Source organism: Cherax quadricarinatus, chromosome 35 (assembly GCF_038502225.1).
Source record: "Cherax quadricarinatus isolate ZL_2023a chromosome 35, ASM3850222v1, whole genome shotgun sequence".
Classification (NCBI taxonomy): Eukaryota; Metazoa; Arthropoda; class Malacostraca; order Decapoda; family Parastacidae; genus Cherax; species Cherax quadricarinatus.
Window position 1 is genome coordinate 29296960 of NC_091326.1, and position 72089 is coordinate 29369048.

Consider the following 72089-nt stretch of genomic DNA (forward strand, 5'->3'; position numbering starts at 1 on the left):
AGGCCTGCTGCAGAGTTCCTTCTTTCTTATGTTCTTATGTCATTCGTCGATTAAAAATTGCATTTACATAACTATTTTAATGATAACATTTACACCAAGAGAGTATGACTTCAGTGTCGACATCAGTAAAACTGCTATGGAAATAAGCTTCAAAACCTTCTAAATGAAACACTAATTAGGATGAAGAATTTAATTAAGGTAATTTAATTATACTTAAGTCTTGGTTTGTGCCCTTGTGAGCAGAGTTGTAACAAGGAAAATATGTGATAAAAGCTGTATAAAATACCGACAAGTTGATGATTAAGTCACATGTGCGACAGTTGGGTATCTTTATTGTTGAAACGTTTCACCTAGACAGCAGGTTTCTTCAGTCAAATACAGTCAGCAGGAGCAGCAATGAAGTAAAGATGATGTAATCAGTCCATCAACCTTGAAGAAAATAGTATTTGAGGTGGTCAGTCCCTTAGCCTGGAGAACGATATCGTTCCAGGCCCTGGAGCTGAACTCTTCTCCAGGCTGAGGGACTGACCACCAGACCATGGAGCTGAACTCTTCTCCAGGCTGAGGGACTGACCACCAGACCATGGAGCTGAACTCTTCTCCAGGCTGAGGGACTGACCACCAGACCATGGAGCTGAACTCTTCTCCAGACTAAGGGACTGATCACCAGACCATGGAGCTGAACTCTTCTCCAGACTAAGGGACTGATCACCAGACCATGGAGCTGAACTCTTCTCCAGACTAAGGGACTGATCACCAGACCATGGAGCTGAACTCTTCTCCAGGCTGAGGGACTGACCACCAGACCTTGGAGCTGAACTCTTCTCCAGACTAAGGGACTGATCACCAGACCATGGAGCTGAACTCTTCTCCAGACTAAGGGACTGATCACCAGACCATGGAGCTGAACTCTTCTCCAGACTAAGGGACTGATCACCAGACCATGGAGCTGAACTCTTCTCCAGACTAAGGGACTGATCACCAGACCATGGAGCTGAACTCTTCTCCAGGCTGAGGGACTGACCACCAGACCTTGGAGCTGAACTCTTCTCCAGGCTGAGGGACTGACCACCAGACCTTGGAGCTGAACTCTTCTCCAGACTAAGGGACTGATCACCAGACCATGGAGCTGAACTCTTCTCCAGACTAAGGGACTGATCACCAGACCATGGAGCTGAACTCTTCTCCAGGCTGAGGGACTGACCACCAGACCTTGGAGCTGAACTCTTCTCCAGGCTGAGGGACTGACCACCAGACCTTGGAGCTGAACTCTTCTCCAGACTAAGGGACTGATCACCAGACCATGGAGCTGAACTCTTCTCCAGACTAAGGGACTGATCACCAGACCATGGAGCTGAACTCTTCTCCAGGCTGAGGGACTGACCACCAGACCTTGGAGCTGAACTCTTCTCCAGGCTGAGGGACTGACCACCAGACCTTGGAGCTGAACTCTTCTCCAGACTAAGGGACTGATCACCAGACCATGGAGCTGAACTCTTCTCCAGACTAAGGGACTGATCACCAGACCATGGAGCTGAACTCTTCTCCAGGCTGAGGGACTGACCACCAGACCTTGGAGCTGAACTCTTCTCCAGGCTGAGGGACTGACCACCAGACCATGGAGCTGAACTCTTCTCCAGGCTGAGGGACTGACCACCAGACCTTGGAGCTGAACTCTTCTCCAGACTGAGGGACTGACCACCAGACCATGGAGCTGAACTCTTCTCCAGGCTGAGGGACTGACCACCAGACCTTGGAGCTGAACTCTTCTCCAGACTGAGGGACTGACCACCAGACCATGGAGCTGAACTCTTCTCCAGGCTGAGGGACTGACCACCAGACCATGGAGCTGAACTCTTCTCCAGACTGAGGGACTGATCACCAGACCATGGAGCTGAACTCTTCTCCAAGCTGAGGGACTGACCACCAGACCTTGGAGCTGAACTCTTCTCCAGGCTGAGGGACTGACCACCAGACCTTGGAGCTGAACTCTTCTCCAGACTAAGGGACTGATCACCAGACCATGGAGCTGAACTCTTCTCCAGGCTGAGGGACTGACCACCAGACCTTGGAGCTGAACTCTTCTCCAGGCTGAGGGACTGACCACCAGACCATGGAGCTGAACTCTTCTCCAGGCTGAGGAACTGACCACCAGACCCTGGAGCTGAACTCTTCTCCAGACTGAGGGACTGACCACCAGACCCTGGAGCTGAACTCTTCTCCAGGCTGAGGGACTGACCACCAGACCTTGGAGCTGAACTCTTCTCCAGGCTGAGGGACTGACCACCAGTCCTTGGAGCTGAACTCTTCTCCAGGCTGAGGGACTAACCACCAGACCATGGAGCTGAACTCTTCTCCAGGCTGAGGGACTGACCACCAGACCCTAGAGCTAGACTCTTCTCCAGGCTACCATTTGCCACCATTTTTTTCTTGTGTGTGTAAGGCTAAAGTAATATCTATGTGTTATCATAATCCTAGTGATTTTAACTGACCTTTTTGACGATGGGTCTGAGTAATTGTGTGGTTGAAAAATGATATTTGGTGGAGTTGTGTGTTGGTTTGGGATAAATGGTGGAGAATATTAGAATATTTTTCCTAGTATTCACTGGAGATCTCTATGCTTATTAGAAATCGAATTTTTTGTAACAAATGCGGGCCTGTCCGGGATGCTTTTGATCCAAGGTGTTGGAGAAATTGTCCAGTTTGACACATTATTAACTCTATGGTTAAACACTTTGAGTACTTTCCTAAGCTGAAGACTTTGAGTTTAGTCTTGTACAACATAATACGTGGATGTATGTACTTGACTGAGTCTCTTGATCCAAGGAGATGGAAATACTGTTTATGAGCTCTAGCTCTAAGACAACCAACACTAAAATTCCTATTAGGATTATAGTTTCCCATAATCACTCTCTCGTATTATTATTATTATAATCAAGGGGGAAGCGCTAAACCCGGAGGATTATACAGCGCCTGGGGGGGGATGTGGAAGGCATTCAGGCTTAATTCGGGGAACTGGAGCACAGATCCAATTCCCTAAATCAAGAGCCCCTCACCAACATCAAGGAACCTTCCTTGAGGGGCACTCTCTCGTAGCGCATTTATTTTCGTAATGTATGTCGAAGTGAAACAGTTAATTGATACTCTGACTTTGTCTGAGTTAAGTACATTAAAACTTCAGACGTGTTGGCGAGTAGCCAAATATCTCGGTGTGACGTATAACAGGAATTACACCACAGAAACTGTCAGAGCGTTAATTAAAGATATGTTGTTTCCTGCTTATGCAGAGATGTCTGATTATGATTCAGATACAGAGAGCATAGTGTCGCTAACAGAAAGTATGACTCTATTTGATGACGTAGAAGACAGAGCAACTACGGCAGTAGTGTCTGAGCCTAGTGTAATTCCCTACACGTTCACACCTTCCCGCCTCACTAACACAATAGTACAGAGTGTAGCTGGTAGTATGACTCAGCCTCATACTAGTACCATGTATGCTACACCTGTATCTACTTATCCTAGACCAGATCTAGACTCTCTAGGGATGGCTGGACAAGGTGTCTGACCTTAGGGCCATCCAGACTCATTCGTTAGATTCCTTACTCCTCCGTTACCCACTGGTCCTATCTCTCAGGAACAATTTGAGAGGTTGGAACGCCTCATTATGTTGCAGACTGCACGAATAGAGGCAGAGAAAATTGAACAAAGAAGATTTCCAGAGAGAAAATGTTTGTCTCGGAAGACAACAGACTGATAAATCTGATAAAGTTGATAAACCTGTTAGTTCAACACAGGACACATTTAATGTGCAGAAAGCTGCCTCAATGGTTCCTAAGTTTTTTGAGAGTGTCTTAGACACCTATTTTGATGTGTTTGAGAACCAGGCATGTGCTATGAACTGGCCATGTAAGCACTGGACTACCTTGTTGCACACAGCTTTGACAGGAAGAGCTCAAACTTGTACTGCTGCTTTACCATTTGCCAAGTACATTAGTTATGACGCTGTCAAGGAAACTATTCTAGAGACATATAACTTGTTACCTGTAAGTTATCAATGTGCATTTCGTATGTTACAACGACGACAAGATCAAACTTGTGTAGAGTTTGCTTGTGAGAAGAAAGAGATTTCTCACAAACTTGTACATAATAAAACACAGGGAAACAAGGTAACTAAAAATTGTCCTAGAAGTTGGCAACCTAAATCAGCTGATCAGTGCCGGCCTGATGTACCTGCTACTGTAACTTCTCGTACCTTTACCAGGAAAACTCACAATCCTGAATCTGTCTCGGTGGTAAGACAGAAGTCTGATATCGAGAAGAAGAAGAAAGTTAAATGTACCTATTGTAACAGAAAAGGACATGCTAGAGAGTATTGCTATAAGTTAGAAAGAGATACGAGAAGCGGTCATGCAGCTGGCGCCCCCACACAAGTCGTATCCTCTTCCGTGCAACAAAGGCTTCAAAATCCTAGTAATACCTCTAATTCCTCTGTTTTAGATAATATTAATAAGAGTAGATGGCTAGCATCAGAAAGTGTATCTGACGATAAGATTCGTTCAGCGATGAGTCCTTACTTATCGAGAGGCAAAGTAGGACTTGACAAATTACATCTAACTGAGATAATTACTTTCAGAGACACTGGCAGCTATCTCACGTTATTAAGAGATGTACTGCCCATAACTGATAATACCTATACCAAGATAGATGCATTGTTAGAAGCTTATGGTGGGGCTGTTATAAAAGTACCTCTGCACAAAGTTTACATTGAAACAAGCTATTATACTGGTTATATTTCAGTAGGTATATCCAGTGGTGTATTTCCCATCAGGTCAGTGGACTTGTTTATAGAGAATGATATCCTTCATGCTGGTGTATGTAAGGAACCACTTGCGATTGATAATAACACTGATGATAATTATGCCATTGAAGCTTGTAGAGAGAAGCCTATTTTATTTCCTCTCAGTGCAATTACTAGAGTTATGTCAAAGATACAACAACCATCCTTGTCTCCTGTAGAGTTAGTTGATGACAATGATTTGGGCTTGAATATGTTGTTTAGTGATGCTCTGCACCCAGGATCATTAACATTGACTCCCCCCTGCCATCAACCTAGTCAGGACACAACTGACGTTAAAATTCTAACTCATGATGATTTAATCAAGGATCAGTTTGTTGATCAGTCACTGGAAAGACTGAGAGATATAGCAGTTACTGAGAGTGAAGCAAAGGATCTCGATAATTGTTACTATTATAGTAATGGTGTACTGATGGAGAAAAATACATGTAAGTTGTCAGCTGATAGTGTTTCCACCAGTCAAGTATCTCGTAGTGTTACCAGTTACATTTCGTGAACAAGCCATTGATTTTGCTCACAATAATCCCATAAGAGGACACTTGGGTGTCAAGAAGACACTCGGTAAGCTGGCAAAACATTTTACTTGGCCAAAAATGAAGGAAACAGTACCTGATCATGTGCAACATTGTCACATGTGTCAAGTGACAGGCAGGCCAGCACACACACCTCCACCTACACCTCTCACTGAGCTTACTAGTAGCAAAGTTCAGTTCATCTGGACTAGAGATTGTTTACTCATTGAAAAGGCTGAAGCGTTTGTTTTCCTCTGCTCCTGTATTGAGGAGTCCTAATTTCAATCTTCCCTTCTTTTTACATATAGATGCCAGTGGTTATGCAGTAGGTGCTGTGCTGCTCCAACAGTAGTTATGCAGTGGGTGCTGTACTGCTCCAACAGTAGTAATGCAGTGGGTGCTGTGCTGCTCCAACAGTCAACATCCACTGACATTCTCCATCCTATATGTTACTATTCATCTAAGCTCAAACGACACCAGAAAAATTATGCCACTATTGAGAAAGAGGCTCTAGCTCTTGTGGTGTCCTTGGAACATTTTGACGTGTATTTGGGCACTTCCCCATTTAAAATTAACGTTTTTTTCAGACCACAATCCACTCATATAAATACAATGAAGAGTAAAAATGCTAGGATCATGAGGTGGGCTCTCAGAATCCAGCCATACTCTATTAGTGTACAACATATCAGTGGTCATTGTAACATAATTGCTGACGCTTTGTCACATCCTTAATTATCATTGTTACATTTAAATTAACATAATTTTATGCCCAAATATCTTTTGTTACTTGCTATGTCAAATTCAGTAAAGTAACATAATCTATCCAGCCCATCTTAAATATGTATACTCATGTCTAATTACTCTATTTATATATTCACAGTAGTGGTGATATGTTGGTGTGAGAAGGACACAGTTGGAGACAGAAGCTGAGTGTTGAGTGTGTAGTGTTGTGTGGGCGATGTTAGTTACTGAGTGACAGAACAGTCCTGCCGCAGACCCCCCTCACTACACACCTTAAGCTTTATAATACGCAGATGTCCATACTGCCTCGCATTCCACTACCACTACTTAAGAGTGGTAGTGGAATGCGAGTCTCCACTACTATGATCGAGCCTCAATGTGTCATGCTTGTCTACGCTATCCTGTCTCCACACTGATGTACATAACCATAAGTATGCAGAGATACGATACTGTGTACTGCCCTAGTACGAGGGGCATAATATAGTGAAATAGACACTGTGAAATATAAGAAGTGTTGGCACAAGGGTGACTCTGATGTAGACAGCCTGTACTGTCTGCACAGACAGCCCATGCTGTCTGCCAGCTTAGTTCATATTTTGCGCCATGCTGGTGCTGCCACCTATAGGCCTTGCCACTTCAGTATGCCCAGACTTGCCTCGCTCTCACTCACACAGCGGCCTAGCAGGAAGACACAAGTACTAGTAGGTCTCTCTCGTGGGATGGCCCTGCCCAGGCCATGGGCACAAACACACAAGCCTGTGTACCCACCATGACTTAACACTTAACAATAAACAAAGAAGCCTCTGAAGACGTATCATTAACCACCCGCTTGCAGCACCTACCAAACAAATTCCTTTTTATACTGAATTTTGATATTAAATTGTTAATAAAGTGACATGAGTTATTATAAGAGTAATCATGTGAAAGACAATAACGCAACTCCTAGTGCGACTGTGTGTCGTGCTGGGGGGGGGTATTGCGACCCCTGAATGGGTCACAATGTATATAATGTATATTACCCATTCATATAATTTTATATTGCTTATATTTGTGATAATAGCTTTATATAATTATAGCTTTATATTATAATAGCTTTATATAATAATAGCTTTATATCATTATTTGACTTAGTTATATTTATTAGGTAGGATGTAATATTTATATATATTATTCAGTGCTCATAGTTCGAGTGTTAAGTAGCTGACAGCATTGTCTAACTATCGCTCCTCTCGTTGCTTATTTCGCTGCCGGCTTCTGTGTTGCTGGGCAGCAGCAGTCCACGGAGAGTCACGTGATCAGGGGGGTGATCACACCTCGCCTGGAGTAGTCTGCTTCCAGCAAGAGGTCCCTCTACTCCTCTCCCTTGCTGGCCCTTGTTGGAAGATCGTCTCCGTCACTTTCTTGTTGTTTGTTCTGTGTAACTCTGTTCACAGAACATAGCCTAGACTTAGTGATTTTCGATGTTGTACTGAGGTTGTGTGTCGCATAGACACTCTGAGAAACTCAGGTTCTGAGCTGTAGCTTCTCGCCTAATTTATACTGGTATCTGTGTACTGTCACAGTCGGGGAATTTCTAATGCTGAACTTAGATTCAGTAGTATGGGAGTTTTGTGACTTTAGTAGAGGATCTGCAGATGGTCCCTACTTAGTGTCATTATATTATTTCCTTGTTCCTGATTCTGTGTTGCTGTTGCTTGTTATATTGTTGTTAGGCTTATCATTATCATTTTATTGTTCAAGGTTGGTCAAGAAATTAGTTTATGTGAGGACTTTTAGTCAGTCACTGGTTAAATCTAGTCGAGTCTTGAGACATAGCGAACTACTTAGAGCACTTACACACATACACACAAACTTACTTGTATATATTTGTTGTATGTTATTATATACTAACAGTACTTAAAAGCCATAAAGATGTGATATGTGCCTTCAGCACAGTACTACTGTACATGAGAGAAGTGTAGGAACTTGTATCCTATATTATATTCAATTGATTACTATAATTTACTTTGATAATATACGCCTAGACAATTTTGTTATAAATAAACTTATTATTAAATTTTAATTTCTTTAGTTAGTAGCCTGCCAGTTGTAATCCTGAAGCACTATTGAATCTTACTGAATTCTAATGGATAATTGGACCAGGATACTGACTACTTGTTACAAAAATCCAGTAACAGGCTGGATGCTAGAAGGGCAGTCCTTTCTAGTATTCACTGGAGATCTCTATGCTTATTAGAAATCACGTTTTTTGTAGCAATGGGTGAGACTTTCGGAGGAAACAATTACTGGCCGAAATTGAATATTTACAGAGGAATGAGACGTCACCCAACCCGCCTTGGAAGACTCACCCACAACTGTCACCCATTGAAGAGCTGCCTGTGATTGCTATCCACCTGATGTGCCCAGTCACCCAGCCGATGTGCCCAGTCACCCAGCCGATGTGCCCAGTCACCCAGCCGATGTGTCCAGTCACCCAGCTGATGTGCCCCAGTAGCTGTATTGTTGCCCTGGTGTGTCATCCATTGTAGTGGGTGTCTGCGTCACCCAGCCTCTGTGACCATCACCCACGGACCGCCAATTACCCGCAGTTGCCAGGGATGGGTGACCGCACCTCTGTTAATGACCTGAAGTGACCTCACCTCACCTCGAGCAACTGACCATAGCCTGTGACTGCTGATGTCGGCTGCTGGTGATGCTGCGGTCTACTGAGGCGAGGCCTTCTGATGCTGTCTGCGTTGCTAAGGCCATGCTGTGATAATGCGACGCTGTGGCCGTGCTGTGGTGCTGTGATGCTGTCTGCTATGCTGTGGCCGTACTGTGATGCTGTCTGCTATGCTGTGGCCATGCTGTGATGTTGACTGCTATGCTGTGGCCATGCTGTGAGGCTGTTTGCTATGCTGTGGCCGTGCTGTGATGCTGTCTGCTATGCTGTGCCCGTGCTGTGATGCTGTCTGCTATGCTGTGGCCGTGCTGTGATGCTGGGGCTGTGCTGCGATGCTGTAGCCATGCTGCGATGTTGTGGCCTTGCTGTGATGCTGCCTAGCCCAGGAGGAGATGACGGCGGTGATTCTGCAGTGGTGTATGAGGGATTCTGGCTGGTGTGCTAAGATAAGAGAGTCTACTATGAAGGAGCTGCCATCCTCAGAGATGTAGAAGGACGCTAGATGTGGAGATGGACTCCAGCTACTGGAACCAGAGTGCTGCCATAGGTGGTATGGAGGTACATGCTGTCATGTTGGCCAACCGGTACGATTGATATGCTGGGATGCCCTGCCAGCCATAAGAGACGATTAAGAGTGTGAGATGTCCCCAGCCTACTTTGACTTGCCAGAAGTGTTAGTGATACCTTTGTGGAATAAGGTGACCTTGAAAATGGTCCGGTGATCATGGCTACTTTGTTTTATGATGCCAGTGAATCCTAGTAGTGGCATAGGATAATGGTGAGTCTTAGCTGCCATGCCTGCCCTATCTCGATTTTCAGATGTTGAAGTGTGCATGTGAAGTGTGCTGAAAATGCGACCTTGGTGGTCGTGAAGTGGTTCAGTTGCATTTACTTGAAAGAATGCAACCCGTTGGAACAGTTTTCCATGCCAATGAAGCCTAGAGAGATTTGGCCCAATGGTTAATGTGCGAGGGTGACTAGTACCGACTAGTGCATTTCCAGTAAAAGTAGGGAAGGCACTGAAGGCTGATATTTAGTTTTAAGGAGAAATGATGGGTAAGGAGGCTTTGCACCAGAGAGCAACTGTTATACTGGTCAACTGTGAGGTGTACTGATTGTGCTGCCTTGTGATAGTTGAGAAGGTTGAGAAAAACTTATGTTGTTGAATAATTTTGTATTATGCTATGTATAATTGTAATAGAATTAAGGGGTTAGGGTTAAAATAGTCTAATAACTTAGGACAAATTGTCCTAGTTCTCAGATATTTTAAACTGGGGAAGAAAGAGGGATGTGATGTAGTCCACTATGCTTGTGTCTCTGAAGGGAGACCTAATTTAACCAATTATATGGTCACACCTTGCCTTGGCAAATAGCTGTCAGACACGCTTTTCGGCTTAAGTCAGAGGCTTTTTGTTCTTGATGGCATCAGATCTCGGCGTCAGGTGAAAACACGTGGTGCACACCCCATTGTGGGGGATGTTTGAAGGCCCATACAAGCTCAAGGAACAGCTGAGCAGGAGATACGTCGAGCGGAGCTGCTGCTGTATGCAGAGCTCTGAGCAGCAGATAGTCGACCAGAGCTCTGGCCTGTGTGCAGAGCTGAGCTGGAGAGTCTCGGGAGGAGACTGTTGGAGACATTGGGCAGAGTACTGGCTTGGAGCAGTACTCGGCTGTGTAGGTCTTGGGACCTGTGGCTGAGTTCCTGTGGTGAACTGTCCTCTGAACTATACTGTAAGTTATATTCTGTTTTGTCAGTTGATTGTATTCCCTGTCTCACTGCTTATATGTACAATCCCCATTTATCTAAACCCCAATAATGTTCTCCTGTTCCCAAATATATTATTATACAAGGACTTAATAATAAACTGTGTTTGAGTGGAATAGTATATTCACTGTCCAAATTATTGCTCCTTTATTCATTATTTTATTTCAAGTAGTGAGAGTGTGAGTAGTGTGGACAGTACAGAGTAATGAAAAGTGAAGGTGTAGTCACCAGTGACCTCACATTATCTTCGCTAATCACTGGACTCCATGCCCGACTCACCTCTCCTGCCTACTGCCTACTCCCTCCGGTTACTCACATATTCCCCAATTATACCACCGTCCAATACCCCCCCCCCATACATGACAACCCACGTGTTGCAGATGTGTCTTAATCATCAAGGAAAAGGTGGGGATTCCTGGAAGGTTATTGACTGCAATGTTTTTTGTCAGGAAAAAAATCAACAGACACTGAACGTGTTCATACAATGAAGTGTTTAGGGATACCATCAGCCCTACGGTTGAGGCGAAGAGCGATACAGAAGAGAATGTGGTAGTTGCTGACACTATAGCTAAGTCAGGGTAGAGAGGCCACTGACTGATGGGTTGGAGTCAGTGGCACAGTGCAATAATTTGTTATGATACATCCAGTTGGGAACAATTCTCTGGTACAGGCGGTGATATAATCTTTCCTAGCAGTAGTCTGCAGCAGTGATTCTTCCCTCTTGAGTGGGTGTGACTTGGATCTGTGTAGCATTGGCCAGTAGGAGAGAATTGTATACAACACGGGCCAGTAAGATTGCCGCAGTGCTCCTTTCTTATTCTGTTAAGTTACATATGATTGTGTTGCCTAGGGAAGTTGTTTGTTCAGTTCTGCGTCTTTAAACTTACGAATGGCTGCTGCTTCGAACATCTCACAGAACTACGCCAAGTTCCTTTTTTGTTCAATTTAATTGTAAGGTTGTCAGACATGGATATACCATATGTGCAAACCATGGAACGGGTGGGGTTTGAACACATGGCAAATGAGTCCTAACATTCACAGGCCAGTGTGTTAGCCACCTGTTCCTTGGTTTATTTGTAACCATGTTTTTATGATTTTGTTAGCGATGTGTGCAGCTGGTCTGTTTACACTCAACAATGTGTTGGTCTATCGAGACAGACATCCTACTGGGGCTCGACGCGCTAATCTAGTGAGACTGAGGTGAAGTGTTAGATATGGAGATGTTGCCAGGAAAACGCTTCATCATCAGCTTAATGATGGTCTCACCTGGGATGATGGAGGTATTAATACCAAACTCCTCCTCCAAGGTGGTCAAGTCAACCATCGCCAGTGTTTCAAACTCAAAGCGATCGCCGATCCTTGCTGTGAGGCTGTTGGCAGCCTCCACGTTCATTGCTTGGAAGCCTCGCTCTTTCCCGAGTTCAAGAGTTTTCTGAAATGTGAAATATTTGTTTTCTCAGAACATCAGAAACACTTGTATAATATCAAATTATTCATAGTGGTTTATCAATTATCAGATTAATGTGAGATTTTTTAAAAACATAGAAGTTTTACACAGTTTTTAAAAAAGGCATATGACCAATTTTATTATTATTATTATTATTATTATTATTATTATTATTATTATTATTATTATTATTATTATTATTATTATTATTATTATTATTATTATTATTGTTATTATTATCATTATTATTATTATTATTATTATTATTATTATTATTATTATTATTATTATTATTATTATTATTATTGTTATTATTATCATTATTATTATTATTATTATTATTATTATTATTATTATTATTATTATTACTATTATTATTATTATTATTATTATTATTATTATTATTATTATTATTATTATTATTATTATTATTATTGTTGTTGTGCTAGGTAAAAGGACGCAAGTGCAGCTAATGAGACAGTTTATTGTCAAGCCTTAACGGCTTGGCAAAGCTCCTGGTGAGCGAAACGTTGCCTCATTAAAATGTTATATTTGTTGCACTTGTGCCCTTTTACCTAACATACAGTCGATAATTCTACCAACATTCTTAAAATTAACGTTTTTGTTTATTTGGAAGGGCCAGGAGCTATACACTGCCTGGGAAATGGGAGTTTACCTGTGATTTTTACCTATGACCTGTTGTGAAAATTTCCTTATTCTCGTGAATTGGCCTCTCATACCTGATCGACCAGGCTGTTGCTGTTGACTGTACCCTTTTCCACCCAGCCTGCACATCCATCAAAACCTGGTTAATTTGGCACACTGCGGAAGTATAGATCCTGTTTCTTCTTGAAATCTTCTACACTTGTTCCAGCAATATTTCTGATACCTGCTGGTAGTAGTTTGATAAGTCTAGGCTCACGGATATGGATGCAATGTTTTCTTATTGCGGCTGTGGCACCCCTGCTGTTTTCACTGGGTTTATTTTGCACTACCTCGCTTATCCCTCACTTAAAAATGTGATTATATTATCACGTATCTCTCCTTTCCAGAGAATACATTTCCAAACCAAGGAACGGGTGCAATTTGAATTCACCTTTTTAAACTTCACTCGTTGTGTGCTTTTTTTTGCAATAGTATTATTACAGTTTTGTGAGTCATGAATACAGTTCTAGTTTCTGATCCATTCCAAGTAGTTTAAATGGTTTATGGAATGTGTGTGGGTGGTAAACACTCTCCATAATCTATTATCCAACTCTGCTCTCTCACCCGCATTGAGCTGAGGTGTCAACATTGAGCACCAGTGATTTGATGTGATAACACTGACAATATTCCACTTATTTTGAAAGGCCTAATTGTATACCAAGTCATTTTCCTGGCCTCAGTGTTTTATAACGTTCTTTAAAAGATAAGTGAGCTGACATTATCCCTGGGACTTTTACATTTTGTTTTCATTTTAAGGTGTGACCTTCCTGTATTTTGTATACGATTCGCCTTTTGAGTTCCTTATTTTTTTTCCATATCTAAGCAACTGGAATTTATCCCTATTGAAAATCACTTTATTTTCAACACCCTCCAAAGATTTTTTTAAGTCTCCTTGCAATTTATTGGTGTACTCTATCACAAAAATTTATACAGAGCTGTGGTTTGTATTTTTATCTATGGCTGTTAATGAGAATTAGAAACAGGAGTGGCACCAGAACTGTGCCTCAAGATATTGAGGTTGTTGCTAAGGCAAGATTTTACATTGTTTACTACTACTGTTGCTACCACTACTATTTGTATTCTCTTCATTGGGTAATTGTAAATTAATTTGCTTACTATTCCTGTCATGCCTAGTGGTCTTATTTTATGTGCTATCCACTCTACTTCGTATTTATCAATTGACTTACTGGAGTCCGTCAAGACCATTTCTGCAATTTGGAAATTTTCCAAAGCCTCCTTAATATTATGAATCAGTAGTGACAAGCATGATCTTTTTGCTCTGAGTCAAATTTATTAATTGGCATCTCAGCACCCCTGTCAAAGATTTTTGTCTGTGATGTTAGAACTACTGGCCATTGGAACCTCTACCTGCGAGCGTATCCATGTGCGAGTTTTTCCAAATACGAACAGTCGATGTGTTGATTTTTTGCTTCCGTACGCGACCAAAATCAAAATTTCCATAAGCGAGCAGACCTAAAGGCAGGTTCCTTGACACTGGTGAGGGGCTCTTGCTCATGATCTCGGGAATTGTATCTCAGTTGTTTGTTGGACTATCTTATTGAAACTTGGGCAATGTATGATGGAAAGATGCTTCTTAACGTACACCAAAAATGAAAGAAATATAAGCATAAATAATGGAGTTCACTTCTCAGCAATTTCGAATGGTTTTTATGGTTGTATTCTCGTTGTTTTGGTCTCATTTGATAGAAGGTAAGATATATTACAGAAATAGATATGATTTTGATTGCTTTCAAGAAGAAAAGTGCCTTGAAATTGAGCTCAGCCTAGGAGAAATGGTCCATTGCTTGGCTGTATCAGAGTAAACAAATGACGTCACTGTCCATTCCAGTATGCTGTCGTGAATGGGTTGACATTATTTATACAATCATTGCAATAAGGAATAACAGTAAATCTTATATTTTTTGTGTGAATAAAAATTACAAATTATTTATATGTTTGTATGTTATTTATATTGTTTGTTATGTCATATTAGATGAACTGTGATAAATAAATAAGCAGTATAGATGATATTAGCGAAATTATTCATGAAGTATTTTGCCTGGTCTCCAGATAAACTCTCGTCCACTGCCCATACTACTACATAAATGTCATATTTTATTCATTTTAGAGTATATTTAGGTTTCTATGATATTTATATTGTTTATTATGTTAATTAATATTATTAGATGAAGTGAGATAGATAAATAAGCCGATATGAGTTCATATTAGCGAAATAACTGAAGTACAGAATTCCACCGGAACGAATTAATTGCATTTCAGTTAATTTAAATGAGGGAAATTGACTCTGCAAACGAGCAAATCCAGTTGCGAGCAAGGTCATGGAGTGGATTAAACTCGAAAGTAGAGGTTCCACTGTATTTTTTTTTCTTTTTGCCAGGGCTCTACTATTGCCTTTGTGCAGACTAGCTATGCCTATGTTTTTAGGACCACTGAGATTTCACCTCGATCTAGGCTCTTCTGAACTATGCTGAATGCTCGGGAGTACCATAAGACTAGTCCCGGTGCTGCACGTGTTGGTATGCTTTCTTCTTCTTTCTTAATTTCTAGTGGATTTGTGCTTATGTCAGGTACGTATATGTAATGTCGGGTTCATTTCTTTCTCGTAGTCAGTGTATGAACCTCTTAATAGTAGGCCAATTCTACGGGTGATTCTTAATTTGGGTTTTACATGTGTTGAAATATTTAGGGTTTGATGCAATTTCTTGGATGGTTTTTATTGTTGTTGCTGCTCTGCTTCCATTTGATTCCATTCCATATCCAGTAGCTAAGATTGATTAGTTAAGATTCGTCAGGAAACAAGTCAAATATTTCCCGACGTGGGTCTTAGTCATTTGATAACCCGTTCCTGGAGGTTTTAGTCACCTAACTCAGACCTTCCACTGACTTACCCATCCACCTCTTTAATTTTTATTTCTCAGTAGCCTTCACGTGGTAGTCTGGACAACTAAGGTCATAACTTTCTATGAACTTCAGTGAAGATTTGCACATCTTTGGGTGGAAGTGACTTATGTATTTTTTTAAAGCATATTAGAAAATTTTCTGGTGTGTTGATGCCAACATACTCTTCCACATATGTAGCTTCCATTAGCATCGTACTTATAAATATCCTCATAGCCTATATTATGTATGACCGACATATTGTCATTTTCTGTGAGGTGTCCTGGATTCTCTTTCCTATCTTTCTCTGAATATATTTCTCCAGATTCTTTTCTTTTTTATTTTGGCGCAATTATTAATTCTTGATTTTTTTTATCACTGTCTTGAATCCTTCCTTCCATCTCTTGTCCTTTCCTGTGTAACTTTCTACCTCTGAGGATGTTGAGGGTAGCTCCAGTCTCTTACTTGGAGCATACCTGGAGAGGGTTTCAGGGGTCAGCGCCCCCGCTGCCCGGTCAGAGACCCTTCACCAGCATCAAGGCTTCCCTTTACATTGTAGGGATAAAGCTACTAAACATGATTTTAAAAATTCCTAAAAGTTTGGCCTTACAATCATTTTTTGAACATTGAAAAAAAAAAGATATCTTAAAACTATTTACCTGGAACAGGCAGGACCCAAGACCAAGATTAGCGTAGTCCTGATGGGTACAGAGAACATACAAGTGCAGCATACCCTGGGCATCAACACCGTCAAAATGGGTGATATTATCATAGAGTTTTCCAAGAATCTGATTCATCTTGCTCGTATTTTTCTGCCACAAAGAGATTGATAATAATCCATTAAACAATTATTTAAAACTTTTTCATTAAGATGTCAATAAATAATTTTAATACTAATACTACATTTTTAGAGTTATCGGGAGTCCCGGTAAGTCAAAACCAAAGTAGTAGCTCGACCAGTGTACCATGAGGGTCCCCAATAACATGATCCCAACATGCCACATGCTGTACACTTTGCGATGCTGACATAACCAACAACTATCATTTAGAACACGTTTTTTATCATATATATATCTCAGTCCACAGACAGTGATGTAGAAAGGCTCTTGTCTCCCTATCATCAATGAGTTTGACTCTAATATATTATCAAAAGAAAATATCACACACACACACACACACACATGTATATATATATATATATATATATATATATATATATATATATATATATATATATATATATATATATATATATATATATATATATATATATATATATATATATATATATATATATATATATGCAATATGATCACAGTAAACATTTGATATCAGAATATGAAAAACAATCACTGTGAAAGAATAGTGAAATTCCAAGCGTTTTCGTGACATCTGAAATTATCAAGGAACTATAAAAACAATACATCAAAGGAAGGCACATAAAGGGTCAAGACTACACCTCACCATCACATCCCACAACAAAGCAACACCTCACACACGCGTGACGACATCTGACTCTGTGAAACACACCTAATACTCTACCCAAGAATTCTTCCCAAATTTCATTAATTATAAATGAATCCAATTTATATAAACCAAAGGAAATATTCATATTATTTTCAAAACTGCTTTATATGAAACATGATTCAATTATATTCCTGTCGACCATGGACTTGCTTGATACAACTTTCTCAACTTTTTGTAAACCAACTGGATGGTTGAAATCTCTCACATGAATGAATAGAGCATTGGAATCTTGTCCAGTTCTAATGCTATATTTATGATGTTTTAATCTGAGTTCGAGACTTTTACTAGTTTGACCCTAATACACTTTATCGCAAATTTTACAACGAATCTTATAGACACATCCGTCAGCATTTTGGGGGAATTCTTTATCAAAAGTTTCTTTTACTGTATCAAGATTTTTAAATACAACTTTGATATTAAAAGTCTTAAGAAGACAAGGCATATCAACCAAGTTTTCATGGTAAGGGAGAACCAACATATTTTTAGTTGAATAAGGTTGGTTGTCCCTTTTTGGATTGTAAAAAGTATTTCTAGCAATTTTAAAAGATTTATGAATTACGTTTCTTGGATATTTCAGATCATTAGCTATTTCATAAATTTTGGATATTTCTTCATCTATGAACTCTGGACTACAAATTCGTAAAGCTCTCAAAAACATTGATGAGAAAACAGACAGTTTAACTCTATCTTGATGTGAAGAATAATTGTGGACATAGGAACAGTTATTTGTAGGTTTTCTGTAAATTTTAAATTTGAATTCAATATTTCCCTTAATAATTTAAACATCTAGAAAAGGCAATGAGTTATTTTCTTCAAATTCAACAGTAAAGTTTATAGAATGGGCTAAGCTATTTAATTTGCCAAGGAAATGGTGTATATCTACATTCTTGGGCACAAGACACAAAATATCATCACATATCTGAACCATTTAGCTCTATTAGGGAGGATTGTGTTAAGCAGCCTTGTTTCAAAAAATTCCATGTATAGGTTACTAAGATTTATCCACTGATGAAATTATTATTAGTAAGGGAATGGTATATAGCTCTACGTTAGAACAAAAAATTCCCAATTGCCCTCAAAGCTTCTTTAAGTCTAATAATACACTTAATAACAATAAAAAATTGCGCCTTACTAAAGCAGATAAAATAAATGTAATAGTAATTATGAAAGAAAATGATTACCAAGAAAAAATGAATAATCTCTTAGATGATACTGAAACCTATTCTAAACTTAGGAAAAATACCCTAGAAACCTTTAACAGCAATTTCAATAAAACATTAAAACTTCTATTGAAATGCAAAGATGAATTAATCAAACAATTTACTTCCACTAATCCATCTTTACCTTACATGTATGGACTAATAAAAACACACATACCAGGGAATCCAGTCAGACCAATTATTAGCACCATAGGATCAGTTTCATATAAATTATCCAAATGGATTGTTGACATTTTGAGCCCTATTGTTGGTAAAATTTCTAACTTTAATGTTAAAAACAACATAGATTTAGTTGATAAATTAAGCTCTTTGACTGACTTAAATGATTTTAACATGGTTAGTTTTGGTGTTACTTCCTTGTTTACGAAAATTCCTATTGATGATTTATTAAGTTTCTTATCTGAAGAACTTGTTAATTATGATTTACCCTTGCCAGTTCCTACTATCATTAAACTTATTAAACTATGCATTGTTGATGCAAAATTTGTATTTAATGATGAGTTTTACACTCAGAAGTTTGGTATGGAAATGGGAAATCCTCTTTCATCTGTTCTTAGAAACCTATACATGGAATTTTTTGAAACAAGGTTACTTAACACAATCTTCCCTAATAGAGCTAAATGGTTCAGACATTTTGATGATATTTTGTGTCTTATGCCCAAGAATGTAGATATACACCATTTCCTTGGCAAATTAAATAGCTTAGCCCATTCTATAAACTTTACTGTTGAGTTTGAAGAAAATAACTCATTGCCTTTACTAGATGTTTTAATTATTAAGGGTAATAATGAATTCAAATTTAAAATTTACAGAAAACCTACAAATAACTGTTCCTATGTACACTATTATTCTTCACATCAAAATAGAGTTAAACTGTTTGTTTTCTCATCAACGTTTTCGAGAGTTTTACGTATTTGTAATCCAGAGTTCATAGATGAGGAAATATCCAAAATTTATGAAATAGCTAATGATTTGAAATACCCAAGAAACGTAATTGATAAATCTTTTAAAATTGCTAGAAATACTTTTTACAGTCCAAAAAAGGTCAACCAGCCTTATTCAACTAAAAATATATTGGTTATCCCTTATCATGAATAACTGATTGATATGCCTTCTCTTCTTAAGACTTTTAATATCAAAGTTGTATTTAAAAATCTTGATACAGTAAAAAAAACTTTTGATAATGAATTCCCCCAAAATGCTGACGGATGAGTCTATAAGATTATTTGTAAAATTTGCGATAAAGTTTATTAGGGTTAAACTGGTAAAAGTCTCGAACTAAGATTGAAACAACATAAATATAGCATTAGAACTGGACAAGATTCCAATGCTCTATTTATTCATGTGAGAGATTTTAACCATCCAATTGATTTTCAAAAAGTTGAGAAAATTGTATCAAGCAAGTCCATGGTCGACAGAAATATAAGAACATAAGAACATAAGAACGAAGGAACACTGCAGAAGGCCTACTGGCCCATGCGAGGCAGGTCCAAGTCCCTACCGGCTTAAGCCAATGCACCCAACCTAGTCAGGTCAGGTCACATTGACTCAAGGGAGGAACACGGCAACCGACCCGTTAGCACAAGCTATCAGGTCTAACTCACACCCACCCACATCTACTCATGTATTTATCCAACCTATTTTTAAAGCTACACAACGTTCTGGCCTCTATAACGGTACTTGGGAGTTTGTTCCACTCATCCACAACTCTATTACCAAACCAGTACTTTCCTATATCCCTCCTGAATCTGAATTTTTCCAACTTAAAACCATTGCTGCGAGTCCTGTCTAGGCTAGATATTATCAGCACACTATTTACATCCCCTTTATTTATTCCTGTCTTCCACTTATAAACCTCAATCATATCCCCCCTAATTCTACGTCTTTCTAGAGAGTGCAGTTTCAGGGCCCTTAGTCTATCCTCATAGGGAAGGTTTCTGATACATGGGATCATCTTTGTCATCCTCCTTTGTACATTTTCCAGAGAATTTATATCCATTCTGTAATACGGTGACCAAAACTGTGCAGCATAATCTAAATGAGGCCTAACCAAGGATGTATAGAGTTGAAGAACAACCTGAGGACTCCTATTATTTATGCTTCTTGATATGAAGCCAAGGATTCTATTAGCTTTATTGCGAACACTTATGCACTGTTGTCTTGGTTTCAGATTACTGCTAACCAGAACTCCTAAATCTTTTTCGCAATCCGTAATATTAAGATCTACATTATTTAGTTTATATGTGGCATGGTTATTGTCCTGTCCAACATTTAGAACTTTGCATTTGTCTATATTAAACTGCATCTGCCACTTCTCCGACCACTGCATCAGTCTATTCAAATCTTCCTGGAGTGCTCGAATGTCCTCGTCAGAATGAATTCGACGGCCTATTTTGGTGTCATCGGCAAACTTGCCGATGTCGCTCTTTATGCCCTCATCTATGTCGTTTATGTAGATTGTGAACAGCAGGGGGCCCAACACTGACCCCTGTGGAACACCGCTCGTGACGCTTCCCCACTCTGATTTCTCCCCATTTATGCAAACTCTCTGCTGCCTATTTGTCAACCATGCCTCTATCCAGGAAAAAATTTCTCCTCCTATTCCATGTGCTTTAATTTTCCTCAATAGTCTCTGATGTGGGACCCTGTCAAAAGCCTTACTGAAGTCCATATACACAATATCATATTCGTTACCATGATCTACCTCCTCAAATACCTTAGTGAAAAAAGTTAATAAATTCGTAAGGCAGGAACGTCCCTTTGTAAAACCATGCTGAGATTCGTTGATTAATTTATGCTTTTCAAGGTGGCTACGAACTGCCTCGGCAATTATTGATTCCATAAATTTTCCCACTATGGAGGTTAGGCTTATTGGTCTATAGTTCGAAGCTAAGGACCTGTCACCTGTTTTGAAAATAGGTATCACATTTGCCATTTTCCACTTATCTGGCACCATGCCAGTTTGTAGTGATATGTTGAAAAGATTAGCCAAAGGTGTGCTAAGCTCCTCTTTACATTCCTTTAGAACCCTTGCATACAGTTCATCAGGGCCTGGGGATTTGTTAGGTTTTAATTTATCTATTTGCCTAAGGACCATGTCACTTGTGACCCTAATAGTGCACAGTTTATTATCGTCCTGTTCTACATAATTTATCATTACTGGAATATCACTGGTATCCTCCTGTGTAAAAACTGAGAGGAAGTATGTGTTAAAAATTCTACACATTTCCTTATCACTGTCAGTGAGCTGACCCGAGGAACTTTTGAGTGGGCCTATCTTGTCCCTGATCTTACTTCTGTATACCTGAAAGAATCCTTTTGGGTTAGTCTTCGATTCTCTTGCAACTTTAACCTCATAATCTCTTTTTGCTTTTCTAATTCCCTTTTTTATTTCTCTCTTTAACTGAATATATCGATTTCTTAATTGCCCCTCTCCTCTTTTGATTTGCCTATATATGCCTCTCTTTTGACCAATCAGATATTTTAATCTATTGTTCATCCATTTAGGATCATTTTTGTTTGATCTGATTTCCCTATTTGGAACATAATTTGACTGAGCAGCTAGAACTATGCCCTGGAAAGCATCATATCGGCAACCATCACCACCTACCTGACCCCTAGTCAGGTCATTCCAGTTCAGCCCACCTAAGTAATTTTTCAGTCCTATGAAATCAGCCAAGCGAAAGTCAGGGACGGAGACTTGATTGCCATTATTAGGGGAATTCCATGATATGTTAAAACTGAGTGATTTGTGATCACTCTCCCCAAGCTCATCATTAACCTCAAGATTATTAATTAGTGTTTCCCTACTGGCAAGAACCAAGTCAAGGAGGTTATTTCCCCTAGTTGGCTCTGTCACAAACTGTTTTAAAAAACAATCCTGGATCGTATCAAGAAAGTCACCCGACTCTAAATTTCCTGTCAAATTGCTCCAGTCAATCTGTCTATAGTTGAAATCTCCCATTAGCACAACATTTTCGTATGTAGATGCCTTACGAATTTCGTCCCATAGAAGTTTACTGTACTCCCTATCAAGATTTGGGGCCCTGTAAATCACACCCAAAATTAGTTTTTCTCGGCCCTCGAGAAGCTGTAACCAAACAGATTCAGTGGCTGACGCTTCTAATTTAATATCTTGTCTAACACAACAATTTAAATTGTCTCTGACATACATCGCTACTCCACCACCTTTCCTGTTGACCCTGTCAGTGTGGAATAATTTATAGCCTTGTATGTGACATTCAGATGGCATCTCTCTATCTTTCAGATTGAGCCAGGTCTCTGTTATAGCAATAATATCTATGTTTCCTGCACTTGCAATTAATCTTAGCTCATCTATCTTATTTCTAACACTCCTGCTATTAGTATAGTAAACCTTAAGGGAGCTAGTCCCTTGCTGCCCTCTGCTGTCCCCCTTTGTTTTCTGACCTGTTCTATTGTCTTTATTTATAACTTCATGCTGAATGCCTTTTATACATTTACTGTTTCCAACCCTAGTGTTGCAACCTGCTTGTTTCCCACACACACCCATACCTCTATCTTCCATCAGTTTAAAATCATAGGCATTTCACCAATGGCCTTCTCAATCGAGTCTGCAAGTGCTACCACCCCTGCCCCAGAGAGATGAACCCCATCCCTTGCATACATATCATGTTTGCCATAAAAGTTGTTCCAGTTGTCAATGAATGGGATTGCAAGTTCCTTGCAGTATCTGTCTAGCCAGCAATTTACACCAATTGCCCTAGACAACCATTCATTTCCTACTCCCCTTCTAGGCAAGATGCTACATATGATTGGGATCCCTCCCTTAGACTTAATGAAATCTATAGCTGACCTGTACTTATCTAGCAGCTCTTCTCTCCTACCCTTCCCAATATCATTTCCACCAGCACTGAGACAGATAATGGGCTTGTTTCCATTACCTGACATGATATTATCCAGTCTGTTGACAATGTCCCCAACACCAGCTCCAGGGAAGCACACTCTATCTCTCATCTTCTTATTCCTATTACAAAAAGCACGGTCAACATATCTTACCTGAGAGTCACCAACCACAAGAATGCGCTTACCTTCATTAGCAGGGGCAGTTGTACCCTTACCTTCACTGGCCACTGAAGTACATTCATCCTGGAGAACAGAGAAGCGATTTCCTACCTTCAGATCTTCACTCTTAACTTTCCTTACTCTGATGCGCCTCCCATTACTGTGAACAACTCGCCACTTGTAGCAGGTGCTGGGCTGCACCTCACTGCTGGTACCCGTTGCTACCTCCCCACCTACAGCCTCCTCACAGTGAGAGACAGACTGCACCTCACTGCTAGAAGCCTCATTCCCCACATCTCCAACCACCTCACACTCTCTCCCAGGCCCATTGAGGTGGACCTTCAGCCTCCTAATCTCCTCCTGGAGAAGCAAGACCTCCTCCTTCAACTCTCCAAACTCAGTTTTTAAAACACTGCAGAAGCAAGCCATGCTTTGTAACCGTCCACGCTAATCCCCAAAGCAGCTCAGGGTCTGTGAATATTTCCTTTGGTTTATATCAATTAGATCCATTTATAATTAAGAGAATTTAGGAAGAATTTAATAATACATTGGACAAATAATAAATTTTAAAATTCTTAGTTCTTGGGTAGAATAGTTTGTTCGTGGTTTGTGTGAAGGACCTGTCTAGTTGGGCCAGCGGGCCTGCTGCTGTGTTCACTTTCTTATGAGTCGCATGTCAGGTGTTGCTTTGTTGTGGGATGTGATAGTGAGGTGTGGTCTAGACCCTTTATATGCCTTCCTTTGATGCATTACTTTTATTGTTCCTTGATAATGTGAGTAGTCACGATGGGTCGATATATACATATATATATATATATATATATATATATATATATATATATATATATATATATATATATATATATATATATATATATATATGTCGTGCGAATATGTAAAACTAGTCAATTAGCAAAAACTCGTTTAAAATTAAGTCCTTTCTAAAATTTTCTCTTATACGTTTAAAGATATTTTTTTTCATTAATGTTAATGTAAAAAAAATTAATTTTGCTCCAAAAGAATCTTAGAAAACTTACCTAACCTTATTATAAGAAGAACAATTTATTTTAGCCTAAGCCAACTAAATACATTTTAAATACGTTTACAATAATTTAATACTAAACAAACACAGTGAAATATATTTTTTTCGTTAGGTTCAGAATGATTTTGGCGAAATTATTACATACACAAATTTTCGCTTGTCTTATATGGCAAGATGAGCGTTGCTATTTAAGCCAAGATCGCAAGTTCTGCCTATTCGGCACGACATATATATATATATATATATATATATATATATATATATATATATATATATATATATATATATATATGCTTAACAATTGGCAAGCATGCGAAATTATTTACAAACATTGTCTCTACGTCCACAGCAGGTCTCGAACCTGCTAACTCTGTATCAGAGTCCACAGAACTTTATCACGAGTTAGACCCAAGAAAAGTATGGGCGCTTAGCCGGAGCTAAGCAATGTTACCCCATACCCCCGGGCACCATACCCCGGGCACCATACCCCCGGGCACCATACCCCTTGGCACCATACCCCTGGCACCATACCCCCGGGCACCATACCCCCGGGCACCATACCCCCGGGCACCATACCCCCGTGCACCATACCCCCGGGCACCATACCCCCGGGCACCATACCCCCTGGCACCATACCCCTTGGCACCATACCCCCTGGCACCATACCCCCGGGCCCAATACCCCGGGGCACCATACCCCCGGGCACAATACCCCTGGGCACCATACCCCCTGGCACCATACCCCTTGGCACCATACCCCCTGGCACCATACCCCCGGGCACAATACCCCGGGGCACCATTCCCCCGGGCACCATTCCCCCGGGCACCATACCCCCTGGCACCATACCCCCGGGCACAATACCCCGGGGCACCATTCCCCCGGGCACCATACCCCCTGGCACCATACCCCCGGGCCCAATACCCCGGGGCACCATTCCCCCTGGCACCATACCCCCTGGCACCATACCCCCTGGCACCATACCCCCGGGCACAATACCCCGGGGCACCATTCCCCCGGGCACCATACCCCCGGGCACAATACCCCGGGGCACCATTCCCCCGGGCACCATACCCCCGGGCACAATACCCCGGGGCACCATTCCCCCGGGCACCATACCCCCGGGCACAATACCCCGGGGCACCATTCCCCCGGGCACCATTCCCCCGGGCACCATACCCCCGGGCACCATACCCCGGGGCACCATACCCCCGGGCACCATACCCCGGGGCACCAAGCTCATTTTGAAAGTTACTTCATCACTGGAAATTTTGATTGAAAAAAAATATATTAATATTTATTTTGGGGGGAATGAGAATTAACCACTTACATTCATTTACGTGCGATTTTGAAGAATGTTAGCATCTGGCCAATTCTGAAAAAAATATATAAAGCTTCTTTGATAACAATAACTCTTTTTAAAGAATAAAGACAACTTACCATTGCAGCAACTTTAAGTGTTTCTTCCAAGGAGAAGATCTCACTGAGTGCGACTCCTGCGATAGTTTTGGTGGTCTTGTGTCGGGCAGCAAAAGACAATCCTGATTCCAAGCAATTCAGAACATCTCTCATATATATCTTTCCTAATAAACTCGCAGAGGTTTCTCCAGTGGCTTTGATCTGGAGGAAAAAATACAGAATTGTTGAATGACTCACACGAGTTTAAGATTTATATAATAATAATAATAATAATAATAATAATAATAATAATAATAATAATAATAATAATAATAATAATAATAATAATAATGTAGTAGGCTGGTAGACAGCAACCACCCAGGGAGGTACTACCGTCCTGCTAAGTGAGTGTATAACGGAAGTCTGTAGTTGTTTTGCATGATGGTAGGATTCTTGGTGTCTTTTTTCTGTCTCATAAACATGCAAGACTTCAGGTACGTCTTGCTGCTTCTACTTACACTTAAGTCACACTACACATGCGTGTACAAGTATTAATATACACACCCCTCTGGGTTTTCTTCTATTTTCTTACTAGTTCTTGTTCTTCTTTATTTCCTCTTATCTCCATTTGGAAGTGGAACAGAATTCATCCTTTATAAGTCATGGGTGTCGTAAGAGGCTAGTAAAATGCCGGGAGCAAGGGGTTAGTAACCCCTTCTGCTGTATACTTTACTTCTTGAGCCAACCTGCCTCGGTGGGATACGGCCGGTTTGTTGAAGGAAGAAGAAAGACTAGTAATATTAAGAATAATATTGTGAAGGAAAATAATATTTGAAAAAAGAGAATTGTTCAGCACTATATATGAGACAATCTCTGGAAAACCTCATTAAGTGTCAGCATGTTTTACTGGGATGCTCTAGAAATATTTCACACTTAATTAACAAATCAATACTTATGATACTGAGAACATTGTATCTTACCAATGGAACCCTAGGTGCCAGTTGTTCGTCCAGAAACTTAATGATTTCCTCACTATCATCAGAAGTCAGAAAATTGAACTCGAAGTCTGTAAAATCTCTCGGCATGTTGATCCTGTTGGCTGTGAAGATCACTACCTGTTAAATGATTAAGAAAAAAATAACTTGATATCTCTTATAATGTTAGTCATGGTGGACCTCCTACAATATATATATATATATATATATATATATATATATATATATATATATATATATATATATATATATATATATATATATATATATATATATATATATATATATATATATATATATACAATAAGATCACAGTAAACAGGTGATTTTAAAATATGCAAAACAACCACTGTGAAAGAGTAGTGAAATTCCTAGCGCTTTCGTGACTACTCACATTGTCAAGGAACTATGAAAGTAATACATCAAAGGAAGGCAATTAAAGGGCTTAGACCACACCTCACAGTCAACTCCCACAACAAAGAAACACCTGACGCGCGACAATATAGGACTCATAAGAAAAGAGGAACACTGCAGTAGGTCCGCTGGTCCAACTAGACAGGACCTCACGACATCCCACTAAGAATTTTTTCTACACAAGAAATAAGGTTTATTATTTGTCCATTGTATTATTAAACTCTAACCAAATTTTATTAATTATAAATGAATCTAATTTATATAATCCAATGGAAATATTCATGTTATTTTCAAAACTGCTTTTTATGAAACAAGATTCAATTATATTTCTGTCAACTATGGATTTGCTTGATACAACTTTTTCAACTTTTTGAAAATCAATTGGATGGTTAAAATCTCTCACGTGAATAAATAGAGCATTGGAACTTAGCTCAGAGGTGACCTGTACTTAGCACAGAGGTGACCTGTACTTAGCTCAGTGAGGACGTGTCGAGTGTGCTCTCTACGGACTGAACCAAGATGCCCTCCATCGAGCAACTTTACCAACAGCTTAAGGAAGAATTGAGGATGGCAAAGATGGAGATTCGGCGATTGACCGAGGAAAACAAGAAGATTCGTAGTAGTCCTCCTGTTTTGAGTCCTCAGGTCAAGAAGGGAAACTGGTCAGTGGCTGGACAGCAGGGAACGAAGTTGACGATCAAGAAGACGAATGGAAAGGTAGAAACGATGAAGAAGAAAGAGACTGCTGTGGAAACTGTTGTGGAAACATCTAATGCATTCTCAGTGCTACCCGACGAATGCGAGTCGACTACTGGGAACGTCACGATGAACGACACCAAGAAGGTAAGAATATTGTTGTAGTTGGGGATAGCCAAGTTAGGTATATGGATAGGGCGTTCTGCTTGAAGGACAGGAGTAGGAGACAGAGGGTTTGCTTTGCTGGGGCTGGGATGGAGGATATTGTTAGCCATCTGGATGACATCATGAGAGGTAATAGGAGCAATCCTATTATCTGTCTCAGTGCTGGAGGCAACGATGTTGGCAGACGTAGGAGTGAGGATCTGATTAGCAGGTATAGGTCAGCAATAGAGATAATTAGGAGGAAGGGTGGAAACCCTGTTATATGTGGTATTTTGCCAAGGAGAGGAGTTGGAAATGAATGGTTGTTCAGAGCAATTGGTGTCAATTGCTGGCTGGACAAATACTGTAAGGAAAATGCAGTAACATTCATTGACAACTGGAACCTCTTCTATGGCAGAAATGACATGTATGCCAGGGATGGGGTTCACTTATCTAGGTTTGGGGTGGGGGCACTGGCAACTGCACTGGAGGGAGCTGTTAGGACTTTAAACTAGAAATAGTGATATGGGTTTTGACAGGAAAACAGTGAAGTCCCAGTGTAGTAATATTATGAGTTCTAGGGGAACTAGAAATACGCAGAACGAGGTAGATATTGAAAAGCCAGTGACACTAGGTGAGAAGAACAATAATAGGTTTAGTAGAAAAACAGAACTGAGCAGGACGGGTAAAGAGAAAGGAGAGTCTTTCAATGTTTATTATGATAATAGCCGTAGTGCTAGGAATAAGATGGACGAGTTGAGATTAGTTGCTAGTGCAGGTAACATTGATGTATTTGCCTTAACTGAGACGTGGTTTAATTAAAAAACTCGGGACATGCCTGCGGAATGTCACATTCAGGGTTTTAAATTGTTCCAAGTAGATAGAAGTATCGGGAAAGGGGGGTGGGGTGGCACTGTACGTCCGAGATCTCTTGAACTGTTGCATAAAAACAGGTATTAAGTCTGAAGTAACACATACAGAGTCTGTTTGGATAAAATTTTCAGAGGGGCATGAAAAATTGATTTTAGGTGTGATATACCGTCACCCAAACTTAGATAGGGACCAAGGGAAACTACTGTGGGAGGAAATTGTTAAGGCCACAAGGCACGATAATGTAGTAATTCTAGGAGACTTTAACTTTAGTCATATTGATTGGAATTTCTTGACTGGGAATTTAGAATTACATGACTTCTTAGAAGTAGTTCAGGATTGTTTTTTGAAGCAATTTGTGAGAGAACCTACAAGGGGAAATAACCTGCTTGACTTAGTTCTGGCAAACAATGAATCCCTTGTTAATAATTTAGAAATTTCAGAAGAACTCGGTGCTAGCGATCACAAATCAATTTCATTTAGCATTGAATGGAAGTATGATAGTAGGGATAACTCAGTACAGTCCCAGATTTTCGATTAGCAGATTCCGATGAGCATAGAGAACACTTATCATCTGTTGACTGGGGTAACGAAGAAAGCTATCAATATGACAGTTTTCTGAACACTATACATGCTGCTCAAAGAACGTTTATCCCATATAAAGAAATTAGATCGAATAGAAATGACCCAAAATGGATGAATAATAGGCTGAAACATCTACTAGGGCATAAGAGGTGAGGGTCATCTTATGAATCAGTATATTGACATTAAGAGGGACATTAAAAGGGGGATAAGAAAAGCTAAACGGGACTATGAAATTAAAGTTGCTAGGGATTCGAAAACTAACTCAAAATGTTTTTTCCAGGTCTATAGAACAAAAGTTAGAGATAAGATAGGTCCCCTTAAAAATAACTATGGGCATCTTACTGACAAAGAGAATGAAATGTGCTCCATTTTAAATAATTATTTTCTCAAGGTTTTTACACAGGAAGACACTAATAATATTCCAGTAATTAATTTTTATAATGGGCCTGAAGAAGATAAATTATGTAACATCATAGTCACTAGTGAAATGGTTGTGAAGCAGATAGACAGACTGAAGCAATATAAGTCACCGGGTCCTGATGAGATTTTTTCAAGGGTTCTTAAGGAATGTAAAATGGAACTCTGTGAACCATTAACTAATATTTTTAATTTATCTCTTCAAACAGGTGTAGTGTCTGATATGTGGAAGATGGCTAATGTAATTCCTATTTTTAAAGCAGAGTACAAGTCGTTACCGTGAAATTACCGCCCAATAAGCCTGACCTCAATTTTAGACAAATTACTAGAGTCAGTTATAGCTGAGATTATAAGAAGCCATCTCGATAAGCATAGCTTGATTAATGATACTCAGCATGGATTCACGAGAGGCCGTTCTTATCTAACTAATTTATTAACTTTCTTCAGTAAACCTTTTGAGGCTGTTGATCATGATAAAGAATTTGATATTATTTACTTAGAGTTTAGTAAGGCTTTTGATAGAGTTCCACACCAAAGACTGTTAAAGAAAGTGGCAGCTCATGGCATTGATGGAAAATTCTCTCGTGGATCGAGTCATGGCTCAGACAGGAAGCAGAGAGTGTCCATAAATGGGGTTAAGTCCGAGTGGGGATCTGTAACAAGTGGCGTACCACAGGGATCAGTCTTAGGCCCGTTGTTGTTTATAATATATATCAATGACCTTGATGAAGGAATTAGTAGTGATATGAGCAAATTCGCCGATGACACAAAGATAGGTAGGATAATTGATTCAAACGTAGATGTTAGGGAACTTCATGAGGATTTAGACAAACTCTATTCTTGGTCAGAAAAGTGGCAGATGCAGTTCAGTGTAGATAAATGCAAGGTTCTGAAGCTTGGGAGTGTCCATAACCCTAGCACTTATAAGTTAAATAATGTAGAACTTAGCCATACAGATTGTGAAAAGGACTTGGGGGTTATGGTAAGCAGCAACCTTAAACCAAGACAGCAATGCCTAAGCGTACGTAATAAGGCAAATAGATTACTAGGGATTTATATCAAGAAGCGTAAGCAACAGAAGTCCAGAGGTTATACTGCAGCTTTATACATCATTAGTAAGGCCTCACCTAGATTATGCAGCTCAGTTCTGGTCTCCATATTACAGAATGGATATAAATTTGTTAGAAAACATTCAGCGTAGAATGACTAAATTAATACATAGCATTAGAAATCTTCCCTATCAAGAAAGATTGAAGACTCTTAAATTACATTCACTTGTTAGAAGAAGAATGAGGGGAGACATGATCGAAGTGTGTAAGTGGAAGATGGGTATTAATAAAGGGGATATTAATAAGGTCTTGAGGATGTCTCTCCAAGAAAGAACCTGCAGTAATGGATTTAAATTAGACAAGTAGTAGATTTAGAAAGAACATAGGAAAGTATTGGTTTGGAAATAGGGTAGTTGATGAGTGGAACAGTCTACCTAGTTGGGTTATTGAGGCTAGGATTTTAGGTAGACTCAAATTTAGGTTGGATAAATATATGAGTGAGAGGGGTTGGATTTGATTGGGACTTGCAAATGAGTGGATAGAGTTATCAGAGATTATTTCTTGGGTAGCATTGAAAATTGGGTTGGGAAAATGTTTTGTTAATGGGATGGATTGTAAAGGACCTGCCTAGTATGGGCCAACAGGCCTGCTGCAGTGATCCTCCTTTCTTATGTCTTCTTATGTTAGTTCTAATGCTATATTTATGTTGTATTAATCTAAGTTCGAGACTTTTACCAGTTTGACCGTAATAAACTTTATCGCAAATTTTACAAGGAATCTTATAGACACATCAGTCAGCATTTTGGGGGGAATTCTTTATCAAAAGTTTTTTTATTGTATCAAGATTTTTAAATACAACTGTCATATTAAAAGTCTTAAGAAGAGAAGGCATATCAACCAAGTGTTCATGGTAAGAGAGAACCAACATATTTTTAGTTGAATAAGGCTGGTTGCCCCTTTTCAGATTGTAAAAAGTATTTCAAGCAATTTTAAATGATTTATCAATTACATTTCTCGGGTATTTCAGATCAATTGCTATTTCATAAATTTTGGATATTTCTTCATCTATGAACTCTGGACTACAAATACGTAAAGCTCTCAAAAACATTGATGAGAAAACAGACAGTTTAACCTTATCTTGATGGGAAGAATAATAGTGTACATAGGAACAGTTATTTGTAGGTTTTCTGTAAATTTTAAATTTGAATTCATTATTACCCTTAATAATTAAGGGTAATATATATATATATATATATATATATATATATATATATATATATATATATATATATATATATATATATATATATATATATATATATATATATATATATATATATATATATATATATATATATTTTGTTTTTTCAACAAGTCGGCCGTCTCCCACCGAGGCAGGGTGACCCAAAAAAGAAAGAAAATCCCCAAAAAGAAAATACTTTCATCATCATTCAACACTTTCACCACACTCGCACATTATCACTGTTTTTGCAGAGGTGCTCAGAATACAACAGTCTAGAAGCATACACATATAAAGATACACAACATATCCCTCCAAACTGCCAATATCCCAAACCCCTCCTTTAAAGTGCAGGCATTGTACTTCCCATTTCCAGGACTCAAGTCCGACTATATGAAAATAATATATATATATATATATATATATATATATATATATATATATATATATATATATATATATATATATATATATATATATATATATATATATATATATATGTAAATATATATGTATGGCTTAGTGTCAATTTTTGCACAGAAAAGCGTCATTTGCTCAAGCCATGTTGTACCGCATGTGCAGTAGATGTATACAAATTTTCCCTGTGTCCAGTGTGGTCTTGAGCACAGCTGTGTGTGGACCACAGTATGTGAGCCCAGACCACTGTGTAGCACCTCATGTTACTTGTCACCCGGTGTGACCACTCACAGTCAATATTAATCAGCTCAGGCATCAGTTATGAGCATCTGAGCCCCTTTTACAGAAAGCCCTTTATGTTCACCACTCATAGATGCCCTGCTGCATCGTACCTGCTAAGATTCCCTGTCCGTTCCACTTCACCACCTGACCGTCAGAGCAGTTATATGTAGAAAGCCAGTCTGAGGATACTTAGACCAACCTCTGCTATAACTCCAACTGTCAAGAGAATAGCTTCAGTGAGCAACTTCCACAAAGATGATGTCACTGCAGTATGGTGTACTGTTATAACTCCCAGATGTTTCACTGAGTCAACTCTGCCATGGCTCACTTCACACTCATCGGCAGTGACAGCCCCAGTGACAGTACCAGTCGAGAAATGTCCTCCTGTCCAGTTGCCGAGTACTGACGATGCCTCACTTGAGGGCACCAGCAGGTTGTGCCCCAGGATGAGTGAACCCTGCAGCAACTACTACGATGACTGCTTCACCATCCCAGAGGTGACTGTACCCTGTAGCTCAGCCGCAGTGATGTCTCCTGTGTTGCAGTATCTGTCCAGAAGCAGGAAGACGTGCAGTGATGCCCATCAACACTCACTGCCTTGGACCATGATGTTTAGTACACCCCACTTTTTTTCTTCCCACCCTGTAGGAAGTTTGTTTTCCATGTCCATATATATATATATATATATATATATATATATATATATATATATATATATATATATATATATATATATATATATATATATATATATATATATATATATGTGCGTGTGTGTGTGTGTGTGTGTGTGTGTGTGTGTGTGTGTGTGTGTGTGTGTGTGTGTGTGTGTGTGTGTGTGTGTGTGTATACACACAGTGGAACCCCGAACTTAATCCGTCCCAAGAGCTAGTTCTACAGTCGAAACGTACAAAAGTCGAAGCAATATTTCCCATAAGAAATAATGTAAATACATTTAATCCGTTCCAGAAACCCAAAAATATTCACAAAAAAATACATTTTATAGAGATTACATTATAGTTTTACATCGAATGATGTATGAGAGTGTTTTTGGTAGTGTTCAAAGTAAAGTGTGGTGTCTGTGTGTCAGTGTTGGAAGTGTTTTTGGTAGTGTTCAAAGTAAAGTGTGGTGTCTGTGTGTCAGTGTTGGAAGTGTTTTTGGTAGTGTTCAAAGTAAAGTGTGGTGTCTGTGTGTCAGTGTTGGTAATGTCTCATGACGTAAGTGTATGAGTTAGTTTTTGTGATAATGTTGTAAAAATCTGGAGAATGAGGGAGGAGTTTGAGGGATGAGATGTAATTTAATTTATTTATTTATTTATTTATTATTAATTTGAATATGATAGAGTGAAATACAAAGTTATTACAGTGTAACATGCCAAAGCCCCTTGTATGCAGAGCATTATGGGCAGGCTTAAAATTAACTTAAGATTAACTAAGCAATGATATATGCAGTGGTAAAACATTATTGTAAACAGATAACAATTTAGCACAAATGAGTATTACAAAGACAGGTCATATGGTCATTTACTGTGTTGCTGAACATTCAGTAGAATGGAGTATTCTGTTAGGTAATGTAATTAAAAATAAAGTTTGGTTGGGCCACAGGTAAGGCATTTATGTGATACAATAATGAGAAACATTTATGAGATACAATTTATGAGATACAATTATTCAGTATTTATTTAGTTGTGGGTGAGTAAGTGATTTTTGAGAAGAGACTTGAATTTATAAACAGACAGTGTTTCTTTTATATTCACAGGTAATGAATTCCAGATTTTAGGGCCTTTTATGTGCATTGAGGTTTTGCATAGTGTGAGATGGACTCTGGGAATATCAAAGAGTGATCTGTGCCTTGTGTTATGGTCATGTGTTGTGTTGAGGTTGGTAAGGAGACGTTTGAGGGGAGGGTTTATATCAGAATTAAGTGCTCTATGAATGTAGTAGGTGCAGTAATAAATATGTAAGTATGGATAAGTTAGAAGTATCAAAATGTTATTTGGGAATATTTAAAATGTTGTCTTGGAAATGTTCTAATGTAATTTGGAAGTGATCCAATGTTGTTTGGAAGTGTTCAAACGATGTTTGAGAGTATTCAAATGTTGTGTGAGAGTGTTCGAAGTAATCTGGGGGTTGTTCTCTTGTGAGTTGTTAAAGGATGTAGATGAGAGAATATTTCTTAACAGTTATTGAGAAAAAAGTATGTACTCACCTAATTGTGGTTTCAGGGGTCGAGACTCAGCTCCTGGCCCCGTGTGTGTGTGTGTGTGTGTGTGTGTGTGTGTGTGGGTATTAACTTCGTAATATGTAAAATTGTGACTAGTGAATTTATCAAAAAGTGGTTATAAGTTGTAAGTATTGTGGTGACTTTTTTTGATGAAATAGTTAAAACAACAAAAACTGTGGGTTATGAGTGAAAATTGTATCTTGTTGTGAGATGTTGGTGGGAGAGTGAGGTGTTGTGAGATGTTGGTGGGAGAGTGAGGTGTTGTGAGATGTTGGTGGGAGAGTGAGGTGTTGTGAGATGTTGGTGGGAGAGTGAGGTGTTGTGAGATGTTGGTTGGAGAGTGAGGTGTTGTGAGATGTTGGTGGGAGAGTGAGGTGTTGTGAGATGTTGGTGGGAGAGTGAGGTGTTGGGAGATGGGTGGGTGGGTGTGTTTGGGTGAGGAGAAGGGGTAAGAAGAGGATTGTATTAGAATTTTAATGAAATATGGGGATATTACTGAAAATATAGGTATTGTGTGAATATATTTTAAAAGAATGGATTGAGTAGCATATCTAGCCTTAAATTCTCTCTATGGTAGAACTGAGTGTTGGTGTTCAGGTAGAGAGAGAAGGTTACTTGGTGGGTCTGATATGAGATTTTAATCTGAAGGTAAATCAGATAAGATTCGCCAGTCAGCAGATGTCTAGACTTGAGGAGAGTGAATCTTTTGTTGCATTTTGTAAAAAAAATTGCGGATTGTTGTGGGTATTAACGAAAATGTGGAATTATATTTGGGTTATCCTGGTTAAGAGTGAAAATGTGTAATGTTTTCCCTGTGTTGTATATATAATGTGTAATACTGAGAATTTATGTAATGAAGAAAATGTAATACAGTGGACCCCCGGTTAACGATATTTTTTCACTCCAGAAGTATGTTCAGGTGCCAGTACTGACCGAATTTGTTCCCATAAGGAATATTGTGAAGTAGATTAGTCCATTTCAGACCCCAAAACATACACGTACAAACGCACTTACTTAAATACACTTACATAATTGGTCGCATTCGGAGGTGATCGTTATGCGGGGGTCCACTGTACTTTAAAATGGAAAATATTAGTGTTATCCTATGTTTACTTTATTTAAGTTAACAAGAAGAAAGTAACTTAGTTGATTTTAAGTTAATAAGGGGACACAGAGTGACCTAGCTTGGTCAATCCTGTTGTGTCCTGAGTGAGGTTATCACGTGACGTCACTGACTGCTGAGTAAACACAGGTAGGGTGATGTCACACTTGTTTAGGCCTGTATTACTTAAGAGAAAGTACCATGCCCCATAGGGGGAGTCCATTTTGAATGCTTCCTTCCATAGGGGGAACCCAAAAACTTGATCCGAGGAGATGGAGACCACAAGAAAATGAAATTCAAAAAAATAGAAAAAAATTGGGATAGGGGTGGAAGTTGGAGGGGTACCCATAGGGGAACCCAAAAACTTGATCCAAGGAGTTGGAGAATTCAAAATAATTCGAAAATATTTGGGGAACCCAAAAAACTTGATCCAAGGAGATGGAGCAGGAATATTTGGGGTGGGAGGTGGATGGTGGGAGGTGTGGAGGAGGGTGTTGATCCGAGGAAGTGGAGAATATAAGAAATTCAGAAAAAAAAAAATATTTGGGAGGGATGGAGAGGGAAGTCTTGACCCAAGGAAGTAGAGGAGAAATATATGGTTTAGAGGGTATGGGGATATGGAAGTGGGGGAGGGTGTTGATCCAAGGAGTTGGAAATACAAGAAAACAGAATTTTGGGGGGGAGAGGGAGGTCTTGATCCAAGGAAGTGGAGGAGAAATACTTGGACATAGACGGTAGAAGTGGATGGTGGGAGGTGTGGGGGGAGGGTGTTGATCCGAAGAGATGGAGAGCACAAGAAATTCAAAGGAAGTAGAGATCATGAGAAAATGAAAACCGGAAAAAAATTCAGGGAGTGGGAGCGATCCGGCGGATGCTGCAGAAGGTGCGGGCGTGGGCACGGGTGGGTGCGTGGGCGGGCGCACGGATGCGGGCGTGCAGGCGCACGGGCGGGAGCGGGGGGTGAGGGGGACGTGGGGGGTGAGGTGGTCGAGGGTGAGGTGGTCAAGGGTGAGGTCAGGGTCATTAGCATAAAGGTGTGAAATTTCACACCTATGTAGGGGCAAAGGGGAGACTGGAACTAGGAAACCAGAAGTAGAGGTTCTGCCAGTATGGCTCGGAAGTAACACCTAGGTGTTACTTCTGAGCCATACTGGCAGAATCTTCACTACTGTGGTGGTCGCAGCAGTTGTGTTTGCCCGGAGAGAGGAAGGATATAGGATGAAGTTGTGTTTACTTCATCACCCCATGCAAGAAGCATCCATCTCTCAATGAGTTTTCCTGATATCGTGTCTGCACGTTTCAGCATCCATTCACAGGTACAAGCAGGATCCAAGCCGAAATTTGCCGAATTTCTTTAAGAATTGTAAGTTGCCTCCCAGTGACCCCACGCTGTTTCTCAAGTCATGTGTTCAGCGTCACTTGCATGTTCTGCTGTTGTTGTTCAGCTCAGCACAGCTGTTTCAGCAAAGCAGAGGTGAGTTTTGTGGTGATTTCTGTGTCCAGTGTGTGTCTCCCTGTGTTGTGGGTGGGAGAGGAGAAAGCGGCCGGGTTCCTGCCTCACTTACACCTCACCCACCTACCACCACATTCCATCACCATGTACCCACTCCCTCTGCTGTGTTGTCTGCTGTTTTCCATGTGAATTCATTGCCAGAGCTGTTTATCTGAGTGCCCGAGGCCACTCGAAGCTCCATGGATCATCATGCCACATGGATCAGCATGCCACATAGATCACGATGCCACATGGGGTGTAGACGAAGCCACGTGGATCTACGAGCCACCTCAGTTACTGAGCCAGACTTCCCAAGCCACATGTTGTGGTCTGCTGCCACTCCACTTCATGACGTCACAGTGCTGCTGATGTCACCTCAAGATGCCACACCTGGCATCACTTGATGTCACATCGAGTGTTTCAGTGATTATGTCAGTATTGTCGAGAAGACTGAGAGAAGATATATGTCATGTGTTAATTGATTCCTCTCAGTCAGTGTTCTCACATGTAAGTGTATGGCTTAGGTCAATTTTGTGCACAGAAAAGCATCATTTGCTAGTTTAAGCCATGTTGTACTGAATGTACTGTGGGTGTGTATAAAGTTTTCCATGTGTCCAGTGTGGTTTTGAGCCCAGACCCCTGAGTAGCACCACTGTGTTACTTGTCACTTGGTGTGACCAGTGTGTTTGACAGCTAATATTAGTCAGCCTGAGCATATGAGCCCCTTGTACAGAAAGGTCTTATGCTCATCGCTCATAGATGTTCTGCAGAATCGTACTTGCTAGCAATACCCATCGAGATTTGTTTCACTTCACCTCCAGACCTTCAGAGTGCAGTTATATGTAGAGAAACAAGTCCGGGGAAGCTTAGACTAACCTCTGCTATAACTCCAACTGCCGAGAGGATGACACTCGTCAAGCTGCAGTTAGCCCAGTCGGCAGGCATTGTGTCAGCCTCCTGTCACAGCTTCAGTGAGCTCCTGCACAAAGATAATGTCACTTTGACTGCTAGTTCGCTCACTGCAGTCTGGTGTATGATGTTATGACTTCCAGATGTTTCACCAAGTCGTCTCTGCCACGACTCATCCCATGCTCACCGGCAGTGACAGCCCAGTGGCAGTACCAGTCGAGAAATGTCTTCCTGAGTCGCTTGCCAGAAGAAGTTCTGCCCAGTTGCTGAGTACTGACGATGCCCCACTCGAGGGCACCAGCAGGTTGTGTCCAAGGTTGAGTGAAACCCTGCAGCGACTCCTATGATGACTGCTTCACTGTTCCAGAAGAGACCATACTTTGTTACATTAGCTGCTGCAGCCACAGCGATGTCTCCTGTGTTGCAGTATCTGTCCAGATGCAGGAAGGCGTGCAGTGATGCCTACTGATGCTCACTGCCTTTGACCACATTGTTCAGCACACCCAACATGTCTTTTTCTTCCCTCCATATAGGAAATTTTTTTTTTCCATGTCCATATGTATATATATATGTCTTTATTTTGCGTTCTGGGCCCTGTTCCTGCGAGAGAGAGAGAGACCGAGTTTTTTTTACCACCAGTATTGTCGGACCCAAGGTAGGTGGCTGAGCAAATGTAGACAGGCTGTAATGTCTGCACAGACAGCCATGTTGTCTGCCAGCTTAGTTCATATTTTGTGGCACTCAGGTGCTGCCCTCTCTAGGCCTGCCCAGGTTAGTGGGACGCTGGTCCCACTCGTTCTCACTCACTCAGTGGCCCAGACTCAGACAACAAGTCCACTCCTCTCTCCCTCGTGGGCATGGCCCTACCGGGCCATGGGCACAAACACACAAGCCTGTGTACCCACCACGACTTTGCAAATAAAGTAAGAAGCCTCCGAAGACTTATCATTTACTCCCCGCTACCAAGAGCCACCAAATAAACTGGTTATATTGTCTTTGAGTTCTTACTGTATTTCTTTGTTTTTTTCCTGTGGACATTATACCACCGATGAGGATACTAATATTGGCCCAATATATTCTGTGAATTGCTTTTTATCTCTGTTATATATGTTATGCTGCACTCGATGTTCTTCCTTTGTCATGCTGTAATTTGCTCCGTCATCTGAATATCACTACATTTAACACATCCACTTCATACTGCATGGATAAGAGAGAGAGAGAGAGAGAGAGAGAGAGAGAGAGAGAGAGAGAGAGAGAGAGAGAGAGAGAGAGAGAGAGAGAGAGAGAGAGAGAGATTGGGGGGGTTAAGAGTGAGTTAGCTGGATGAGAAGTGAGGACATTCACCCAGTATTCGTTGTCTGTTGTCGCTTCACTTGCTAAATTCTCATTTAGCCTGTACATTTAGGCTTGATATTGAAAGGACAATGTTCAATCCATCACTTCTCTATATCTAGTTCGGTGTGTCTCTCTTTCTGTCTCTTCACAAGTCCGTCGGTCTGTTTATCATCCCATCTGCGTCAGTCTGTGTCCTTTCTTTTTCAGATTTCGTGGATCTCTATCATTCTATATCCATGAAACACTCGGAAAGAAAGCCCACGAATCTATAACTCTATCGAGATGGTCCCTCGTCTCAAGAACATATTAATATTAATCAACTCTATATTCACCGGCCAGCAAGTATCAAGGTCCCACATAATTCAATTGCAGTGAACAGGAAGAGCTTTATCCAGGATGGTTGACGAAGTTCCCTCTCCATCCTCGTAACAGCGTTGCTTCCTGCCTGGTTAAGGCAGGACGGGAGGGTGACGTGGCTTGTTCGCTGAGTGTCACATTCATGCACTCACACAAGCTCACACATATGCAAGCACAACCATACACTCCCACATACTTATACTCTCGCTCCATTGCCATACACAGTCACTCATATACTACCATAGTCACATTCATACACTCACAATGACATGACAGTGTATTATGTGTGTTTCGTGTGTGTGTGTGTGTGTGTGTGTGTGTGTGTGTGTATGTGTGTGTGTGTGTGTGTGTGTGTGTGTGTGTGTGTACTCACCTAATTCACCTAATTGTACTCACCTAATTGTGGTTGCAGGGGTCGAGACTCAGCTCCTGGCCCTGCCTCTTCACTGATCGCTACTAGGTCCTCTCCCTCTCTGCTTTCTGAGCTTTGCCATGCCTCTTCTTAAAACTATGTATGGTTCCTGCCTCCACTACTTCACTTGCTAGGCTATTCCACTTCCTGACGACTCTATGACTGAATACTTCCTAACGTCCCTGTGACTCGTCTGAGTCTTCAGCTTCCAGTTGTGACCCCTTGTTTCTGTGTCCCCTCCCTGGAACATCCTATCTCTGTCCACCTTGTCTATTCCCTGCAGTATCTTGTATGTCGTTATCATGTCTCCCCTGATCCTTCTGTCCTCCAGTGTCGTCAGTCCGATTTCCCTCAACCTTTCCTCGTACGACATTCCCCTGAGCTCTGGGACTTGCCTTGTTTCAAACCTTTGTACTTTCTCAAACTTCTTGACGTGCTTGACCAGGTGTGGGTTCCAGACTGGTGCTGCATACTCCAGTATGGGCCTAACATACACAGTGTACAGTGTCTAGAACGATTCCTTATTAAGGTATAGGAATGCTATTCTCAGGTTTGCCAGGCGCCCATATGCTGCACCAGTTATTTGGTTGATGTGTGCCTCCGGTGACATGCTCGGTGTTATGGTCACCCCAAGGTCTTTCTCCCTGAGTGAGGTCTGTAGTCTTTGTCCACCTAGCCTATACTCTGTCTGCAGTCTTCTTTGCCCCTCCCAAATTTTCATGACTTTGCATTTGGCAGGATTGAATTCGAGAAGCCAGTTTCTGGACCACATGTCCAGCCTGTCCAGGTCTCTTTGCAGTCTTGCCTCATCCTCATCCGATTTAATTCTTCTCATCAACTTCACATCATCTGCGAATAGGGACACTTCAGAGTCTATTCCTTCCATCATGTCGTTCGCATATATCAAAAAATAGTACTGGTCCTAGAACTGACCCCTGTGGGACCCCGCTCGTCACAGGCGCCCACTGTGATACCTCTTCACGTACCATGACTCGTTGCTGCTTCCCTGTCAGGTATTCCCTGATCCATTGCAGTGCCCTCCCTGTTATATGTGCATGATCCTCCATCTTCTGCACTAATCTCTAGTGGGGAACTGTGTCAAAGGCCTTCCTGCAGTCTAGGAAAATACAATCAACCCACCCCTCTCTCTCGTGTCTTACTTCTGTTACCTTGTCATAAAACTCCAGGAGGTTTGTGACACAAGATTTGCCTTCCATGAACCCATGCTGGTTTTCATTCATAATCTGGTTCAGTTCCAGGCATTCCACCACTCTCCTCCTGATAATCTTCTCCATGACTTTGCACACAATACATGTCAGAGACACAGGTCTGTAGTTTAGTGCCTCATTTCTGTTTCCTTTCGTAAATATGGGGACTACATTTGCTGTCTTCCATTTCTCAGGTAGTTGCCCAGTTTCAAGGGATGTGTTGAAGATTGTGGTTAGAGGCACGCACAGCATCTCTGCTCCTTCTCTAAGGACCCATGGGGAGATGTTGTCCGGTCCCATCGCCTTTGAGGTATCAAGGTCATTTAGCAGCTTCTGCACCTCCTCCTCGGTAGTTCATATGCCATCCAACACTTGTTGGTATATTCCCTCTTGATGTTCCCTTCTGTGCTATCTTCCCAGAGCCCTTCCTGTCTCTACTGTAAAAACTTCCTTAAATCTCCTGTTTAGCTCCTCGCATACCTCAAAATCATTTCTTGTGAGTTCTCCACCTTTTGTCCTCAATCTGATCACCTGGTCTTTGACTGTTGTCTTCCTCCTGATGTGGCTATACAACAGTTTCGGGTCAGTCTTGATTTTCAATGCTATGTCATTTTCATACTGTCGCTGGGCCTCACTCCTTACCTGCGCATACTCATTCCTGGCTCTGCGACTGATCTCCCTATTTTCATGTGTTCTCTGCCTTCTGTACTTTTTCCATTCTCTATTGCACTTCGTTTTTGCCTCCTTACACCGTCGGGTAAAAAACTTCCTTAAATCTCCTGTTTAGCTCCTCGCATACCTCAAAATCATTTCTTGTGAGTTCTCCACCTTTTGTCCTCAATCTGATCACCTGGTCTTTGACTGTTGTCTTCCTCCTGATGTGGCTATACTCTCAGTAGTAGTAACTGGTTACTAGACTGGTAACTGGTTACTACTACTGAGATTTTCATACTGTCGCTGGGCCTCACTCCTTACCTGCGCATACTCATTCCTGGCTCTGCGACTGATCTCCCTATTTTCATGTGTTCTCTGCCTTCTGTACTTTTTCCATTCTCTATTGCACTTCGTTTTTGCCTCCTTACACCGTCGGGTAAACCAGGGGCTCGTTCTGGTCTTCCCATTGTTTCTGTTGCCCTTGGGAATAAACCTTTCCACTGCCTCCTTGCATTTTGTTGTTACATATTCCATCATTTCGTTTACTGGCTTTCCTGCCAGTTCTCTGTCCCACGGAACCTCCTGCAGGAAGTTCTTCAACCCTATGTAGTCCCCTCTTTTATAGTCAGGCTTTTCCCATTCAACTCCTGTTACTCTCTCCACTTGCAACTCTATGTGTGTGTGTGTGTGTGTGTGTGTGTGTGTGTGTGTGTGTGTGTGTGTGTGTGTGTGTGTGTGTGTGTGTGTGTGTGTGTGTGTGTGTCTGTGTGTGTGTATGTGTGTGTGTGTGTGTGAATTAACATCTGGTTCAATAAGATATCAATACAACTAACTACAAGTCAGCAAACAAAAATTAATAAATCTTATGAGGAATAAAATCAATTCTCAGTATTTACACTCAGTGTGGAAAAGGCAGAGTCGATTTATTTGCAGAGATTTGTAATAGGTACTGTACTGTACTGCTTTGTAGTGTTGTTCTATATACTGTAGAATTTAGTGTGCACTGTTGTGTTACACTGTGTGTATTATTGTGGATGTACTTAGTCTAACTCTTGTTGCTGGTCTTAGAAAGTCACAGCAGTGAACAGCGTCTGGTGATGAGAATAATTAACAGCGTGCTGGTGATGAGGATAATTAACAGCGTGCTGGTGATGAAAATGATTAACAGCGTGCTGGTGATGAGAATAATTAACAGCGTGCTGGTGATGAGAATGATTAACAGCGTGCTGGTGATGAGAATGATTAACAGCGTGCTGGTGATGAGGATAATTAACAGCGTGCTGGTGATGAGGATAATTAACAGCGTGCTAGTGATGAGGATAATTAACAGCGTGCTGTTAATTATCCTCATCACCAGCACGCTGTTCACTGGTGATGAGGGTAAATTATCAGAATGTGGGTAAATTATTAGAATAACAAAAGATTCAATCTGAAATCGCCATGAAGAATAAGAAATTCTCTCGTAGACTGAGTCATAGCTTACTGATATTCAGTAGAAAGATTCCATTAATTGGGTCAAAACAGATTGAAACTCATTCACAAGCAGCCTTCCGCAAGGCTCAGTGTTGGGTCCCTTATTATTGACAACTTTTATTATCAAACTAGAGTGGAGAGGCAACGTGCCGACAAGTACATGATAAAGACACAGACAAAAATGTAATTCATTATTATTAACAGTATCGCTCAACAAGAGCTTTACAAAGTCACGATAAACAGCTTGAGTGAAACGGCGGAATTCCAATAGAAGTTCTCGCTGTTTCATGCGTGTTTTTCATTAACAATCAAAAATGATACCATAAGTAGCGGCATACAAAAGTGAATTTCATTTTGATTTAAATAAGTTGGTGCCGTCAAAAATGGGGCAGATGCGATTCAACACGTGTCAAGCGCATGGTTCTAATCCTAGGTAGAAAATGCCTTATCATCTATAAACAAGTGGGACAATCTGCCAGATAGTGTCGGTGAGGTTATTAGTAAGTTTATTCAGGTATACATAAATACAGTTACATAGATTATCATACATAACAACATATGTGTAGAGAACCTGGGATAACCCAAAAAAAGTCAAAGTGACTTATTTCCATTTGGGCCCTTTTAATACCTTTTTATTATACTATAAAGGAAATAATATCTTATTATACTAAATTATACTAGGAATAAGGTATAATGAGTTATTTATATGTACATGTGTGTTAGCTAAAAAAATAAAACAATAATTCTCCTCCCTTTCTGTCGCTACATTCATCAGGCACCTTTTGGCTGTCTTCTTGAACTCGCTCATACTATTACTGTCTTTGACATGTGCAGGCAGTCTGTTCCATTTTTTTATTGCTGTACAATAAAAGGTGTTTGAAGTCTGGCCACTGACTGTGGGTACTACAAAGTTGTGTTCTCTCCCCCTAGTGCTACAATTGTTTTGGTTCTCAACCTTGACAAAATTAGCAGCAAGATATTCTGGACACTGTTTGCGAGCAATTTGCAAACTTGATTTAACTTCAGTTGTTTTACTCTGTCTTCAATATTCAGCATATTCAATTGTTGTAATTCATCCTGGCCTACATGCTCTCTTGGACCCAGGTCCAGGATGAATCTTATCATTTTGTTCTGGGTGACTTGCAGTCTATCTATCTTTCAGTTTCTTTTTTTTTTTTGTCAAGGCTGTGTACCATGAAGAGCAAGCGTAGTCCATATGACCTTGTATAAGAGCTAGACATAGGGTCATGCGAGCCTCAGTAGGTAGACACTGTGCTTGTCTAAAGAGGAATTTCAGTCTGATATTCGCTTTCTTTACTACACTCTTCCCTATCAGTTCTCCTGGCATGCATGGGTCATAGGGGATCCCCAGATATTTTACTGAGGAAACTGAAGTGATGGGCTTCCCATTACACTGGACATTAAAATTATTTACCCTTCTCAGTTTATGTTTCGTGCCAAAGAGTATGGCTTCCGTTTCCCAATATGTAACGATAGTTTGTTGTCTACTAACCATTTGCTGCAGGACTCCAGTTCCAGTGTTATTACGTTAGCTAAATCTTGTGAGTCTTTACCTGACACTAACAGAGCACTGTCATCCGTATACACTGATGGGTATGCCGTTTACATAACATTGAAATAATGAGGGACCCAGAATACTACCTCGGGGAACTCCATATGCTATCGGCATGGGTTCTGATTCTGTTTTGTTGATTTTGATAATTTGTTCCCTGTTGCTAAGATAGGACTTAAACCAGTCTACGGAACCTATGCCGATAGCTTGAAGTTTCTTACATAATATATTTTGGCTGACAGTATCGAAGACCTTTTGCAAGTCAAAGGTTACCATACCTATGAGATTACCCATCGACATTTCAATTCCCATGTAATCCATCAGATTAATTAGGGAGGTATGTGTTGAGTAAGGTCTCCTAAAGCCTGAATGGTAACTATGAATAATGTTGTTGTCATTAAGGTACTTAACTACTTGACATTACACAGCCCTCTAGAATTTTAGATATTATACTGAGTATACAAACAGGCCTATAGTTGCTGACATCCGACCTGCTATCTTTCTTGATGACAGGAGTAACTCTGGCCTCCTTGAACCCCTCCGGTACGGCACTTGTGATGAAGGACAAATTTATTATGCGAGCAATGGGTATTTGCGTCTCAGAGGCACCATCTTGTGGGAACTTAGACGGGATGCTATCTGGGCCGGTGCTCTTAGTTGCGTTAAATATATATATATATATATATATATATATATATATATATATATATATATATATATATATATATATATATATATATATATATATATATATATATATATATATATATATATATATATATATATATATATATATATATATATATATATATATATATATATATATATATATGTCGTGCCGAATATGTAAAACTGGTCAATTAGCAAGAACTCATTTAAAATTAAGTCCTATCCAAAATTTTCTCTTATACGTTAATGTAAGAAATTTTAATTTTGCACCTAAAGAATCTTAGAAAACTTGCCTAACCTTATTATAACAAGCGCAATTTATTTTAGCCTAATCCTAACAAATATATTTTAAATACGTTTACAGTAATTTAATACTATGCAGACACAATGAAATATATTTTTTTCGTTGGGTTTAGAATGATTTTTGCGAAATTATTGCATACACAAATTTTCACTTGTCTTATATGGCAAGATGAGCGTTGCTATTTAAGCCAAGATCGCAAGTTCTGCCTATTCGGCACGACATATATATATGTATATATATATATATATATATATATATATATATATATATATATATATATATATATATATATATATATATATATATATATATATATATATATATATATATATACGTATATATGAATGTAGGATTAAAAGAAAGCATTTCAAATACCCACTTCTTCCAGAAGAAAGAAAGCGTCCAGCAAACTGAGACGACCAAGCTTGATAATACTTAGAGCAGCAGAAGCGGGAGGAACAGTATCACCAGCAGAGCAGAAGCAGCGTCTAAGTTCACAGCTCTCGCAGCAGAAGGAACAACAGTATGAACAGTTGGAGTCCACAATACTTATGTCGAGTCTGAGACCTTGAGACTACTGTGGGAGTCAGAATGGTTCTCATGTTTGCTAACTCATGTGATCACAGTTGCCAACTTTCATGACCTAACATTAAGAAGTGTATCACCAGACACTATTTACTATTTGTTTTATTATTTATATTCTGAGTAGATAGTCATATCGTGCTTATACTCAAGCTGCAGCTTAGTGCTAATACTCAAGCTGCAGCTTAGTGTTAACACTAAAGCAACAGTTTAGTGCTTATTTTCGAACCTTACACAGGAATATTAATAAATATGCTGTTGTTATTTTCACCGGCAGGAAAGATAGGTATCCCTGAAGCCCACATGATAGGTATCCCTGAAGCCCACATGATAGGTATCCCTGAAGCCCACATGATAGGTATCCCTGAAGCCCACATGATAGGTATCCCTGAAGCCCACATGATAGGTATCCCTGAAGCCCACATGATAGGTATCCCTGAAGCCCACATGATAGGTATCCCTGAAGCCCACATGATAGGTATCCCTGAAGCCCACATGATAGGTATCCCTGAAGCCCACATGATAGGTATCCCTGAAGCCCACATGATAGGTATCCCTGAAGCCCACATGATAGGTATCCCTAAAGCCCACATGATAGGTATCCCTGAAGCCCACATGATAGGTATCCCTGAAGCCCACATGATAGGTATCCCTGAAGCCCACATGATAGGTATCCCTGAAGCCCACATGATAGGTATCCCTGAAGCCCATGTGATAGAAATATCTAATAATGCTTCGTCTTAACTCACACTTATATTGGAATACTTGAATAACCCTATTATTTAATTTTACTGAGCCTTCACTTAAATATTTACACCTTGTTTACTGAGGAGAATGAAGCTTATGTCAGTCCTGTTGATGTAAACAATGTAGTGAACCATACCACTAACTCACTTAACACACACAAGTTCCATTCTGAGAAGTTATCACCACTTCCATTATACGCAGTTTGAACCAAAGGTTGTTATCATCATAAATAACAATGGGAAACTGAACACCATGGTTCATGGTCTACTGTACAATTTAAAACACTATTTCTTGTCATGTACTAAAACCCACAATCGGGATATTATTAAAACTTGGCCATTAAGGAGGAGAGTTTGACACAACAAATACATGAGAGTTACATAAAATGAGATATTGGAACACTTGAGATCAGGTGATTAAAATAACTGACACAAGGATAGAATATCCACTTATTTAGTGTAGATTCCACAAGCAGTTAACTACTCTACACAGAATCACTCCAACCAGTGAGGCGCTGCTGCCCAATCATCAGTGCATGATTGTCCTCATCGCTCTCAGGCCTTGTGGACAGGCTGCGCAGTAGCTCCTGAATCAACTGGTTTACTGCGAAGTTTTCCTGTTTTGGAGCAATTATCATGGCGGAACGAAATGGTCGCCAGGTGACCACTGTATGTGTTGAATTAGTTCGTGGCTCACTTACAGGAACAACAATGCAGGTGTTACTGCCTACGATCATCGGTGAGGTATATGGCATTCCAAATGACGAATTATATGGAGTGGCCATCAATGGTATTACATGGATTTTCATCAAGTTTAAAGAGGCGGGCTTCTACACTAGCATCGTCAATAAATATCAAGAGAAACGGCTGGCTGTGAACACTATGGTGGAAGTATGTCTACATGATGTGTCAAGTTATGTAACGTGGGTGAAGGTCAGAAATGTTCCATTTGAGGCGACGGAGCATGATGTGGTGGCAGTGTTCAGTAACTATGGAAAAATCCACTCAGCTGAGTTGGGGGTGTGGAAAAATGAACCTTATGAGGGGCTGCCTGAAAGGTCATTTACGCTGAAAATAACTTTGAGGCAGTCTATTTCATCGTATGTCCTCCTGGATGATTTCAGGACTCAGGTCTATGTGTACTACTCTGGACAGTGGAAGACTTGCAGATTATGTGGGTTTTTTGAACATATGGCAGCTCAATGCCATAAGAAAGCAGGAAGGAGGGACCAGTTACCATTGCTTATACATCAGCGGAATGGTATGGATACGTCGGAGACAGGAGTACGACCAACCAAGACACCTTGCTGTTGGAGTGAAGAAGTTGATAGGACAGAGGTGGAAATGGGTGGATGTGTAACTTTACCAGGTGACATGGGGAAGGCAACATCAACGACGAGATTGAGTGATGACGAGTGTGCAAGCCAACAGGATGACTTACTGGAGGAGGTTCTAAGCTCCTTTCTGAATGAAGTTGAGGGTAAGTATGGAGGTTGCAAAGAGTAACCATGTACCGGTAAAATCGCATCAAGATCTGGTGATTGGGGATGCTTTGTGCACTAATGGTAATGTGCACACAGTTGTGGCAGAAGTCCACAGTGAGGAAAAGACAGATGAAGTGGTGTGTGGGGAAGGAAGTTCATGTAAGAGAATGGCAGGAATGTCGGAGATGGACGATGTTCTCACTCCAGGTCAAAGATCAGGAGTAAAGTCTTGGAAGAAGGAAGTAAGCCACATGGGGAGTGAAGGGAAGGGTAATGAAAGGATGAACAGTTCTAGGGATAATGGGGGGATAGGGGGGTAAACAAGCAATCGGCCAAAAAAGAATCTATTCAGCAGGACAGTATAGTAGGACTAGTACCGAGGCAGAGGAGTAACCGCCGCTTTTAAAATAATGTCAATGGATTGAGGAATGAAGTGAAACATGTTTGGATGGAATGATTCTTATGGAGGTATAACGTGGACGTATGTTTTATACAAGAGCATAATTATAAGGTAGGCTGTGCATTGTTATTAAAAGGATATAAATTGTATGTAAGTGGGTCTGTTCGGTTAAAAGGCAGAGTGGCTGTAGCTGTGAAAGAAAACGGTCCCTTACATATTATAAAGTGGGAAGAAGGGGGGGAGGGTGGTGAGAGTGGATGGTGAGCAGGGAGAATCTAGGGTATGTTTTGTAGGGGTTTACATGCCAGTGGAGAACACAGTCAAAGTAAAAGAGGATTTTGTAAGAGACATCTAGATGTATCATTTAAGAGGTTTACCTCTAGTCACTATAATTGGTGGGGATTGTAACTGTGTAATAAGGGGGCGGACGTGGAGCCAAGGGGGGTGGAATGTGTGTTAGGGGCGTTATGTAATGTGCTGCAGGATGTGGGGGTTAGGGATGTGGTGGGGAGGGATGCTTGGCGAATAGATTTTACTTTTGTTAGACGAGGTTATTCAGTGAGGTTAGATAGGATTTATACATCGGAGGCAGTTAGTGTGAGAGAGGTGAAAACATTGGATGTGGGGTTTTCCGATCATAGGGCGGTTTTGGCAGAGCTGGATTGGGTGGGTGTGGTAAAGATACATTCTGGTTTCTGGAAGTTAAATGCAAGGCTAGTGAGGAGTGAGGTGGTGAGTGCGGAGTTTGGTGAATGGTGGAAACATTTGTGGAGGGCAAGGGATGGGGCAAAGAGTATCTTGGACTGGTGGGAAAATAGGGCTAAACCTGGTATAGCAGGTTTTTATAAATATAAGGGAAGGGAGGAGTCGAGGTGGAGGTATGGTTTACAGAATTATTTGGAACAGCAGCTCAATGAGTGTTATGAAAGAGGGGGGCCACAGCAGCTCAAAGACATATTATTGCTCAGAGATTAATTAAAGGAAATACATAATGAAAGATTTGATGAAATGAGGGTAAGGGCAGGGATGGATGCAGTACTATGGGGAGATAAGCCTTCGGGAAGTGTGTTGAGAAATTTTCGAATCAGGCAACAGAAGTCCACTATTTTACATTTAGAGATTAGTGAAGATTTGGAAGGGTATAACAAGGGGCAAATGCTAGTGACAACTGATGGAATAAGTAATTATGCTGATTATTGGTTTAAAAGGAAATGGGCGAAAAGTAACATTCGGATAGGTAGCGAGGAAATGGGGGGTACAAACCTGGGGGAAATGTAGGGAGAAAGTAGTTGGGATGGATGGAGTAATTGGTATGGATGAAGTGAAAGAGGCGGTGTTCAATTTAAGAATGGGGAAAGCTCCTGGAATCAATGGGATTTCCAATAATTTTTATAAAGTTCAATGGGACCACATAAAGTATTGTCTGGTTCAGGTAATGAATTGTATGCTGCAGGAAGGACACAGAGGACGGGTGTGGTCGTACTAGTCAAGAAAAAGAAGGAGTGGAGAACACTGAGCACGTACAGGGCCATATCTTTAATATGCACTGACTATAAGATTTTTGCGAGGATACTAGGGAATACGATGAAGTGGGTGACAGGTGGTATTGTGCATAAGGGTCAGTTGGGAATTCCGGGTCGTACCATGAGGGATGGACATAGTTGGATTAGGGAATTCTTAAAGGGTTGCAAGGGGGGAGGAATTTTGGCATTGATTGGGAGAATGCATATGACCGTGTTAATAGGGAGTTCCTGGTAGCTAATTTAAGATGTCTGGGTTTTGATGAAGGTATTGTAAGGTGGGTTGAGATACTGTATCTAGGAGCGGTGATACAGGTGCAAATAAATGGTAGGTTGGGTAGCATGTTGGAAATGGAGAAGGGTCTGAGACAAGGGTGTCCTATGTTTCAAATTCTGTTTGCATGTATGCAACACCCGTTTTATGAAATGGTTGAAGAAAAAGCAAATTCACAAGGGGAGGGGGAGGGGCTTACAGAGGTAGTAGGATATGTGGACGATACAACAGTACTGATAGATGGTGTAGAAGGATTGAGAAAGGTTGGGAGGGTAATGAAGATTTTTGGGGAGGCGTCGGGTATGAGAGTCAACAGAGCTAAATCGAAATTATTAGAGATAGGGGATTGGGTGGGGGATAGAATGGGGTTGGAGTTCGGATGGGAAGTGGCAGAACAGCTGAAAATTTGTGGAATTCTCTATATGGCTGATGAGCAGGAGGCTCAACGTGCAAACTCGGAATTGGTGGGAGAGAAAGTTGTGCAGAGGATTTGGAACCTAAGAGCGAGGGATGTTACTTTAATGCAAAGGGCAATAATAATTAATTCATTGGTATATAGCAAAGTGTGGAATGTTGCTGTGGTGTATCCTTTATGAGGGCAGGAGATTCAAGAGATACAGAGAAGGGTGCTCCGTTATGTTTGGGGTTTTGGAAGGGCATGGCTCAGTAAAGAGGTGGTCATGAGGAATGTACGCAGAGTGGGAGTAGGACTTTTGGCGCTGGGGCCGAGAGTAAAGGCAATGTATGTTAAACAGAGGTTCGTATGGGAGGGGGGGGTAAAAGGTGTGAGAGAGGGGAGAGTGATGGAAGATGTCCGACGTAGGTGGGGAGGAAAGGAATTAATGGAATGCGAGACTATGCTCAGGTTATTGTTAGTCGTAGGAGAGGTAGACAAACTTAGGGTTGGAAGGTTGGTAGAGATGAGTAGAAAACCAGGAATCATGCAAGGGGTATTGGTATGCCCCTTGTATGATTGGGGTAAGATTTGGTATGAGATCCAGAAGCTTAGATTAATGCCGAGGGTACGGGAATTAGTTTATAGGTTTGTAATGGGAATTTTGGCTTCGAAGTCTGCTTTGTGTATGATGGGTTTGGCAAGGGAAGCAAAATGCGAACATTGTGAGAAACAAGAAACAGCTTTTCATGCCGTTTACTTTTGTAAAGAGTTGGGGGAGGTACGGTTGTGGCTGGCAAGAGTTTTCAGGTTAAGGGGAGGGGGTAACGTAGAGATTCTGCGAGCCCTAACATTAGAGGTACAAGGGGTGTCTGAGGAAGTAAGGAGAGCCATTATGTACGTATGTCAGATTTCTTGTTTTTTTCCTGGGGGTTGAGGGAAAAAGGGGGGGGGGATTAGAATTAAGGCAATTGCGGCTGGAATATATCGTACAGTATGTAGAAATAAACTCATTTATGGAAAACGGTGAGAAACATTGTTTCCAGAATCATACAGAAATATTACGGTAGAGACTCATTAATGTACTAAGTAAAAAGGGACCGTTTTCCTTTTTTAGCGAGGATATGACTATATTGGAGGATACGTGAACGTGGTAATGTTGTTTGAGAGTTGTATGGTATGGATGGGTATGAAACAGCAGTTTTATGCTTATCAATGCACGTCAAAGTATTATTACCGTTTGTCGTACATTGTACTGACGATACAAGACGAAAACAAATGGTCATAAAAGCTTTTCTATTATTGTGTTAATGTGTATGTATGAGTATGTAGGTATATGTGTAGGTGTATACATATATATATAATATATGTAAATGTATATGTGTGTATATTAACAACTTTTTAAGACAGCCTTCATGTCATGCGACACAATTATTATATACATATGTAGGTACTTGTGAGATCTTGTGTCCTAACTAGATCTCTTTAGTAATATGTACCATAAGTCGTGAGTGGCATTATTACAGTAAGGATTTTCAGTATAACACAAGTTGAGTGACTGATCAAAGGTGAGTTTAAAGGAAGAAATTGTTCTTGTTAATAATGGACATGTACGGAAGTTTATTTAAATGGATATTCTATGGTATTAGACGCGGTGGGCAGCCATGTTGGAGGATAATTATACTTTGAACTTTTGACAGTCCAAGTATGTTACCTTGGCTTTTTGTTCATAAATATTGTAAAATATGTGATAAAACATATATAATATTGTGAGGGGCATCAGGTTCATGGCTTTTATCTTTAGTATTGTAGGATATTAACACTATGTTCAGTATCTATATAGGATATGTTATTTTTTAATTGTTTGTATATTATGTGAAATAAGTACTTACAAAAGTATGAGATAGACTAGTCGTTAACTTCCATGGCATTTGTCTTAGTGTGGAAAAAAGGGTTTAAGTTTTTTAACATCAGGTCGGTGAGTTTGTTTTTTTTTTTTTTTGATGGTAGGGAAAGTGAGTTAGTACACGACATAATTTAATGTTTTTTCTTCATATCTGTATGTTGTAATAAGGAATGGATAGTTTTAGGGTTTTTAGCAACAGTTGGAATGTACAACTGGCCTCAGGATGCCATGTGTGTAATGTCTTCCGGTATGGAGACCCTTTTTGTTCGCATTTGAAGTTTATATATTTTAATTGTTATATTGTAATTTTGTTTTAATAAAAATAATAAAAAAAAAATCATCAGTGCAGCAGCCCAGTCAACCCACGAGTCCTTCTCTGTACTATAGGTTAGGTAAGATTCGTCAGTAATTTAGGTAATAGGACACATGTGTAACTAATGCCACAGTAAAACGTCACATTTGTTACACTTGTGTTCATTTACCTAGCATATTATCGGCAATTCTACCAACATTACTACAAGATAAGTCAGGAAACAGGACAAGTGTTTCCTAACGTGGGTCTTAGTCATATGATGACCCTCCACTGGAGCTATTGGTCATCTGACCAAAGTCTTCCGCTGGTTTACCTGTCCTCCCCTTTAAAACCTAATACTGTACATCGCGTCCTGACCTTATAAAGGCCAAATTCTAACCCATTTTCCTTCCTTCTTCCCTTGGCTGTTCTCACGGAAAGTCACTTCGCGGTCTCCATGTGTTGTTCATATACGTTAGAATCCCTTGGCAAAGGTTCTTCTGAGCAAGACAGTCATTATCTTGTCTTCTGGGAGTAAGAGTACTGATTCTAGGTGGCAAATAGCCTTTTTGTGGTTTGTGGGAATGGACTGAGTGTATTGACTATTGTTGCATTAAAATACAATATACATAACTCAAAAGTCACCAATACGAAGTTAGAAGAGTCACCCACTAGAGTCACTGACGGAGCTAGAAGAGTCATACACTAGAGTCATTTAACGAAGCTAGACGAGTCACCTACTAGAGTCATTTAACGAAGCTAGAAGAGTCACCTACTAGAGTCATTTAACGGTGCTGAAAGAATCACCCACTATAATCTTTTCACAGAGCCGGAAGAGTCACTGAACAATCACCGAGCTAACTGTTGCCCTGTCTCCAGCAGCCACATCAGGAGCTGTCACCCAGCACTCCCAGGATGTTGTGGATCACATCCTGGAAGACAAGAATACCTCAGACTACCAGAAATGCTCTTCATAACCAGGGGTTTCTATGTAATATACCAATAATATCAACTAATTCTGGAACAGTGTATCGTGTAAGCCATACCACGGGCGGGATTTGAACCCACGGTCAGAGAGTCAAAATTCCAGACTGTCGCGTTAGCCACTGGACCAGCTAGTTTCAATAAGATTCGTCCAACTAGGTGTATTTCTACACCATGTGAAGGTTAGCATAGGCACCACTGTGGCCACAAATGCAAGTTTTTGAGACTCTCTGACTGCGGGTTCAAATCCCGCCCGTGGTATGGTTTGTTTGCAATCGTGTCATTACGATTTCGTGAGTCAGTAGTGTATCGTGTACTTTATAGAAATAAATATTATTATTATTATTATTATTATTATTATTATTATTATTATTATTATTATTATTATTATTATTATTATTATTATTATTATTCTGATAATGGAAACAGGCTGAGGTGAAATCTGCGACAAAGTTAATAGTATTTCGTGCTTAGATAATGAAAGTGAGTCTTGTGCTAGAAAGTCTGGGTGAGAGGAAAGGAATTGTAAATTTTGTTGATGGGAAATAAAAAGGAGATTAAGAGAACAAGTAAGAAATATAAATCCCTTGATTGCCCTCAAAATTTTGATTTTGTAGATAACTTTTGATCGTTTGTTTAATGGAGGTTTGTGATGCTATGCATTTAGTGAGTTTTTGAGAGTTGTGTTTACTCCTGCTTGATGTGTGTAAAATTTATTTTGCCTTTTACATTTTCATAGCTGAGTTAGGTTAGAGAGGGCAAAGTTTGTCAGGAAGGATGACCAATATTTCCTGACGTAGGTTTCAGTCATGTGATGACCTGCAGCTGGAGCTTTTGCTCATCTGACCGAGGCCTTCCACTGGCTTACCGGTCCACCCCTTTACAAACTGTGGTTATGATTATAATAATTTTTTGGTCTTCATTGTTGAGTTGACTGAAGAGTTTTAAGTGAGGGTTAGTGTTTAGGAGGCAGCTCACGTAGAGTAGGAAAGGAAAAGTCTGGTGTGTTGTCTGAGACAACCAAGAAAACCCAGGGAAGATTTGCTTTTGATTTCCTTTTATCTATGGTACTCAGTGCCATTTTTAGGAGGAAAATAGGTCACAGACTGGGCCCCGGGGGCGTTGATCCCTGAATCGCTCTGAGGGTCAGTGCCCTCACGGCCCTGGTCCATGACCAGGCTTAAAAGTATATAAAACAAAATGCGGGTTATAGCATTTTCTCTCTTGTTTACATATTGTCGGAATAGATAACCATTATATTGCCTTGAGGTAGATCATCTGACTTCTTTGTAAGTGAATCCGTGAGTAGTGAAATTAACAGGAGACTGAAACTGAGAGAGGGAACGTTTTTGGTCCCCTTGTAAGATAGTGGGTCTGTGTAGGAATAATTTCTTAATTCATATAAGACCCCTTAAAGTACTTTGAGGGGAAATTCGTTAGGAATGTTTGCAGTTAGTGTACTCTTTTTTGTGTAATGATTTGGGGACCATGGATGATTAGTATGTTGCAATGTAGTTAGAATTTCGTATTGAATTTGTCCTTTGCATGCTGCAGGGTTTTAAGTAATAAGGATAAAATAATCTGAGAACTTAGGACAATCTTAGATTATTTTAGTAATAGCTATTTTAAAGGGGGGAGAAGAGGAAATGTGTCCGTCTCTCAATATCCCTTTTTTTGTGACAAATGGGAAAGCGAAGAGTCTGTTAAACCCTGACTTTCTTTATGTTGTGATGCGATTTTCAACCTTACAGTCCCACATTCTCAACACATGGCTTCTTTCCTGTGGACGTGATCTTCGATAGTTGAAAGCAGGAGAAGCCTCCAACGAAGCTGGGAGAGGAGGGTGCCAGGGCGAGCGCTGGTACACATGGAACAGCTTTCATTTCATTATGGGATTTACCATATATGACAAGAATATAATGAGAATAAGCATACACATGAAATTCTAAATAAGTGAAGTCACGGCCAGAACGTAAGGCTAGACAACAACACTGTCATGCGCAGTACTGGTGACAGAGACACGTGAAGTGTTAACGAACAATTTGCTACGAGACTCAAGAAATCGTAATGACACGATTGCAATCGTGTCATTACGATTTCTTGAGTCATGTTGACGGCAGTGAAGGGACTTGAGCTAGAGTTCGTCACGGCCACGCTAGCTGGAGATTCGTCTGTAAAAACTTGCATTTGTGGTCACAGAGGTGCCTGTGCTAACCTTCCTATGGTGTAGAAATATACCTAGTTGGATGAATCTTATTGTGGCTAGCTGGTCTAGTGGTTAGCGCGACGGGCTGGAGTTTTGAGACTCTATGACCGCGGGTTCAATCCCGGCCGGGGTATGGTTTGTTTGCTACGCTTCACTCATCAGTTTTGTGAGAATCGGTGTTTACGGTAAACATTTACTGACACTAAATTTTTAATCAGAAAATATTTTTATCTTGCTATCCTAGGTTTAAATCAACACAATATACTTTTATGTGCCTATTACTGTGACCTCGAGGCTATTAAAAATTCCTTCATGTACACTTAGATCACTATTTAACAAATAAGTCTTACTTACAGAAAAGTTTGGATTGATCTTGGCTGTGTAGATCCCAGTTTACTTTTACTGAAGAAACTGAAAAAAAAACTGAAAAAACTGCTGTTCACGGGATAATATCAGAGTGTCACATCTGATTAGTTTCAAGCTTTCAATGATGATAACCTGTTAGTGAAGCTTCTGAGTGGCTTTAAGCTTAATGTTTTGTGGGTTTTAGTTTATTGGTCTCTCTAAAAGGTTTTAATTAGATTTGGGTTATGTGTGTTTTAAGTTTCTTTTTTTTAAGAGATTTTGATATTAGTTTCCATATGATAACTTATGACTACATCTTCTGATTACATTTCAATTTCCAGCACTAACATTTAACTACATTATCAACGTATGATACACTCCAGTGACTCACACCAATGCATCGACACCATGCCTAACCCTTCTAGGGTAGGGTAGGTGCCTGAGCCCGAGCTTTTAGCTCATAAGACTGTCATTCCCATTTGCCCCCTTGGGGCGGGGATGGCAGACCAGAGAGGCCTAGCTTGTGGCTAGGCCTGGGGACAGTTGGTCCCAAAGATGAGGAGGTACTTGTGCCTCCTCCCATGGGAGACTTAGGTCTCAGACACTCCCTAAAGAGGGAGCCAAGGCCGGGCCACCACTTGGACAAGGCCCGGGCCGGGAGAATACCGGCTAATCTTTAACTAACTAACTAACTCACAACAATGGATTCGATATGGAGAAATTTTGATTTCGAGAGAATATACGGAAGTTCTGATTTTGCATTAAGTTGTGGATGAGTGGAACAAACTCTCAGGGGAACAAACTCTCAGGGGAACAAACTCTCAGGGGAACAAACTCTCAGGGGAACAAACTCTCGGGGAAAGTAACTCTTGGGGAAAGTAACTCTCGGGGAAAGTAACTCTCAGAGGAACAAACTCTCAGGAGAACAAACTCTCAGGAGAACAAACTCTCAGGGGAACAAACTCTCAGGAGAACAAACTCTCAGGGGAACAAACTCTCAGGAGAACAAACTCTCAGGGGAACAAACTCTCAGGAGAACAAACTCTCAGGAGAACAAACTCTCAGGGGAACAAACTCTCAGGAGAACAAACTCTCAGGGGAACAAACTCTCAGGAGAACAAACTCTCAGGAGAACAAACTCTCAGGGGAACAAACTCTCAGGAGAACAAACTCTCAGGGGAACAAACTCTCAGGAGAACAAACTCTCAGGGGAACAAACTCTTAGGGAAACAAACTCTCAGGAGAACAAACTCTCAGGGGAACAAACTCTCAGGAGAACAAACTCTCAGGGGAACAAACTCTCAGGAGAACAAACTCTCAGGGGAACAAACTCTCAGGGGAACAAACTCTCAGGAGAACAAACTCTCAGGGGAACAAACTCTCAGGAGAACAAACTCTCAGGGGAACAAACTCTCAGGAGAACAAACTCTCAGGGGAACAAACTCTTAGGGAAACAAACTCTAAGGAAAAGAAACTCTCAGGGGAACAAACTCTCAAGGGAACAAACTCTCGGGGGAACAAACTCTTAGGGAGACAAACTCTAGGGGACAGAAACTCTCAGGGGAACAAACTCTCAGGGGAACAAACTCTCAAGGGAACAAACTCTCATGGAACAAACTCTCAAGGGAATAAACTCTCAGGGGAACAAACTCTCAGGGGAACAAACTCTCAGGGGAACAAACTCTCAGAGGAACAAACTCAGGGGAACAAACTCTCGGGGGAACAAACTCTCAGGGGAACAAACTCTCGGGGGAACAAACTCTCAGGGGAACAAACTCTCGGGGGAACAAACTCTTAGGGGAGCAAACTCTCAGGGAAACAAACTCTCGGGGGAACAAACTCTCAGGGGAACAAACTCTCAGAGGAACAAACTCTTAGGGGAACAAACTCTCAAGGAAACAAACTCTCGGGGGAACAAACTCTCAGGGGAACAAATTCTCAAGGGAAAAAACTCTCAGGGGAACAAACTCTCAGGGGAACAAACTCTCAGGGGAACAAACTCTAAGGGGAACAAACTCTCAGGGGAACAAACTCTCGGGGGAACAAACTCTCAGGTGGAACAAACTCTCAGGGGAACAAACTCTCAGTGGAACAAACTCTCAGGGGAACAAACTCTAAAGGGAACAAACTCTCGGGGGAACAAACTCTCAGGGGAACAAACTCTCAGGGGAACAAACTCTCAGGGGAAGAAACTCTCAGGGGAACAAACTCTCAGGGGAACAAACTCTCAGGGGAACAAACTCTCAGTGGAACTAACTCTCAAGGGAACAAACTGTAAAGAGAACAAACTCTCAAGGGAACAAACTCCCAGATAACATCATGACGGTAAGAACTTCGGGTACCCTTAAATATAGGTTGGATGGGTACTTAAGTATGGGTGGGTGAGAATGGGACCTGTCTAGCAAGGGGCCAGTAGGCCTGCTGCAGTATTTTTCGTTATATTCTCAGGTTCTTAATATGGAGATACTTTTCTTGGATCGCGTAACGAACGAAATAAATCCCGTTTATATTACGGTGCTAAGTTCTCGCCTCCATATTCCAGGTAAACTTAAATTTTCTGGAAAATATACGGAAAAGCATAACAAAGCTGATCCCACGTATCACAAACGTATTTTAAGAAGACTGGCAGCAGTCAGTGAATTTCCACTATGAGGACAGACAAAGGACTTGTGTACAAATGGAAAACAGGAATAAGTAAATGGGATGTACTTATTGTGGTGAGAATATTTATCCTAGACAGGACTCAAGAATGGATTCTTGGTGGACAAATTTATATTTAGAAACACTTAAAGAAGTATGCTTTTGCAGTAGAGTTGTATTAGTTAAGTCAGTTGTATTAGTTAAGTCAGTTGTATTAGTTAAGTCAGGTGTATTAGTTAAGTCAGGTGTATTAGTTAAGTCAGTTGTATTAGTTAAGTCAGTTGTATTAGTTAAGTCAGTTGTATTAGTTCAGTCAGTTGTATTAGTTAAGTCAGGTGTATTAGTTAAGTCAGGTGTATTAGTTAAGTCAGGTGTATTAGTTAAGTCAGGTGTATTAGTTAAGTCAGTTGTATCAGTTAAGTCAGTTGTATTAGTTAAGTCAGTTGTATTAGTTAATTGAGGTGTATTAGTTAAGTCAGGTGTATTAGTTAAGTCAGTTGTATTAGTTAAGTCAGTTGTATTAGTTAATTCAGGTGTATTAGTTAAGTCAGGTGTATTAGTTAAGTCAGGTGTATTAGTTAAGTCAGGTGTATTAGTTAAGTCAGTTGTATTAGTTAAGTCAGTTGTATTAGTTAAGTCAGGTGTATTAGTTAAGTCAGGTGTATTAGTAAAGTCAGGTGTATTAGTTAAGTCAGGTGTAATAGTTAAGTCAGGTGTATTAGTTAAGTCAGGTGTGTTAGTTAAGTCAGGTGTATTAGTTAAGTCAGGTGTATTAGTTAAGTCAGGTGTATTAGTTAAGTCAGATGTATTAGTTAAGTCAGTTGTATTAGTTAAGTCAGTTGTATTAGTTAAGTCAGTTGTATTAGTTAAGTCAGGTGTATTAGTTGAGTCAGGTGTATTAGTTAAGTCAGTTGTATTAGTTAAGTCAGGTGTATTAGTTAAGTCAGGTGTATTAGTTAAGTCAGGTGTATTAGTTAAGTCAGGTGTATTAGTTAAGTCAGATGTAATAGTTAAGTCAAGTGTATTAGTTAAGTCAGGTGCATTATTTAAGTCAGGTGTATTAGTTAAGTCAGGTGTATTAGTTAAGTCAGGTGTATTAGTTAAGTCAGGTGTATTAGTTAAGTCAAGTGTTTTAGTTAAGCCAGGTGTATTAGTTAAGTCAGGTGTATTAGTTAAGTTAGGTGTATTAGTTAAGTCAAGTGTATTAGTTAAGTCAGGTGTATTAGTTAAGTCAGGTGTATTAGTTAAGTCAAGTGTATTAGTTAAGTCAGGTGTATTAGTTAAGTCAGGTGTATTAGTTAAGTCAAGTGTATTAGTTAAGTCAGGTATATTAGTTAAGTCAGGTGTATTAGTTAAGTCAAGTGTATTAGTTAAGTCAGGTGTATTAGTTAAGTCAGGTGTATTAGTTAAGTAAAGTGTATTAGTTAAGTCAGGTGTATTAGTTAAGTCAAGTGTATTAGTTAAGTCAGGTATATTAGTTAAGTCAGGTGTATTAGTTAAGTCAAGTGTATTAGTTAAGTCAGGTGTATTAGTTAAGTCAGGTGTATTAGTTAAGTCAAGTGTATTAGTTAAGTCAGGTGTATTAGTTAAGTCAAGTGTATTAGTTAAGTCAGTTGTATTAGTTAAGTCAAGTGTATTAGTTAAGTCAGTTGTATTAGTTAAGTCAAGTGTATTAGTTAAGTCAGGTGTATTAGTTAAGTCAAGTGTATTAGTTAAGTCAGTTGTATTAGTTAAGTCAAGTGTATTAGTTAAGTCAGGTGTATTAGTTAAGTCAAGTGTATTAGTTAAGTCAGGTGTATTAGTTAAGTCAAGTGTATTAGTTAAGTCAGGTGTATTAGTTAAGTCAGGTGTATTAGTTAAGTCAAGTGTATTAGTTAAGTCAGGTGTATTAGTTAAGTCAGGTGTATTAGTTAAGTCAAGTGTATTAGTTAAGTCAGGTGTATTAGTTAAGTCAAGTGTATTAGTTAAGTCAGGTGTATTAGTTAAGTCAAGTGTATTAGTTAAGTCAGGTGTATTAGTTAAGTCAAGTGTATTAGTTAAGTCAGGTGTATTAGTTAAGTCAGGTGTATTAGTTAAGTCAAGTGTATTAGTTAAGTCAGGTGTATTAGTTAAGTCAGGTGTATTAGTTAAGTCAAGTGTATTAGTTAAGTCAGGTGTATTAGTTAAGTCAGGTGTATTAGTTAAGTCAAGTGTATTAGTTAAGTCAGGTGTATTAGTTAAGTCAAATGTATTAGTTAAGTCAGTTGTATTAGTTCAGCAATACAGACCACACTGATGTATAATATGAAGATACCAACATGTTATATAAATGGCTGGTTGGTTAAGAGGGTATAAAGCCTCTCGCCTGCACTAGGGCCTTGACGGTTGTAGGTAATCTTTTCACCACCACACAAAAATGCTTTAATCCCTAAAATAGGGATTAAAGTAAGCTCTCAACCTGTATACGCCGAAAGAAAGAAATCTTTTGGCGTATATATCCTGTGGTCTAAACGAAATTTAATTTCGTATGTTATAAATATATACTTTAATCACATAGGAGAGAGAAACTGACGACAATGTTTCGGTACGACTTGGACCATTCACAAAGTCACACTTGTATATGAAGCTTAGTATGCTTGTGTACCGTTTTTTACTTAAACAGTAATTTACAATACTGATGATAAATATTAATTATTTAATCAAATGCTCTGAAAATGCCAAATATCGTCTCCTAGAAATAAGTTCTTGATTTATTTTCTTCCAATACAGGACTCACTTGAGAATAATAAAATGATGCAGCATCACAATAAATTTTGAATCAACTACACTTGCAGAAGTGATAGCTTTCCTGGCTACCTCTTTGCCTCCTCTGTACTCTGATCCCAGTTGCTGAGAAAAAGATCCCAATGGAAATAAGTCACTCTGACTTTTTTGGGTTACCCTAGGTTCTCTACACATATGCTGTTATGTATGATAATCTATGTAACTGTATTTGTGTATACCTGAATAAACTTACCAGCTAAAGCAGGAGAGGAGAAGTGGCTTCACATATAGAAGGTAGACAGGAGTAGGGAGAGAGACTGGCTAGGAGACATTACTGGTGATACGACTTTTAATTTCTTCTGCCCTGAAAGATGTTTGAGCTTATTATTCACTCATTTTGGATCATTTCTTTTCGATCTAAAATCTCTATGCAGAATAAATGTTCTTTGAGCAGCACGTATAGTGTTTACAAAACTGTCACACTGATCTCTTCGTTACACCAGTTCATACAAGAGAGTGGTTCTTTAAGCCCGATGAAATCTGCTAAGCGAAAATCCAGGACCCTTACGGAATTATCCACACCAACAAATTTCCATTCAGTTTTAAGGTAATCGATCTGGGCTTGCTCGTGCTAAGTTCCTCTGTAATCTCTAGAATTTTAACAAGGGTATCCTTGTTTGCCAGAACTAAATCAAGCAGGTTATTTCCCCTCGATGCTTCAGTCACAAACTGCTTTAAAAAACAATCCTGTATTACCTCTAGGAAGTAGTTTGAGTCTAAATTCCCAGTCAAAAAAATCCAGTCAATTTGACTAAAGTTAAAGTCTCCTAGAATTACTGTGTTATCGTGCCTTGTAGCCTTTGCAATTTCATCCCTAAGTAGTCTTCTCCCTGGGTTCCTGTTCAAACTGGGGGGTCAGTATATTACGCCTAAAATTGATTTTTCAAGCACTTCGGAAAATTCTACCCAGACAGACTCTATGTGTGCTCCTTCAATATTTATATCTGTTTTTATGCAGCAGTTCAAGTGTTCTCGGTCAAATAGAGGCACTCACCAGCCTTCCTGTTACTTCTGTAAATGTGAACAACTTGAAACCCTGCCTATGGCATTAGGCAGGCACATCTCGACTCTTCAAATTAAACCATGGCTCAGTTGTTGCAAATGCACCAATGTTCCCCACTAATCTCAATTCATCTATCTTGCTCATAGCACTACGACTATATTTGAAAAAAACAAATCAAGAAATCCTCTTTTTAGTTTCCTCTCTCTATTCATCTCTGCTCTTCCACTATCTTTGCTGCTGCTCCTGTCACCTAGTGTCATCGAATTTCTATTACCAATAATCCTACCTCATTCTGCCTACAACTGGTATCCCCAAAACGCCAAATATTGCAACTCTGATAGTTCACGCTGCTTATTCTATTTTACCATATTTCTTTTTTTTTTCCTACAGTAACCCATACCTCTAACTATATCTACGTTAAAGCCCTAACAGCTCCCTTCAGTGAGCTAGCCAGTGCGTTAATCCCAGCCCTAAATAAATGAACCCCTATCCCTTGCATACATGTCATTTCTGCCGTAGAAGTAGTCCCAGATGTCGATGATTGGTATTGCAACATCATTACAGTGTTTGTTCAGTCAACAATTGATACAAATTGCCCTGACAATCCAATCACTTACAAGTTCCCATTATGGCAATATGCCACATATTACAGGTTGCCATCCTTTCTTCCTAATCATGTCTGTTGCTACCCTATACCTGCTAACCAGATCGTTGCTTTTGTGGTTGTCAACATCATTGCACCCAGAAATGAGGCAGATAACTGGAATGATCTCATTGCCATTCATAATGTGATCAAGACGAATAGCAATATCCTCCATCCCAGCCCCAGGAAGCAAACCCTCCTAATCCTATCCTTCAAGCAGAAAGTTCTAACCATAAACCTAATCTGACTGTCCCCAACAAGTACAATGTTCTAACCTTCCATGGTATAGTTCATGTCGTTCCCAGTAGTTGACTCACATTCAACAGGCAGCACAGAAAATGAGTCGAACGTTTCCTCAGCAGTCTCCTGGATCTTCATCTGTCAATAGTATGTTATGTATGTAGGAGGAGACCGTTACCAGCATTATGGCATAGGATCATGATGTTTAGCTGGAGTCACTGAAATATCAGGATGCTGACCTCAGCTCCACCCATGGGGACAGACAGTTACAAATGTAGACATGAAGCTGGTAGGACACACTGGCAGAGGTCATAACCATCTCCAAAGCAATAGAGATTTTTTAAAATTTACTGGACTTATTCCAGAATCTTGGAATAAGTCCAGTAAATTATAGCCCATCGGGACATGTCATCAGTTGTATGTATCTTGCCCAAGTTACCTTGCACCAGCTTTAAACATTTGAAGATGATCAGTTAAGGTTTTCTTGTGTTATGAATGAAATAAAATTCTAGAAGAAGAAAAATCATAAAGAAAATTTTTCGGAAAACCATTTTGAGGTACCACCTTGAACATACCTAAATACGAGATGTTGGAGCAAAGGGTTCTGAAAAGGGAGAGTCCGAGCTGTTGGAGCAAAGGGTTCTGAAAAGGGAGAGTCCGAGCTGTTGGAGCAAAGGGTTCTGAAAAGGGAGAGTCCGAGCTGTTGGAGCAAAGGGTTCTGAAAAGGGAGAGTCCGAGCTGTTGGAGCAAAGGGTTCTGAAAAGGGAGAGTCCGAGCTGTTGGAGCAAAGGGTTCTGAAAAGGGAGAGTCCGAGCTGTTGGAGCAAAGGGTTCTGAAAAGGGAGAGTCCGAGCTGTTGGAGCAAAGGGTTCTGAAAAGGGAGAGTCCGAGCTGTTGGAGCAAAGGGTTCTGAAAAGGGAGAGTCCGAGCTGTTGGAGCAAAGGGTTCTGAAAAGGGAGAGTCCGAGCTGTTGGAGCAAAGGGTTCTGAAAAGGGAGAGTCCGAGCTGTTGGAGCAAAGGGTTCTGAAAAGGGAGAGTCCGAGCTGTTAAAGTTAAAGAAATGGAAGCAGAAAGGGTGCAGAACTTTTTCAGCAAGACAGTCGAGAAGATAATAAAGTTAGTACCCATGACGACCTGATGCAGTAACAGCAGCTTCATGGGAATGAAAGATAAGACACTTTCATGTGGACTCCATTAGGTTGATATCTTTGCTCTCTGGCCACATGGCTCGGGTTTTCTCCATTTCTTTCTCGTGAGCTAATTTAGTGTTTAATGTTAGATACCGATACAATAATGCATTATCAAGTAGTGGTTTCAGAAACCAATACTGATATTTTTATTCAGATTAACGAATTGAAGCCAGTGATGTTCAAAACTAATCAGAACCGACCAAATATCAAGGAACTTCATTACTGAAATTTTGTAGCTTGTTAGAAGAATGGACGTTGATTCTAATCCTGGTCCTGATATGTAGCAGGTCCTGATATGTAGCAGGTCCTGATATGTAGCAGGTCCTGATATGTAGCAGGTCCAGAGCTGTACCACTAAGCAATGAGGCTTAAAATAGAAAGATTTCACAGACAGCCATTCTGTGATCTATCAAAGATCACCGTCTGTGACCTAACTGTCCTTTCCTACAGCTCAAGAAGCTTCTGGGACTGTGTTGGGAAAGTGCTGAGGCAATGGCTAGAACGAAAGGGGATACAGCAGCTGGGGTTGATGGGATCACGACAGAGATGTTAAAAGCAGGTGGGGTTTTGTTTAGGAGTTGTTGGTGCATTTATTCAACATTTGCATGAAAGGAAGTAAGGTACCTATTGCAGAGAGCATGTATAGTGTCTTTCAATAAGATAAAAGCGAATAAAGGAGAGTGTTATTAGTAAACGTTACGATAATGGGACCCTTATAACTTCTAACACGCAGACATTGAAAATAACAGTATATGTAGACAGAAAGTTGGGTGTGAGTGACACACAGTGACTTGAAAAATATAAATGAGGCTTCTACACCATTCCCTGTGGACACTGTCCCAAAAAATATGTAGGGAAAACAGGCAGGAATCTTTCCGTCGACTTAAACGAACACGGATACGCCAGCAACAGAAATGACTTTAGGTACGCCTGTGTCCTCCACAGAAACTCCACGGGATATTTGATGAATTGGAATGAGGCACAACTCGTCCTCACTGAACATGATCTTAGACGCCAACGATGTCACCGACACTGTAGAACATAACTCACGAAATCGTAATGACACGATTGCAAACAAACCATACCACGGGCGATGTTATCCCAGTGGCTAATTCGTCGGTCTGGAGTTTCAAGACTCTCTGATCGTGGGTTCTAACCCCGCCCGTGGTATGGCCTGTAGAACATACCATACCCCCGGCCGGGATTGAACCCGCGGTCATAGAGTCTCAAAACTCCTGTCGTGTAGAACATAATAATGGAAGCTAGAAAAAATAAATAAAACATTGGAATACATGATACTAAACAAAGTAAAGCCCAACCTACCTTATACCACAGGTACCTCAATATCTACCTTATCTTATCAGGTTGATAATGTTATTACCTACCTGATATAATGCTATCTTCAACTGATCAAGTTCCCAAGACCGAAATGTTTTCTAATATGTCTGTGTTTCCTCAAGTCTTTTTAAACCAATTTATTGGTATCAGTTACCAACGTTTATACCATAACTTGGTTATTAAAGCTTACTCCTAGGGTAGCATTGAAGATGAATAAGGCAAATATTTTGTTTCGGGCTTTGGGTTTGAGAAGAACTCGCCTAGTATGGGCCAGTAGGCCTGCTACAGTGCTCCTCTATTATGATCTTAAGCCTGGTGAATACACTGGGCCTAGTATATGGTAGAGTTATCACTGAAAGAATCAAAAGTCAGACAGAATAAGATTGGAGATGAACAAAAAGGTGTCAGGAAGAGCAAGAGATGTGCAGACTAAGTGTTAATTGATGTATATAATTGAGGAATATTTACATAAAGATAAAGAGGTTTTTATCTTTTTGTTGTATTTATGGTTTTCTTATATGATAGAGCGGATAGGGAGGAATATGGCAGTTACACAAATAACCCGCACATAGAAGAGGGGAGCTTATGACGACGTTTCAGGCCCGACTTGGACCATTTACAAAGTCGCAGTTGTTGCAAGATCGTATAGGTGGTAGGGTATTAAGTGTAATAGTTTTTTACGTGGGTAGTGAGGGTCAGCTTGGAGTATGTAGGAGAGACATTATTTTCCCCGTAAAAGCTGTCCTTCGATAGGGATATGATGTCACTATGGCCTTTTAAGTTAGATAAGTTTAGATTTGGAAAGGATATAGGAAAGTATTGGTTTGGAAATAGGGTAGTTCATGAGTGGAACAATCTGCCTAGTAGGGTTATTGAGGCTAGAACTATGGGTAGTTTCAAGTTTAGGTTGAACAAATACATGAATGAGTGGAGATATTGTGTTTGAGGCCAACGTGTGGTGTGAATATTATGTAGAGATTTCGGATCATAAGGATCAAAGGAAGGTACTGGATTACCAGAAATATTTTGCTGAGTGTAGAGGAGTAGTTGTTGAGGTGGTTAGAATATCATGAGATGATGGAGCAAAATAGGATGATTAGGAGGGCATATAAATATATGCAATGGGCTGAAAGAAGGTGGTAAGGGAGGTTTTGAGTGCAGGGGGGGTTGGACATCCAACAGGTTTGTGTGAGCATGTTAGCTGTGAGTGAGTGGAGACAAGTAGTTTTCAACATTGATTGTGCTGTTGGAGAGTGAACAAAGTAAAATATATGAAGGGATTAGGTAGTAGGTTGGTAGACAGCAACCACCCAGGGAAGTACTACCGTCCTGCCAGATGACTGTGAAACAGAAACCTGTAACTGTTATGCATGATGGTAGGATTGCTGGTTTCTTTTTCTGTCTCATAAACACGCTAAGATAACAGGGATATCTTGCTACTCCTACTTACACTTTGGTCACACTTCACAGACACGCACATGCATATATATATATACATACATCTAGGTTTTTCTCCTTTTCCTAAATAGCTCTTGTTCCTTTTTATTTCTTCTATTGTCCATGGGGAAGTGGAAAAGAATCTTTCCTCCGTAAGCCATGCGTGTCGTATGAGGCCACTAAAATGCCGGGAGCAATGGGCTAGTAACCCCTTCTCCTGTAGACATTTACTAAAAAAGAGAAGAAGAAAAACTTTATAAAACTGGGATGCTTAAATGTGCGTGGATGTAGTGCGGATGACAAGAAACAGATGATTGCTGATGTTATGAATGAAAAGAAGTTGGATGTCCTGGCCCTAAGCAAAACAAAGCTGAAGGGGGTAGGGGAGTTTCGGTGGGGGAAAATAAATGGGATTAAATCTGGAGTATCTGAGAGAGTTAGAGCAAAGGAAGGGGTAGCAGTAATGTTGAATGATCAGTTATGGAAGGAGAAAAGAGAATATGAATGTGTAAATTCAAGAATTATGTGGATTAAAGTAAAGGTTGGATGCGAGAAGTGGGTCATAATAAGAGTGTATGCACCTGGAGAAGAGAGGAATGCAGAGGAGAGAGAAAGATTTTGGGAGATGTTAAGTGAATGTATAGGAGCCTTTGAACCAAGTGAGAGAGTAATTGTGGTAGGGGACCTGAATGCTAAAGTAGGAGAAATTTTTAGAGAGGGTGTGGTAGGTAAGTTTGGGGTACCAGGTGTAAATGATAATGGGAGCCCTTTGATTGAACTTTGTATAGAAAGGGGTTTAGTTATAGGTAATACATATTTTAAGAAAAAGAGGATAAATAAATATACAAGATATGATGTAGGGCGAAATGACAGTAGTTTGTTGGATTATGTATTGGAAGATAAAAGACTGTTGAGTAGACTTCAGGATGTACATGTTTATAGAGGGGCCCACAGATATATCAGATCACTTTCTAGTTGTAGCTACACTGAGAGTAAAAGGTAGATGGGATACAAGGAGAATAGAAGCATCAGGGAAGAGAGAGGTGAAGGTTTATAAACTAAAAGAGGAGGCAGTTAGGGTAAGATATAAACAGCTATTGGAGGATAGATGGGCTAATGAGAGCATAGGCAATGGGGTCGAAGAGGTATGGGGTAGGTTTAAAAATGTAGTGTTAGAGTGTTCAGCAGAAGTTTGTGGTTACAGGAAAGTGGGTGAGGGAGGGAAGAGGAGCGATTGGTGGAATGATGATGTAAAGAGAGTAGTAAGGGAGAAAAAGTTAGCATATGAGAAGTTTTTACAAAGTAGAAGTGATGCAAGGAGGGAAGAGTATATGGAGAAAAAGAGAGAGGTTAAGAGAGTGGTGAAGCAATGTAAAAAGAGAGCAAATGAGAAAGTGGGTGAGATGTTATCAACAAATTTTGTTGAAAATAAGAAAAAGTTTTGGAGTGAGATTAACAAGTTAAGAAAGCCTAGAGAACAAATGGATTTGTCAGTTAAAAATAGGAGAGGAGAGTTATTAAATGGTGAGTTAGAGGTATTGGGAAGATGGAGGGAATATTTTGAGGAATTGTTAAATGTTGATGAAGATAGGGAAGCTGTGATTTCGTGTATAGGACAAGGAGGAATAACATCTTGTAGGAGTGAGGAAGAGCCAGTTGTGAGAGTGGGGGAAGTTCGTGAGGCAGTAGGTAAAATGAAAGGGGGTAAGGCAGCCGGGATTGATGGGATAAAGATAGAAATGTTAAAAGCAGGTGGGGATATAGTTTTGGAGTGGTTGGTGCAATTATTTAATAAATGTATGGAAGAGGGTAAGGTACCTAGGGATTGGCAGAGAGCATGCATAGTTCCTTTGTATAAAGGCAAAGGGGATAAAAGAGAGTGCAAAAATTATAGGGGGATAAGTCTGTTGAGTATACCTGGCAAAGTGTATGGTAGAGTTATTATTGAAAGAATTAAGAGTAAGACGGAGAATAGGATAGCAGATGAACAAGGAGGCTTTAGGAAAGGTAGGGGGTGTGTGGACCAGGTGTTTACAGTGAAACATATAAGTGAACAGTATTTAGATAAGGCTAAAGAGGTCTTTGTGGCATTTATGGATTTGGAAAAGGCGTATGACAGGGTGGATAGGGGGGCAATGTGGCAGATGTTGCAGGTGTATGGTGTAGGAGGTAGGTTACTGAAAGCAGTGAAGAGTTTTTACGAGGATAGTGAGGCTCAAGTTAGATTATGTAGGAAAGAGGGAAATTATTTCCCAGTAAAAGTAGGCCTTAGACAAGGATGTGTGATGTCACCGTGGTTGTTTAATATATTTATTGATGGGGTTGTAAGAGAAGTAAATGCGAGGGTCTTGGCAAGAGGCGTGGAGTTAAAAGATAAAGAATCACACATAAAGTGGGAGTTGTCACAGTTGCTCTTTGCTGATGACACTGTGCTCTTGGGAGATTCTGAAGAGAAGTTGCAGAGATTGGTGGATGAATTTGGTAGGGTGTGCAAAAGAAGAAAATTGAAAGTGAATACAGGAAAGAGTAAGGTTATGAGGATAACAAAAAGATTAGGTGATGAAAGATTGGATATCAGATTGGAGGGAGAGAGTATGGAGGAGGTGAATGTATTCAGATATTTGGGAGTGGACGTGTCAGCGGATGGGTCTATGAAAGATGAGGTGAATCATAGAATTGATGAGGGGAAAAGGGTGAGTGGTGCACTTAGGAGTCTCTGGAGACAAAGAACTTTGTCCTTGGAGGCAAAGAGGGGAATGTATGAGAGTATAGTTTTACCAACGCTCTTATATGGGTGTGAAGCATGGGTGATGAATGTTGCAGCGAGGAGAAGGCTGGAGGCAGTGGAGATGTCATGTCTGAGAGCAATGTGTGGTGTGAATATAATGCAGAGAATTCGTAGTTTGGAAGTTAGGAGGAGGTGCGGGATTACCAAAACTGTTGTCCAGAGGGCTGAGGAAGGGTTGTTGAGGTGGTTCGGACATGTGAAGAGAATGGAGCGAAACAGAATAACTTCAAGAGTGTATCAGTC

At 40.2% G+C, this 72089-nt stretch overlaps 1 protein-coding gene across 1 annotated transcript; it reads right to left on the reverse strand.

Moving 5' to 3' along the window:
- Window positions 1-2291: 2291 nt before the first annotated feature.
- Window positions 2292-47201, reverse strand: LOC128686274 (uncharacterized). Its single transcript, XM_070091483.1, has 5 exons — window positions 47013-47201; window positions 26793-26927; window positions 25855-26034; window positions 16245-16397; window positions 2292-11967 (listed from the first exon to the last, which is right to left on the reverse strand). Exons 2-5 carry the CDS (start codon window positions 26895-26897, stop codon window positions 11722-11724), a joined length of 684 nt encoding a protein of 227 aa, XP_069947584.1. The 5' UTR covers window positions 26898-26927; window positions 47013-47201; the 3' UTR covers window positions 2292-11721.
- Window positions 47202-72089: the final 24888 nt, after the last annotated feature.

Bases quoted from the DNA above. Each gene is read 5' to 3' on its own strand.
- LOC128686274 (XM_070091483.1), bottom strand. From the start codon at position 26,897: ATGCCGAGAGATTTTACAGACTTCGAGTTCAATTTTCTGACTTCTGAT. The intron at 26,035-26,792 runs GTAAGATACAAT...TTTTTCCTCCAG, and splicing joins TGGCACCTAGGGTTCCATTG to ATCAAAGCCACTGGAGAAAC. The intron at 16,398-25,854 runs GTAAGTTGTCTT...TCTTTGTGGCAG, and splicing joins CACTTAAAGTTGCTGCAATG to AAAAATACGAGCAAGATGAA.